The sequence below is a fragment of the Corylus avellana genome, chromosome ca7 (assembly GCF_901000735.1).
Source record: "Corylus avellana chromosome ca7, CavTom2PMs-1.0".
Classification (NCBI taxonomy): domain Eukaryota; kingdom Viridiplantae; phylum Streptophyta; class Magnoliopsida; order Fagales; family Betulaceae; genus Corylus; species Corylus avellana.
This window is the reverse complement of record NC_081547.1, coordinates 6,347,851-6,418,670: the sequence shown is the minus strand read 5'-3', so window position 1 is coordinate 6,418,670 and position 70,820 is coordinate 6,347,851. Positions and strand designations below refer to the sequence as shown.

Below are 70,820 nucleotides of genomic sequence, written 5' to 3'. Positions count from 1 at the left end.
TAATTAAATACAAAATATATACCAGTGTTCACCTACAATTGTTTAGTACAATTAATTGTAATTAAAAGTAACTTGTGACAAATCATGAGATGACATGTGTTACTAGCCTATTGGAGCTAGTTATAATTTTTTTTTCCCCTTTTGATCACTCTTCAAGCTCATGTGTATTAACCATACTTATTTTGAGCCTTTATTATTTATTATAGCCATGTTTTATTTGTGTAACATGGATTTGGCTTAGGTGCTGTAAATTCTTTTTTTACAACACCTGAGTTCGGGGTAAAAAGGTGGTTACAGTTAACGATTAGTGGTTAGCGATTTTTTTTCAAAATCTAAAACCACTAACCGAAACTGCCTAGGGAGTTAGCGGTTAGCGGACTGTTAATAACCGCCTACCTTTTCACCCCTACTATGTTGTAGTTCTTTTAAGGTTGGGTTTCAATTTTGCTTTCTCTCTATTTCTTATATAATATTGAAAATTGAATCTAAACCCTTAAAAGAATTACAACATAGTTGTTGTAAAACAAATTAGAGCACCTAAGCCTGATTCGTGAAACATAGGACAAGGAGTTTAATTCCTAGGTGATCAAGTTGTAGGAGTTATTTGTGCAATTAAAATTAATTTCCGTGCATAAATAAATAAAGGGGCATTGAACTTGAGATAAAACCCAACCTAAATGCATTGGACTAGAAGGAGATGGGATAGGGCTAAGCCATAGCCCTAGGCACATGAGAGGAGCCCAAGCTCCCCCAAGGGCCAAGGCCATATATACCAAGGGGAGTTCTCCCCTTGGCCAAAATCCTAGTGTGAATCAGAGTAACTTTTCCCTAATTCTTAAGGGAATATGTCTTTTACCTCTTATGATCGATTATGAAATGGGTTGAGTATGAGAATGAAATGTTATCAGACTAACATTTTAAGAATAATGTATGAATTTATGTTTGATTTGAGGATGTATTTATGATAGATGATGGATATTAGGACTTCTAGATCTAAGTTTTGGGTGCTTCATAGTAAGTTGATCGTTCGATTCTCAAAACATTGAACATTTGATGGTAGCAATGTGTTAATTAGGCTTCTTTAACGCATTTTTAGGGTTCCATGTGTTAGATTAAAGGGTTTTAATGTGGTTAAGCCATCAAGGTAAGTAAATGCTTACGGAATGGGTAAACTCTTTTAATTATGTAAATGTGATATTTTTTGTTGCAAATCATGAATTATTTCCAGCATGATAGACTATTTAAATGGTTTATGTTATGAGCCTAAAGATTCTACTTAACGATTATGGTTGCAAATTATAATTGTATAAATGGATAATATACGATAGATCATCATGTATGGATGGCCATCTACTTTCCTCTGCTTGCTCAAGCTGTCCACGTGCCACTACACTTTCTTCATGGGCACCCATGCGTCTCGTTGACACCGGCAGGTTCTTATTCTGTTCGTCCTGCGCTGGAGCATGTATCGAACGCATCGGAGAAGGGATCTCGTGAATCTCATGTGCTTTGCGTATGAGTCTCACGTGTCGGTCAATTCTCTTCCATCCGCCATCCTCCATCTCGCTCCCCGCTGTTGTTGCTGGTTTTGTATTTTTTCAGTTGATTTTGTATTTTGTTTTGTTCTTCTTCTAGCCTTTGAGCTGAGGAGGAATAATTGGGTGTGAGGGGTTATTTTTCACGGCTTGGATAGTTTGGTGTAAGGGGTGAGTTATCTCTCATGGTCAATTAAATAAATTTTTTTTAAGAAATTTGGTTATCCATGTCTTAGATCTAGTCTACTCAGAGCATATATGCTCTTTAACTGTTTTTGCATATGGGTTAGCTAAAGGTTGAAGTCATAGATAACACTTGATTGTAAGAATTTTTGTTTGTATCTATGACTTTGTAACCTCATAGCATGCAACTATGATTTTGCAGAGCTTTACGCTCTGAATTTTTAATCAATGAAATCCTTAGTTTTCGTCAAGAAAAAAAAAAAAAAAAAGATAGGTTTTGATAGAATAGTTATAAGTAGTTGTTTTACATTTTAGCCTATAAATTACTGGGAGCTCTCTCTTGGTATTGAATCAATTGATGCTAGTAATTGGTGTACTGAAAGCTATTTCTAGCATTGGCTCAGATAATTTTCTTTCAGCTTTTTGTTATAATTTACTCTGATAGTTAGTGTTGGTATAATAACTCTAGCTAAATACAAGGTAATTAGTGTAGTGGTGTTACAAGTAACACTCCAAATTGATTATTTTAACTAATTCATTTTGGGGTGTTACATTACACGCTAAAACAAGGATTCCTCTTGCAGCGTGTTCGAACTAAACTTAGAACGCGACATTCTGCCAAACTTGAAATTATCTAAATTACTCATAGTTCGAACTACCCTAGGATGTCCCTTATAACGGATAACACTAGAAAACATTTCAATCAACTCAGTTCAAAATTAAATGGAATGAGCATTAGAATGGAGCATTCTACCAAAAGTTCAAAGCCACCTCAGTATGATCAGCTCGAAATATCTTAGAACGACACTTAGGATGGATGATTCTGTATGAGCTTCAAAGACTTCATTTCAAACTAATTTAGGACGAGACTTACAACAAAAGGTTCTGTGAGTCCTTGAAATATTGTCAGCTCGAACTAACTTAGGACGGAGCTTGGAATGAATGAATCTATCTAACTTGAACTTGGCCATATATTAGTTTATGTAAGGCATAATTATCCAAAACATTACACACTGACTGATAGCTAAAGTAGTTAACTTTATTTATAACCAAACCAAAATGAGATGAGATTAGTTAAGGGAAGAAGAAGAAGATTACAATTAGAAAAGGAAGATGATTTATTAAATACTGAGTCTCCTCCATACTTTAATCCTCTGTAATATGTATCTTAATTTAGGCTTTTGCATTCTTTGCTTGTGGAGAAAAGAGAAAAAGAAAAAGAAAAAGAAAAAGAAAAAACTTAGGGGCACTATAAAAAAAAGTTTGGAAAGAAAGGGAAGAGCAAATTGTCGAAGAGGGAAGGAAGATCTGAATAATAGTAATGGGTAGGTGAAGGTCTTGAGAGATCATTCTATACAATTTTATTTTTTAAGGGGCTCGTGATAGCTTAAGAGCTTTGGGTTTAAGCTTGAAAAATCCACAAACAATTTTATATGAAAATGAATTTATACAAATTCTAGCCTTTTAGGGTTTCATTTTTAATTGGAAAAAAAAAAAATTTATATAGGTGTGCCGGTCATTCATAGGTTAAGCGAGTTGACCCTGGATTAAATTTGAATCAACTTGAATTGATCTAAGTCTAATTATATAAGATTCTAAGCCACTAATTTTGTGTGGTTGGCTTTATAAATCATGAAAAAAATTACTAATTCTAATTTGCTTTAGAAAATTTTCAGAAAACTAGCTAGTTCGAATTCCGTACTTTAAAAACCCAATAGGGGGGCTTGGCTGGCGGCCCCGCCAATCTGGGCCAGTGCCTCCACCTGTATATAATAAAGTTGGGGGTGTGTTTGGCATATGATATCCGTGTAAGTTGTCACTCCCACTCTGGTCCACGACATTTTGAACGTCAGCATGTATCTTCCCAGATTCCCAGGTTACCAAATACACTTCCCATGTTGAATGTTAACTTTTGCACGTTTAGTCATGGATTCCTGGCGGCGCAGCTTAATTAAAAACAATTTCCACTACCTTAATTTTGATACGGAGTATCAATTACGATCATATATACTTCCCAGTATATCAGTTAGAAATACTGTAATTTTTATTATAAACTAATGTAATCATTTATAATTAAGTAAAAAAAAATATTAATTAATTAGCAGTTGAATTATTATTCATATACTATTAATTATTTCATCAATTATTTTAAGATATACTAAGCATTTTCCTAACAGTTATTTTTTGAAGCCACTGTTTAAGCTTCCTCTATATATAGCAACCGACCTCAGTTGGTTTTCCCGCAAAATTAAGCAGAAGCCAATCTCCCTTCTTTGTGCTTGTTTTTATGCTCTGAATCTTGAATCCCTGGGCACCATGAGAACAGACACAGAAAGTCTCTGGTTATTTGCTCTCACCTCCAAAATCCCAGCTTTTACTGAAGCAGATTTTGCATGGCCAATATTACTAGTTATGTGTATGGTGGCTTGGCTGGCCATGACCATTATTTACTGGGCTCACCCTGGTGGCCCAGCTTGGGGAAGGTACAGTTGGAGACATGGGAAATCATGGAAAATCATGGGAAATCATGTACCAATAGCAGGTCCAAGAGGGCTGCCTCTGGTTGGCAGCATGAGTCTCATGGCCTCCCTTGCGCACCACCGGATTGCCGCCGCCGCCGAAGCGTGTGGAGCCAAGAGGCTCATGGCCTTCAGCCTCGGCGACACACGTGTTATCGTCACGTGTAACCCTGAAGTGGCGAAAGAAATACTCAACAGCTCTGTTTTTGCTGACCGCCCCGTGAAGGAGTCCGCCTATAGCTTGATGTTCAACAGGGCAATTGGGTTCGCTCCTTACGGGGTCTACTGGCGAACCCTCCGGAGAATCGCCGCCACGCACCTTTTTTCCCCGAAGCAAATCAAGTCCTCTGAGGCTCAGAGGTGCGAAATCGCGTCTCAAATGGCGGCAATGTTTGGCGACCATGGAAAAAGCTTCAGTGTGCGCGAAGTGCTTAAACGTGCTTCGCTGAACAACATGATGTGCTCTGTGTTTGGATATAAATACCGACTGGATTCCTCCAACGACGAAGTGGAGGAGCTACAGAGACTGGTGGGTGAAGGGTACGAGCTTTTGGGTTTGCTGAATTGGTCAGACCACCTCCCTTGGTTGGCTGATTTTGATGCTCAAAAAATCCGGTTCAGATGCTCCGAACTCGTTCCGAAAGTGAACTTGTTTGTCGGCCGAATCATCACCCAACACCGGGCTCAAAACAGTGAAAAAAACCGGGATTTTGTTGACGTTTTGCTCTCTCTACAGGGCCCCGAAAGGTTATCGGATTCCGACATGATCGCCGTTCTTTGGGTAAGCGTGCTTCTTTGTTAATATATATTTTTCGTTCAATTACGCATTGATTTATCTCATCTCTTTTTTATTTTTATTTTTTGGGTTCAAAGTGATTGAAATACAATGTATCATCCTAAAGGGTCCATGAACCAGGCTCCTATATTCATGACAAACATGAACTCAACTTCAATCCTCAACTAAAAACGGAATGGATGTCACATCACTTATAAAAGAGACTTGTTAATTATCTAGATACAAATGGTCTTCTACTTTAATGATGTTTTTCAATTTAATTAATTTAAGAGAAAAAATTGAATATAAAATTTTGGAGTAGAAGAATTTTCTACTAATTGTTGAAAAAAGAACACTGATATTTGTTTGTTTTTGTTTGCTTGGTTTTGATTTGTGTTCAAAAAATTCAAAACAGAAGAATTAAGATATGTTTATTCAGCACACGGATATGATTTACGAAACGATGTTGTCGTATGGTTTACTTTTCGGTGTAGGAAATGATTTTTAGAGGGACAGACACGGTGGCGGTTTTGATCGAGTGGATACTCGGGAGGATGGTACTCCATCCTGATGTGCAGTCAAAGGTCCATGATGAACTCGACAAGGTCGTTGGAAAGTCACGCGCCGTCGCCGAGGCAGACGTTGCGGCGTTGGTGTATCTCGGGGCTGCGGTGAAGGAGGTGTTGAGGCTACACCCGCCAGGCCCACTCCTCTCATGGGCCCGCTTGGCCATCAATGATACAACCATTGATGGGTATCACGTGCCCCAGGGGACCACCGCAATGGTGAACATGTGGGCCATCGCAAGGGACCCAGAAGTGTGGCGGGAGCCACTGGAATTTATGCCCGACAGGTTCGTACCCAAGGAGGGCGAGGCTGACTTTTCCGTTCTCGGGTCGGATCTTAGGCTGGCACCATTTGGATCGGGTAGACGGACCTGCCCAGGCAAGACCCTCGGCCTGACCACCGTCAGCTTCTGGGTAGCCTCGCTTTTACACGAGTATGAATGGCTACCGTCGGATCATAACCCCGTTGACCTATCCGAGGTGCTCAGGCTCTCTTGTGAGATGGCTAATCCTCTCACCGTTAAAGTGCGCCCTAGGCGTAGGTGATTTAATTATAAAGGATGGCCTTTGCCTCTTTGGTCCATCTCTGTTTTATTTGATTTGATTATCTGGTTTTTAATTACTGCTGTAGATAGTGGTGAAAATTACTACTAGTGTTTATCTTCACCTCCGTCGTATTAAAACACCGTGGTATCTGTCTTCAATAAAATTGGCTTTAATTTGTTTGTTTCCTTTGTTAATGTGATTAATTAAATAAACTATGGCTTCTTCGCTTTACCCACCGTGGTTGGGAAATGGGACCCTTTCCATTTTGAGAGAAGCGGGTGGATATGCTTCATTTAGAAACATGTACCAACTGCATCCATTGACTGCGTTCCTGATTCAGCACATGACCTTCCCTAATACACTTCTCCCAACTACTGAACACGTCCCAGAATCTTGTTGGGTTGAACTATTTGGAAAGTGCTCTGCATCTAATAGTCTTGAAATCGAGGGAATCACTTTTAACGTTAATGCCAGGGATTGGGAGCTTGCGGCTCCTGCCAACTTGAGTCGCTGTCCACACGTTGAAACTTGTCACTCTTATATATATATATATATAATATGTCCTTTCGCCTTGATGCACAGCACATCGTAGTAAATAAAACAGAGCAACTTCGTTTTGCATATAATTTAACTACATGGTTGCCAGAATTAACTCAGCATAGTAGCACGTACATATAGGATAAGGCAACATATTAGAATGAATGATGTAGCAGTAAAAATAACAGTATCAACTGTAGAACAGTCATATCACAGATGGTAGTTGACAAATTAGATGATTTATATTGTCAAATGTAAGCTTAATTAGAAGAAAACAAAAATGTCATGAAAATAAAAGGATGACGCATACGGGGAATCAAGATGGTCGAAGATTCAGCACGGCTCTAGATACTCACAGACAAAACCCTTTCTCTACATATTTGGGAAGTAGTTGGTTTCCTGAATTCTTAACCCTTTAAGCTGTTGTGAGACTTCACTAGGCGACATATATAGACATTTAAAACTTGCAACAATTGTTGGATAATATTGGCCGGGAAGCATTGTTTTGTGGACTTTTTCGCTGACTTTTTCGTTGTCTAAACCTTTTTTAACAGGTTTCATCCGCATAATGAAACCACTAAGGTTTTTTTTTTTTGAAAAATTGAGAGAGTTTTTTATTTGAGACGTGTACTCTTAGCTTTCACTATATATTTTAAGGAAATTTTTAGTATCATTATGTAGTGAATGAATAGTATGTTCGTCTCGTACTGGTGAACGAATGGCGTAAAATATTATATAGTATCATCTATTTTGGATTCTTTTATATAACTACATCGATTGTTTCAACTTGTAAAATTGGATGGTGTTTTTTCTTGTTACTTGTTTGCATATATCATGTTTTACGAAAGATATAAATGAAAAAAGGAAAAATAAGATGAAAATTTTATAGTATTCGTTGTCTACATAGTTGTTGGGAGAAAAAACGGTTATGAAATTTTTATCAAAAGTACATTAATATACATAGTTGAACATAACTCTAACCCAAAAGCTTAAGCTAATAGGCTAAGGTCCACTTAGATATATTAAGTACTATTTTCTTTTATATTTTCTCAAAGTGGAACTCAACATTCACAACTGCACTCACAACAATTTCCCCCACTTATGAGTCTTTTTACATTTCCAAAAATATCTTACGTCAAGAGTTACAGATGGAGACACAACTCTAAACCCAACGCATCTAGACACCCTCTCGAAAAAGCATTTATGAAGTTTTTAACAAGAGTACATTAATATACATAGTTGAACACAACTCTATTCCAAAAGCCTAAGCTAATGTGCTAAGGTCCACTTAGGTATATTAAGTACTCTTTTTTTTAATATTTTCTCAATGTGGGACTCAATACTCACAAGTGTATTCACAACAACGGTTTAGTTTTAAAGATCAAAATTATTGAAAATAAAGAATGATAATGCAATTGATCTTATCGCTGACCTCAAACCACTAATACCTACGAAAGGGGTATTTCGGAGACTGCGACCACCCTAGAAGGGCTCTGGGGGTGGCCGCGGCCACCCCTAGAGCAAACTTGTGACCACCCCCTCCCTCTTCTGTGGGTGGCTGATCACCCCAATGGGTGTCAGACACCCACTTTATTTTTCATATATATATTAAGTTTAAAATGAAATAAAAAATAATATGGGTCTTTTTAGAAAATGTATTTCATTCTTTAAGGAACAGTTATTCCTCTCATTTTTTAGAGGAATAGCTATTCCTTTGTGTAAGTGATTAATCATTCCCACTGCAATAACTATTCTTAGGAATAGACCATACCAAACAAAAAAAATGATTATTCCATAAGAATAGCTATTTCATTTTAGTGGTCTATTCCGCAAACCAAACGGAGCTTAAAAGTAGTTTAGTATGGTGTGGTTACCTTCATAGTCATTTGTGGAGTATATTTTTCCCGTACGGCCTAGCCAGATGTCATCCTCTGATTTGGTACAAGACTTGGTTAGGTATGGCGTATGATTTGAGTCTTCTAGTGAGGCATGCCTTTTGCTAGTTGATGACCGTTGGTAGGGCTGGCAAAACAGGTACTTGACACGACCTGATTACGACCCACAGGTACCTGTTACACAATTAACCTATACACGAATACGACCCGTCTAGCTAAACGAGTTAGCAGGTCTGACATGATTATAATTAGGTTTGGGTATCGGTCAAAACGGTCCGGTTTTGGCTCTTATCGGTTACTAACCGATAATTTTCGGTTAAACGGTTTATTAACCGATACCGAACCAATAAGAATTTTAACCGAAATTATCGGTTATAACGATACACGGTTAAACCGGTTAACCGGCTTAACCGAGGGTTTTATATTGATTTATTTTGTTGGGCCAAAAATGAGTTTTTTTGACTTTTGAGAGCCCAAATACTTTTTGTTGAGACCCAAATATTTGTTTTTTGGGCTAAAAATTGAAGCTTTTTTTATATTGATCCACCACAACTTTTTTTTTTTTAAATACATTTTTCCAAAGCAAATGGACTAATTAACATAATAAATGCTAATTAGACTAACAAAACTAGTTAATGAAAAATGTTTTCTGCAAAGGCAAAGAAATCCCATCCAATGTCATCACTAAAAAAAAATCAAACCTACTTAAACCCAAATTAAGATAAGGTTATATAGGTATATATATAATCCCAAAACTACGTCGTTTTGGCATCCCTACTTAACGGTTTATATCGGTTAAACGGTTAACCGATATGAAATTTCTAACCGGACCGAACCGAACCAATAAGCATACCGGTATAAAAATTTAACTGATAAGGATATCAGTATATCGACTACGGTTAATATCGGTTCGGTCGAAACCGGTACACGGCCGATAATCGGTAACCGGTTAATCTGCCCACCCCTAATTATAATACAGTAGATAGCCGGGTAACTCGACACGACCCGTGCTCTTAAAAGGTAACTCGACTCGACCCGACCCGTTAAAAACCATAAACCCTAATTTTTTATTTTTTATTTTTAAAAAAAAGTAATAATAATACATGAATACCAATGCAATTGTTAATAAAAACATTTACAAAATTAGCAACTTTCAACTCTATACATATTAGATAGTCCATTTCCATAATTCCATGTAATGCAATAATAATTTTAGTTTCTCTTTAAGGAGACTCATTTGCTATGACCAGTCTAGATGTTCTCTATTTTTCTGTTCATATTAAATTTCACACATATATTTAATGGTGTATATATGAAATGAATATGGGTCGTGTCAAAATAGCTAACCCTAACCATGGTGTGATATAGTCTTGGTAGAGTAATGACACTTAATTAATCTTTTGCTTGCAGGCAGACTTCTTGTACGCCAATGTGTTCTATTTAAGGACTTAAGATAAACTCTAGGTCCCATTTTGTCCGATTTCTCAGACCAAGTCTTAGAGAGAGCTAGAGAGAGAAAGGGGCTAACTTGGAGGTTTTGATCCTCTATTGTTTGGAGAAGCTTTTATATTGAGGTAAGGGAGCCTAACCAATCTTTATTCTCAGTTATTATGCATGATTATTTTTGTAATTGTTGTACTTAAACATACGTAGTTGTTTTCATCTCACATTTAGGGTCTGTTTAGAATTGTGGTTTCAGTAAATGCAATTTTAAAAATTGCGTTTTTCAAATCGCTACTTTTAAAATCGCAAAGGCGTTTGATAAAATATGTTAAAAAGCATTTTCTTTATCAAATATTTGTTATGCGAAACCGTGTTTTGGATTAAATTCGCTCATTTTCAAATAAGCACCCTTAGACTACTTATAGAAATCGCAGATTTTTTTTCTTCATATTTTAAATTAAAAATATAAGTACTTTTTAAATCATAATGCCAAACATCTTACGTATTGCAATATATTTTAAAAACGCAAATTATTCTTGCAAAATTGCAATCCTAAACGCACCCTAAAGATGAGTTTATAAATGGAAAGTTTGGTTCTTACATATATGATCGATGTAAAACTTAAAGATGAGTTTCCTTTCCGAGTCAAAACAATAGTGAAGCATATATATATATATACCATAAAACACTTTACACTTTCCTTGGTTTATTAGCAACATATATATTTGATAGTGTAAAGCTTGTACCTTATGTTTTTAAAAACATTATATGAGGCCATGCTTGATTAAATTATGTATGTGCAAAATATATGATGTTTATTAATTAGGGATTTTTTTTTTTTAATTAGGGATTTTAAGAGTATTGTCTAAGCTTGTGAGTAGGGTGTAATAGGAGGTTCTTATTAGTTTTTAGTTTCTTACAGTAATCGAACGGTCCATCCCCGATTCTCCAAACTGCACATTCGACGAAGGCAATAACTAGCAGATTAGGGTTTTAAATTGCGTAATTATGGTTTTGATCCTACTATTAGAGTATGGAAAATCGCTCGAGGCAAGTAAAGGCTTATGAAACTGCCTATTTCATTATGTGATATATTAATGAATCAAACATACTATTATTCAATGTTTCGATAAACAAATTATGTCATGAACTTATTATAGAAGAAGGGGAACCCTTTCAATAGAAGAAATTTATCAAATGTTTATTAATACTTCAAATAGACATTTGCTTATTATGAAGTTTATAATAATTTAACATATGGGTGGATCGTCATATAGGGATGACGGGCACATGTTTATATATGAGCTTGACCCTATGATTAAAAAAATTTATTTTTATGTTTGACTTTGGATCAAATCGTTTTATGGGTGATTGGCGCATCATGTAAGATTGTGGTCACAACTACGACATCATTAGTGATATGGATTATCCGGTGAGATGCCAAGTGAAGGCTTGTAGAGGCAGATTCACGTGTATTACTCGTGTACTATTGTATTTTTAAGAGAGTAATGCATTTCAAATGTTAATGGATTTTGGAGGCTCTGGTTAATTTGTATCGATGAAAAGAAAAAGATATATACCAAGAAAAATAGCTTTCGAGCTCAAATTAGTATTACATTTCCATTGCATTTGTTTTCTTAATTTTTAATACATGTGAGACTTAATGTTAGTTACTAGTTAATTAATTTGAAAAATGCTACAAGTGACGCTCTGAATTAATTTTTAATTAATTAATTTCAAAGACATACATTATCAAATTGAACAAGGGCTCCAGTTCTGTAACTCCTGCAGTACCTCAAGAAAATACTATTGGCCAGTAAAAAAATGGATATGATGGTAAAACAGATCAATTTTATCTCTTTACCCTTCTCGACATCTATGCAAGCAAAGAGAAACTCCCTATTCTATTTTCTCCCTAAAAATAGATCTGATCATTTCTTCCCATTTTCCTCTATAAACTCGATAGAGTTGTTCGCTTTATTACCATTCAGTAAAAACTCTTTTACGATTATCGTAAAAAAATAATTACAAACAATAATTCCAAGATATTGAGACTTTAGAGGCAAAGAAAGAACAAATTGAAAAGTCACATTAGTGACACGTTTAAAGCAATAATTAAACTCATAATTTCTCTTGAACTTAAAACTAACATGGTGAATAAAAGATCGTTCATTAAAAGAATGTTTAAAATAAAGTAAATTTTGGTTTGTGCAAATTAAATTCAACATAAAAAGAATTATATGTAGCTTTGCACAAAATATGTCATCCATTGAAACAAGCACGTTTAGTAGATGGAATGGTCATTCCTTTTTAGGAATATGAATGAGTAATTCTTGGTATATAAGAAGTATGAATGGACTGACCATTCTTCTTCTTTTGTTTAGTAATAACTTTTGATGTTTTTACTGGAATTAAATCAAAATTCTTAAAATATTCAAGCCCCAAAAATTATTTTCCAAAAAAACCACTCTTATTATTTTTTTACACCCAAACACTTAAGGAAAAAAAAATCATCACAACAAAGGGTAGCCAAGTCCAACCGCCATAACAAAACATCAAGGGTGATGCGATCACCCCCGGAGCCCCTTGAAGTGGACACAACTATCTCCTGCAACTGGGGTTAGTCACGAACACCCCCGAACCATGAGGTGGTCTTGGCCACCCCCATTGACACCGAGAGTGGTCACACCACTCCAGTATTCTATTAGGATAGCATGCCACTCAAAGAATATTAAGATTTGTTATTTTGTTATTATTATTATTATTATTTTTTTTTAAAAAAAAAAAAACTCTATATTTGACTCAGCAATATTAGCATTTAGGCCTTAAAAAGCTCTCTTACATAACCCAACACGTGAAATATTTAATTTAAATAGAGATGATTTGACGGAGTCAGGGTTCGATCTCATGACCTTTAGTTATAATATCATGTTAAATCGCCAATTATTCCAAAAACTTAATCTTATAAAAAAAGATAAATTTAATCACTTAATCATTACTTTAACACTGAACATTTCTTGCTACCAAGTTTGCAATTGTCTCTCAATAACAATGAACACAATAAAATTCATCTCCAATTTCTCGAAAAAAAAAAAAAAAAAAAAAAAAGATACTATTTAAAATAATGAAAATATCACAAGAAAGACCCCAGAAAAAAGAACCTCAGATCAACCGCTACCAAATTACATAGGAAAGCAACACAACATATGATTATTCAAAAAAAAAAAAAATTCTCATTCCAGTTTGCAATAATTCAATTTTTTATTAAGAATTTACTTAAAAAAAAAAACCTTACAAAAAAATAAGCTAATAAATTAATAATTTAGGTAATCGAGGCTTTTGGAATAAATCAACGCATTGATTAATCAATGTCCTGCACTGTATCAAGTCAGCCTGCATCTCTCTTCCTACCCCTTCTCCGCAGATCGAGCACAACACGTTTTTTATTGTTCTAATGTAATGTCCTATGTTATAAGAGCAGTCAACAAGTTTGAAGTCTAGCTCGATTGGTAGTTATAATGAGGTAGAGATTATTAGTTGAACTTTTTTTTTTTTTTTTTCTTTTGTTTTTCTTTTCTTTTGTGTGGACATGTCAAAAAAAAAAAAGAAAAAAGTCAACAATCTTTTTTTCTTTTTCTTTTTTTCATTATAATTTTCTAAGTTGAGAAAAATAAATGAAAAAAATATATATATAACAACTCAAATAATCCCACTTCTCTTCAAGGTTCCAAATTCTTCTAAACCAAATATTCCAATAAGAACTTTATAGTTTTCCAAAACTTTCCAACCAACGGCAGGATTAGATAGATTTAAATATGATCGATCCGATTAGCACATAGGAATGCATGATACAAAATTCAAAAAATTAGATTAAACCTTTAATCATGTCACGATTGATCGAATTAGTGCACTGAAATAATACAAAATTCAAAGAGTACTTTAAATTATCCTTCAGTCATATCGCGTGAAACACTTTTATATACATTAATTGTATATAAATATAAGTCATGTATACTTACACAATATGTCCGCATGTGGTGCAACACTATTCTATATAGATTTTTTGGTTATAATTTTTTTGATATGTACGTCCACGTGCTCTTTAATTTGTGGCACCAGACCAATTAATCTAGCAGATTTCTCTGCCTAGGCATCGCATTATTCTAAGGGATTTTTTTTTTTTTTTTTTTTTTTTTTTTTTTTTTTTTAAGTATGGGAAATATGTAGAGAATTGTGATACTCAAAATTTGCTCACTAAAGCAATGAATTTTATTGTGACAATTGAATCAATTCCACTAAGAACCAGAGAATTTTCTTAATTCGGAGATGATCCACTATATTTTTTGCCTTTTCTAAATGTCCAAAAAAATTTCATGATCGCTTCCTTAAGTCCGACTGAGCCATAATCTAACCTAGCCCCACCAGAGCATTAATGGGAATCCAAGGTGGCTAATACTAATTAGGCATATGTGGGAATTCTCCATTGCAGAAGTTCAAACCCACGCCCTAACAACTTGGGAACTTTCTTGCGCCATTGAATCACCACCCTTGTTGATCATGTGCTGCTATTTTTGCTCCCTTAATTATGTGCCTCACATACCATGATTGGAGTACCTTTGAGCACCGTCTTCGAATCATCAATCAATTGTTGTATCGACTTTAAGGGTGTGCTTCCATCCATTGGATCATATTCTAATACCCAGGTTTCTGTTAAATTTCATATCCTTCCATGCGGCATATGCTTCAGCAATTGTAGGGTCAACTATATAAGGTTTAAAGGAGCACATGGTTCCCAAAACGTTATCCTCATGGTCTAACAATTACACCCAGACCCATCATCTTTCTAGATCTTTGCATCCCCATTAACTTTTATTACTCCACAAGGTGGAATTATCCATTTCGGTGTTACTGTATTTCGATCTTGCGCCACATTATTTCTTAATTACCTGTTGCACGCTACATAAAATCCTCCACTGACTCCTTTGCACTACTGTATTTCTGCAAAGCCATATTCTTCTAGTTATTGTACCATAAGACATTCTATGTCTTCCTTCTCAAGTTTCTCTAATAGTTCGCACACGATCTGGAGAAAGTCTTCACCCTCGCTGGGGATTTTTTGAATTTTTCTAATATAATTCCCTCATACATCATTTGATGATGAGCTTTGCTACGAAATAATATTAGCCGGTTAACCACTAACGGTTAGTGAATTTTACTAACCATCTAAGCGGTTACGGCTAGTGATTTTAGCTAATAATCACTAGCTATAACTGTTTTTTCACTTCTAAGTACCCACAAATTGAGCACAGTTAAGGAGTCTTCAACAATATTTTTTTAAAAAAAATTAAATTTTCTTTGGTCGGCAACAAATTATTGTATGCCTGTCGTAATAAAAGTTTGGCCACTCTTGGGACATTTGGTTGCCATATCATCTTCAACAGTGCTCTATATAAAGAGGTGGTAGTGCTTTCTCCTGCATCCTACATGCTGGTTCTATTCTTTTCTAGATGGTGTACACTTTTTACCGAAAATTCCCCATTGGACGTATCTATCCAAATCAATTGATCAGTTTGTGGATTAGGTTTAATTGCCAAACTATATATAGATCCTCTCAGATTCACTTTCATTAAAAATCTCCTTAATAAGTGACATTTTCTGCACCTTTTGTCTCTTCATCTCTCTTACATGATTACATCTCTTTCCAAAAGCAAATCCTTACCGATGGATTGCACCGCAAAAATTGACAGATTAAGGAGCCATTTGTTTTCCCAAATTTTTATGCTAGACCCATATATACTTCACTCTCCAAACTGCCCTGATTTTAAAGATTCTTTAACACTCCAAATAATCCTCTAAAAAATATTTCACGCTGGTAGTCAGCTATAGGAATATTCCAAATAACCCTTTATATATAGGACCTCTTAGACAAGACATGAATGATGTTCAAATCCTTAGTTTTAAAAATTAACATTATATATAATATAGATCGATAGTGATATTTGTACAACTTCTATAACAGCTCCCATCTATTTTCTAATATATAATGTCAGATAATTGAGTATGTACTGGATGATTAGTAGAGTATGATTTTTTTTTTTTTTTTTTGCATGGTAGAATGAATCCTAAATTAATCTCCTTCAATCTTCATGATTGCTGAAAAAAGCCACTAGACTACGTATACACGATCATTGGTAGACGACATTGACTGGCTAGTATATATAGGATAGATTTTTATTAATTCTATTTAGATCCGTTTGACCATATTCTTTAGGCAATCAAGGTGTTGTACGTATAAAGACCACAAGCAAAAATTCAATACCCAAAAAATAATTTAAAAAAGAAGAATCACAACGGTAGCTAGCTTACGTTTGTAGTGTTGATAATTAAGTTGTTTTTGCTCATTTGGCTTATACAATTACGTCTGCTGAGAGGAACACATGCATAGTTCCAATGACAATGATGAAAAAAACAAATATTATGTAGCCTTTCATCACCAGCTTAATGAATTTGATAAGGACACCCCACCAATTCAATAAGCTAAGACCCTCTCTCCGAACCGGACTCCTAGCTAGCTAGACAGATTGTGACCGGAAAAGACATCTAAACAAAACAAACAAAACAGGATGACTTCCTGTGTTCGGATAAGGAACAATGATATTGCGCAACAGAGTATGAGGGTTTTCCTGGACATGTATGTTCACGTCCATTTCAATCTGATTACTTGCCCATTTGGATTGATGTTTAATTTGTTCCGAGAGTTACGTTGCATGTCCTTATACATATGCCAATATTGCCATTAGGTCATGTTTCTTAAACGTGTAATAAATTGCCCACTTGCTAACAGTGAAAGAGCCTATAATATTGAACTAAATATACTGCTTTGATTTTAGTATTTATACTTAGTTGGACGTTTGTGTTAGGTTTTGAACAGACTCATGAGCAACCTAATTCATGAAGATGCCTGCTAGCTTCTTCATGTTATATAATTCACTTTGGATGTTTGCTTCTTTTGTTTTGCCTAGTAGTGCTTCTGGTGGGCATGCAGTGAAATACCTAAATTAACATATAATATAAGAAATTAACCTACATTTTTTATACATATATCATTATGTGTGTACCGGCTGGGGATAGGAATTAACTTTTTCAGGATAACATTGAAGAATCAATTCATTTCAACATTCAATATTTGGTGAACAAATTGCACCAAAAAAAACCCTATACCAATATAGGTTTAAAACTCGTATAAATAAGAAGAAGAAGAAGAAAAAAAAAAAAAAAATGTTAGCTTGTATAGTTGACTACCTAATCAATGAGCCTGATGATCATTATTTATTAGGTAAGGATTCTTTACCCTATTACAAACTAACGAATATCGTTTAATTGATAAGAATTATCTACTAAAATAGTTACCTAAATGAATTGACACGAATGATTACGAACTTCCCTATCTGCCTATATATATATATATGTTCCTATAGGTAGTTGTTGAAGTTGCTCATTCACAACATCTAATCTACCCTCTAAATTATGAACACGGCATATCCCAGGAATCTTGCAGACTTGCGGCACAAATCAGACCGTACAATCGACATCTTTATCTTCAGCGTTGGCATTGTCATCTTCAGTAGATGAAAACAGTACCAAGGATTTGGAAGATAGAGCGCTATTGCTTTGTTTCAATCTCCCACCGCAATCTTCAATCTGACAAGAAATAAAAAGCACAACCCTACTAAACAGTGAGATTCTGCTATATATATATGCTTTTCATTAATTTAATATTTATCATTTATGGCTGAATTGTCTTTAGCGACCGTGAATGTTGGTTGAATTATCAGTGTTCACCGTCACTACAATCATCAATCATGTGCCTCTGGGTGTTCCGAAGAATAAATGGTGAACTTGTTTTCTAAGGCTTCTTTCATCTCACTTCAAATGGAGAGAAGCAATTGTTACATTTAGAGTTCTTCGATCTATTTGTATATTTAAGAATGTTGTTATTATTTTTAGGAGTTCTCATTAGTTATTGCCTTAAGATATAATTAAAGGTAAAAGTGTAATATTGTATCAAAGTTATCTAAAAGTCTTAGCTTTATTTTTTTATTTTTTATTTTTACTAATAAATAAATAAAAGGTTCCTCCTTAATTAACCAATTAGTTTTTCAAGACAATTTTTATTGGTTTATATGGCAGGTACTACTTAATTTTCTCTTTAATTTTTTGGCCCCCTTTTGTTTTCTTCGTCCTTTATTGTTGGATTTGATTTATTTTGTTTGTTCTTATGTATGATACAAAAGTCCAACACATACTTCACCTGACTAATTATTAATATTTGGCAGTAAGTATCTATCATTTCATATAACAAAGAGTGTAGCATTCCCTACCCTAGGCCTAAGTTACTCCTTAGGCAAGCCCAATTTGGAGATGGACTTGAAATGTGCATATCCGTTTAATTGGGCCTAATTAAGTTAATTAAACTAGCAGATTAATCAAAAACCTATTAAACATGGGTTAAAAGTTTTTAATTCCTAAACATATTGTGAAGATGACATGTTGCTTAATGGTTTGAGGTGAGGTGGCACATGGGGATCGAAGAGTTTGAATCCTCATGGGGCCACATCACCATGGTTCTTTAAATTGATTTTTTTAGGAAAAATATATATCTACAATATTTCCTAGCATATAAAACCATAAAAATCCTCTCAACATTTTCTCAACCTCTCTTTTTCTCTTCAAAATTTGTGCAACCTACTTCTCATTCACTCTTTCGTTTTAAAATTTAAATCAAGCACACAAAAGGAATGAAATTGAGATTGTTTAGGAAATTAGCTAGCAGCTACTACCAAGGTGATATAATGTCTATATTCATCAGTTATTCCATTCATTAATCAACAACTCGGATTATTATTTTGAGAAATTTTGAATTAACTACGTAAATATATAGCTTAATTATTCAATATATTCTACTCATACACTCACCTTTTTTTTTTTCAAATTTTTTTTTTTTTTGCATGAGATAATTATGAAATAAAAATATAATTTTTAGCTTTACTCATAAAAACCAACAAAAAAAAAAAAAAAAACAGAACAAACGCGAAGTAAAAAAAAAAATGTGAGGGGGGACAGAAGTTAAAAATGAACCACCTAATTAGTGATGATTTGTTCTGAAGCCTTTATCTCAGCCGTAACTAAATTCAATGCATTAACCCTTTTCTGCTGAAGTACTGCTGTGCAAAAGCAAGCTGCCCAAGATCAACAAGGGCACCAAAACTCTCGCAAGATTTTAATTGCAAATCCTGGAGATTGGTTGTTTTGGAGAGTTGGATTGTGCTTATTTTTCACCAGAACAGCTGGTCTGTCAAAATCACCAATATAATATTTTTTTCATCATCTCCTTAGCAGAATCACTGTGGCCAGCAAATTCAAACTCATCTGTATAGCATCCTTCTTCTCTGCAAAAGTTTATATAAAGTTTTAGCCTTTTTCATGGTTGCTGAGACACTAGTATTAATATTATCATCATTAATATTAAATAAAAGACACTAACACGAAGAGATTGCTTATCTGTGGATGATACCAAAGCTTCATCACCTCCTGGATGATCGTCCAGATATATATATGGGGTGACATCGTGAGTAGGCCAAAAGATGGCCAACTATGGGCCTATATGAGAGGCAATGTACAAGCCAACTATGGCCAAAATAAAAAACACTATGGGTTGAAATGAGACCAATTATGGGCCTAAGATGAGTTTGAATCTTTAAACAATATCACAAAAGCCAAATAAATTGGGCCAACTATGAGCCTTAGATGGGTCGTAAGCTTTAGTTGGTCTATGAGCTTAAGAACAGGTGGATGAGTTGCAACGATGGTGGTTATGTGTTGGAGGTATGGGGAGGTTGGTGTTGGCTGTTGGACCAATCTCCAAATGGGAGATTGTTAGACTATGTGGAGCCAAATTTAATTTGTATCTGCCTCAGTTCGTCATTGGAAGCCCTACGGTTTAAATGCAATTTTTTTTTCCTGAAGATTAGTCGATTTTAATTAGGGTTTGTATGGATGTATTATTGAAGTCTCATGTATTCTCTCAAAAATAGTGAAACCTCACTGAAACTATATGGACGTAGCCTTTAGTAGAATCACATAAATCTTTGTGATTGCTTGTTTTATGCATTCTTCTAATTTTCGCATCTCACCAATTATAAGATTAGGACTCGTTTGGTTCGCAAATTGGGTATTCCGTTAGGAAAAAAAATAGCTATTACTAGGAATAGAGGAGGGAGGAATGGAATAATTATTTATATTCCTAAGTTTGGTAACAACATATGTATTCTAATGGGAGTTGAACCAAAATTACCAAAAACTTCACTCTTCTTTTAAAAACAAAAAACAAAAAATTAAAAAACCTAAAATTACAGCCACCACCCCTGCATGACCTCGGGGTGGTCACACCACCCCCGAAGCACCTTGGCGTGGACCCCCGAGGTGCCTCGAGGGTGGTGAGACCACCCCCTATGGATCTAGGGGGTGGCCTTGGCCACCTCCGAGGCTCGTCAGGGGTGGCCTTAGCCACCTACGATGGCATTGGGGGAGGCCAAGTCCACCCCCACGACGTTTAGGGGGTGGCCGCGGCCTCACCCCTTCACCATCGGCGATGGCCAGGCCACCCCCGATGAGTCTCGAGGGTCCACCCCAAGGTGCTACCAGGGTGGTGCGACCACTCCCAATTCATGCAAGGGGGTGGCCGGCCACCCAATGGGGTTGCCGGCAATCCTTCTAAATCTAGGTATTTCTCTTTTCTTAAAAAAAAAAAAATCGGTTTTTTTAGAAATAGTTGTCCAATCCTTCAGAATAGCTATTCCTCTCATTTTTTAGAGGAATGGCTATTCATGTGTATAAGAGATTAGTGATTCCTTTAGGAATAACTATTCCTACGAATAGACCATTATCAAACAAAACAATGACTATTCTATAGGAATAACCATTCTATTCCATGGGTCTATTCTGCAAATCAAACAGACCCTAATATGATAGATTTCCTAACAGTCTGGAATCACCTCATATCCTTATATTTGAACAAGAATAACACTACACGAACTCAATCCTTTCACTCCCACTCTTACACACCTTCCCTTAGCTAGGTGTGTGTTGGGGTGTAGGAGAGAGTTAGTTAATAATAAAAGCCATAAAGCTTAATTACCTTTCCAGAGACAATAATCCAGCAGTCTTTCTTATTATTGTGCTTCGCCACCTCTTCTAAGGCATAAACTTTGGCATTAGAAGCCATCCCTGACATTACTACAGAGTTGGATCCCCCAAGAACTCAAACAATTATACATAAAAACAAGGAAAAATAAATGCAAAGAAAAGAAGACACAGAAATCTCCGACCGAGTTGGATTCGATAGTATAAAGTGTGGAAAAACTCATAAAGATTATATTGCATAAAAACGTTCTTGCATGGTAGAAAGAAACGGGCTTTGAGAGAAGATGGCCGCTTCTGAATGACAGTTATTCCTCAGCTGACCGTTCAAAATCCAACCACATGCTTTTTAGTATTAAACCACTTTCTGTACTTCGGTTTGAAAAAATCAAGTTGACTTTGAGCAAACAATCTCATAGTCGTGAGTCCCAAGACGGGCATTAATTATGAATATAGAAACACGTTATTTATAATTAGATTCGTTGGTTTGATCAATGACCATGTCCAATATCTTGCAACATGATCAGCATGTTAAATGGCTACTTTTAGAATTTAGAGGGTAAAAGTACACCTTATTTTTATGGAATTTCAATCCAACTATTATAGTTATCATTATTCCTAAATTATTTAGCATTTACTACAATGCAAAGATTTTCGACTCTATTTTAGAACACAACGATTGCACTTGTTGCTATGGTTATCCATAGTGGATTATAGAGATTGATAACAGTAAATTAGGTCAAATGTTTTTCTAATATATATATATATATGCATGTTTTCCTCTAACCTTGACCAATTGCACAATTGCATGTGTGCTATTGGTATGCAATTTAAAATATGCAGATAATCTCAGGACTCAGGAGGGTACGTGTAAACCATAAAATGATTCTGGGCTTACCAATCTTTTTTTATTTTTTATTATTATTATTTTTTTTTGTGAAGATAAAATTATAATAGCAAACTAAAGCAAAGTAAAATTACAGATAATAGAAACAAAGGAGGCAAAAAAAATAACACGATCCATTGCAACAATCCATTAATTCCACAAACCCGAAAAGAAACCTCAAGATGGAAGGAGTAAAAGAAAAAGCTGCTAGCAGTATTGTTGGTGGTAGCAGCCCATGGTAAATTTGTGTGTAGGAAGCACTCGAAAAATTCTTAGCTTCAAACCAATATATAGAAAGAATTGTGAAAATTAAGAGATAAATTTACAAATAGATAATGAGGCTTCACACCATGGGTTGTGAAATAATAACAGCAAGGCTAGTGTGTTTTGAGGTTCAAAACTCGATCTGAAATTTTCTTTGTAGCAAAAGAGCTCCACGTGTAGGGAGCAGGAGGGGCAGAGGTAGCTAACCTACGGATTTCTAGGAAAAGAAACCAAAATGGGTATTGGCACATGCAGCCCATATGAGCCATGGCGGCGAGTGACATACACGCGTTGCAACAGGTAGCGTCGGTAGAGAGGGGTGGTCGAAGATTATGGAAGAGGGGTGTGACATGTGTGGCTTGTGCGAGTAGAAGGTTGCAGTAAATCTAAGATCGATACTCCAAACAAAAGTACTATTTAAACTAAAAGGAAAAAGAAAAAGAGGGAAAAGCAGAAACCAAAAGGAGGTTAGGAAAGGTTTATTTGGATAAAAGAGGAGCAGAGGAAGGAAGAACACTGCATGAATGAGATGAGAGATCTGGATGGGTTTTGCAAAGAGTTTTTTTTTTTTTTTTGCCTAGAGCGTTTGTGCTTCCTTGTGATAATTACATACCTACCATAGGGCAGAAGCCCAACGTTTTTAGTCATAAAACTTAATTATTGCATCAAATTTATTCCAAATAAGATAATTTTTTATGAAATTTTAATTGGAATTTGATTTTTTTTCCTAGATGAGATAAATAAATAAGATAATATTCTAATCGAGGGTCCTTGCATTGCCTAGCGTATAAACAAAGAGCCTATCATGTATTCCATAAACATTCGATAACGCATAATAAGCATAGGTTATAAGAAGAAACCACTTTCTCTAAAACATTGAAATCATGTTCGTACATATGATGGAAATAACAAGTTCCACGTACACCCACCATTCATTTTAATGTAATTCAATTAATGAATTGTGACATTACACATTGACAAAAAGGAAAAAAATAAAAAAATAAAAAAATATATAGATCATGACAACATAATTAGTTGACAAGATTGCAAAATTTTCGTATCTGGCCTTGAGAACCAGTGGTAGGTTCAATATCGCCCATCTTTATCATGGCAGCTGCAAAATCAGCAGGGAAAGATGAACTGCTCTTGCTATACTCTGTAACAATGCTGTCGGTGGATCCTCCACTGAAGAGTACTTGATCAGATGCTAGCAGGCCCTTCTTCTGAATGAGATTCTTGAAGTAGTTATAATCAAAAGAATTGGGTGTCACCAAATCAAGAGCTGCTAGATTATCATTGCTATCTTCATCACTTGAACACTTGCGCTTTCTAGTGCTAGCAAAACCAGCATCAATGTCACTTGCATTACTTTGAATCCTATCACGGAAAGTCGCACATTTTGCTTGCCCAATTGTATGTGCTCCTGCATTAATTTAATCAACACATTTATTAGCATTGATCTTTGACGTACTATATATATAATATATATGTAATGTATGAGAGTTAGGCTCAAACTAACCTGAAAGCGCAACCAAGTCTCTTTCATTCAAACCTTTGCTACCAAACAGGGCTTTCAGGATTTCAAGGCTATCTGTAAACTTTGGAAGGTTGCTCTCAGCTAGGCTACGGCTTGCTGTTGTAGAGTCTCTTCTTCCAAGCTTTACCGTCCATGTTGGTCCACCCACCTGATTGTTTACCCAGAAAGTTCGATCAATTACTAATAATTAAATGATTAATATAGTTGAGAAAGGTTTAAAGAGAATTAAGTGTAGTGCTCACAGCAACAGATGCGTCGCGAGCAGCAACTGCAACAATATCAGCACATGACACGGTGGAAGGACAAATGCTTTCCACTTGGGACTTGACATCATCTATGACATTGTATCCTCTGATTGAATTGTCATTGTTTACAGCTTTTTTCTCGCTCGATATTGATGGGGCATCATCAAGCAAGATGGATGCATCACAACCCTGCACTCAAATGACATATATATATAAATTTAATTATTAAATATGTTAAATTTAGTCATACGCGAAAACTTGGGTGGAAACTTTCAGCACATTTTTAGTTACCTGAACAAAACAATCGTGAAAATGGAGCCGAATGAGGGAAGCTGCCATTCTGCGCTCCCGAGAAACGGCTGTCCTGATAGCTGTCCGGATTGTACTAAGTGCGTTTGGACATGTGTTGTCGTAAAACTCAGAGGATAGCTGTGCTTCACATCCCGTGTTTAAGACAAACAAAAAAACAGCAAGAATCAAGCAGATACAAGTATAATTAGTAGAATCCATGTTGTGTTTCTTTTCAGATGAAGACAGCAGCAGCTGAGTATAATGGAGGTAATTGAGTAGAAGTTAGAGATGAAGGAAGGATGGAGAAGGAGAGGCCATATATAGCAAATTCGCCGCCGCCGCCTTCTTGTTACAGTTGTCTTCTAATGCGCGCTAGCAAGAATGACTTGTTCTTCGTAATGGGCATCCATGAAAAGTCAGCGTTTTACTTTCCACTGTGGCATGCATGTTTTATGAGGAAAAGTCAAAATTTTGATTCATGAAATGGTCTTTTGATTTTTTTCGCAGCATCATAAATGAGAGTACCCACTTTGGTTTCATACGCACCGTCGTTCGGAATCGGATTTGCTAATGATATAATCATCATAGTATATAGATTTTATTATTGAAATTTGATTATTCTAAATCTCAATTACAAATAATTATTTTTTTGGGTAAAAATATTAACAAATAATCAAATATTATGTTCATATGAATATCTATCAATACTTTTTTCTTCTCTTCAACAAAACTTTGTAGCCATTTTTTTTTTTTTTCCATGGAAAATATTATATTTATGTGGATATTGTTTCTAATCGGCCTCCATGAAAAGTCCACGTTGTACTTAATTTCCAATGTGTTGTGCGTAGTTAATTATTAGAAAGAATCAAAATTTTGAATCATGAAATGGTCTTATGATTTTTCATTCGCACCCTCATAAATGAGAACACCCGCTTGTTTTTGGGTGATGAAAATTTTGGTGTCAACCTCGGAGGTGGCGTGGTCTCACCCACAAACGTGTTTAATTGCTGTGCACAAAATCAGAGCTCCCCTCCTCTTTCAAAATGTTGATAATTTCCCGGTTTATAAAATAATAAAATTATTCAATTATTCATAGCAACAAGCTCTACAACAAATAATAATAATTCAAAATTATTATTTTAGATGAATAATGATACAACAAATATAATAGATATACCGATATATGATTTGGCTGAGACACAAATATCTTGCTCATCTTTTTAAGAGCATGTTTAAGATTATGTACTTGTGATTTTACAAATATTTAGGTAATGTATATTGAGTTTCGCTCTAGGCGCTGAAGAATAGTTTGTCGAGCCATGATCGAGCTTCACTCGATCGAGAGGATGAGATGTTGCTGGTAGAAATTTCCAACAAGTTGTGTCAATATTTTGGTTGTTTTTCGATTGGTTGAAGTGATAAGGTCTACTCAGTAGACATTCCCAAGACATTCAAACAATAGTTCGAAATGCGATCTTTTGTTTGATCAATCAAACTTGCAATAAGGGCACTTTTTTTAGAGCTGCGTCTTTAATTCTATTTAAGTTCAATAAGGACGGCCTAACCGACCATAAGTTGTATATATTCAGTTTTCTTAACTAGAAAAACTCATAGAGTGATTTTCTTCATTTTTCCTACAACTTGTTGATTTTAATAAAACATATTTTTCCTTTATCTCAATTGATATTCCTTAGGTTCTCCATGTTCAAAGAGGTACTTTACAATTTTTTTCTGCTAAAGTTTGACACGTGAAGGGAAGATTTGTTGCGAGTTTATGCGTGAGTATTGTGCTCTACATTGAGAAAAAAAAAGAAAAAAGAAAATGAGTAGTTAATATATATATGAGTAGACCCAATCTCATTAGATTAAGATTTTGGGCTAAATCAAGTAGGGTCCAAATCATATGTATGCTAATGTACTTGGTAAACTCCCTAAGTGTTTCACTCTTAACAGAAATTTTGCTCATCACTCGCGAGTTTACATTTATTAGTTTTGTAATTTTCCTTTTAGGATCGCATTCTTAACTTCTATTTTAAGCACAATGAGGATGGCTTGGCCGTCGAGTTGCTATAGTTGTTGTCGTTATTTAGTTTAACCTATAAGAATCTTTCCATGTCTTTTTACGATTCTTAAAATTTTTGTAAGCTTTATAGAAGAGTTGTACGTCTTGTACTTGCATATTGAACTTCCCACTATGTCAGACTGCATCAGTATCAATTTCTTTAATATTTAGTCGGAATCCAACAATTTGGACCATAATATTTGTAGTTTTCACGTAATGGACCTAAGCAATCATTTTCTGTTTTGTTGACAATAATTGTTGTAACTAGCTCCAAATAAAAATGCAATCTCATGTTCATTACTATTATAAAATAAGTGTAAACTCCACATGGCCTAAGAAACAGCCGTGAAATCATGTTGCAGCATGTTCTTCAAATGATTTGTAATGTGAATGATAAGTACCTAATTAATTTGTTTGGAAGCAAATATTGTCTTGTTTTTGTTTTCAACACAAATTCAAATGCAAATTTAGGATTTGGTTATGTGAAAACTTCAAAGTATTATCACTTTCTTTTTTTCATTAAATCCCACTCGGTACAAATTTCAAACGTTCAAAACATATGTAACTGCACGTGCTTTTAAAATTTAAAATTTCGATTTGAGTTTTGTCTACTTTCCAAGGATCCGGCTTCCATGCAATAGTGGAAACTACCGCATGGCTGCTGTTGCTCAAAACGGGGTCGTTTTGAGCAATAACAAATAGTTTTTTTAAAACAAATAATATAAAATTTATTAAATATATAAAAAAAAAATCAATAATTAATATATATGTATATATATATATATATATATAAGAAATCAAAGGGTGGTTGAGCCACCCTATTGGCTTTAGGATCTATCTCCATGGTTTTATGGTCCACACTAAAGCCAAAATAAAAAAATAAAAAAAAAATTGAGGGTTTGGTTTTTGGGCCACCCCAAAACCTTTTGGGGATGGTTTGACTTTTTATTATTATTTTTTTTTTTTTGCCTCTTTCGGGTGGCCGGACCACCACAAAGACCATGAAAGTGGCTCATCCAACCCAGACTGACCATGGGAGGTGGCTCCAGCCACCCCCTAAGCCAAAATGGGTGGTCAATCGCACCTTCTTTTTTTTTTTTTTTTAAGTTTTAATTATTAATTTTTTTTTATAACTTTTAATTTTTAATAAATTTTTTATTAACTTTTTTTAAAACCTACTTTTTCATTGTCCAAAACAGCGGCGTGGAAGCGGGATCCTTCGACCAAATCCTAGTGCATAGACAAAAGAACATGTATGAAAAATTGTACCATTATCATGCTCTGCTGTCACATTAAAGTCCTATCACAATTACCTAAAAGGTCACGTCCATTAACGCCAAAATATAAACCATTGTAGCCCATGCATGATCATCATGCAGTTGATGCATGCGTCAAACATCCATCATGATTCACAAAACAAAAATACATGCCCAATAGTTCAAATACAAGAAAAGAAAACCTAATCCACATGGTCCTTGAAAAATTATTTTACATAGCAATAACAAAAAAAAATACATTAATTTCCAGGAAACCAGGCCATTAATTATTTAAATCTCAGACTGTGGCACCTGCAATACAACACAAGAAAAAGAAATATCAACAAAAATCACGACTAAATTAATGCATCATTGGAAACACACAAGGGTATTGTTCCTATAGGAGCCCCTCAAGCATATTGAGACAAGCACCATTGTATTATTATAAGCAAATGATTCGAATTGTGATTAAATTGACACCTTGTTGGTTGGATTTATGTTGAGAGTATTGTGCATAGTGTTATTTCCCATTGTAGAAGGGACCCGTTGCCAGTAGATCGATTATACCATAGGGAAAATGACAGTGAAGATGGCTTCTCTTTTTTTGTGTACCCACCTTGACCTTCTCATGCACTTAGAGTACATACAAGTAGAACAGGTTAATAAAGCTTCAATAGTACAAGAAGAAGGCTTGAGTTTTAGGGTAAAAAAGGCCATGCAAGGTTAATTTGCTAAGCAATTTTTATTTTCTCAGTTTTTGGGCTTTAAAGTGCGTGGGTCACACTATTCATATAATTGACATGTACGCGGTGAAAATGTTCCCACACCCAACAGGACCAAATGAAACGGCCACACATATAAATGTGCACATTTTCCTCATCAATCTAGCTGTCCACAATTAATATGTAAGACTAATGCTACAAGACACTGGATTGAGCATATTATGTCCCTTCAGTATACTTGAAGAATGTTAGGAGAATACAAAATAATATTTCATAATGCCAGAAATCACATTTTTATTTTGTTGACATCAGCTCTTATATGATTAGCCTTTGTTTAAAAAAAAAAAAAATTATGAATATTGTTATATAGTACTATACCCATATTCCATTAGACTGATGTGATAGTACTGTCTATCAACCCTTGTCATTAAAAATGAAACAAAATAAATTTAAAGGTCGATGGGCACAACCACACAAACCCAATGGAATATGAATAAGGAGTGTACGTAGTATGTAATATTTTTTTAACAAGAGCTGATCCAAAAAAGAACTAGACTATGTCAAGTCAGCATATATAGTGAGAAAAAAAAAAATGGGATAAGATGTAGTTCGCGCAGTAGAATAAATGTGTGATATATAGTATTTCTCATGTTTTAAAAAAAAATAATAATTCAATTGATTGACACTTTCACGTCCAAAATGATGATATACCAGTGAGATAACGAGAGTGGGGACCTTTTTTTCCTTTTCCTTTTCTTTTTCTTTTTTCTTTGCTATTTGGGGCTTGGAGATGGAAAGACTTTAGCTTTACTTTTCCCCCGAAAGGTTACTGGATGTGGCCATGATAATAGTATATATTTTGCATCAGCGTCCCAATCACTGGCTTTCAATTAGGTATTGAAAAGATTAATTAGACTCTAGGCATGCATCCATTAGTAATCTGACACTTTAGTTAAGATTTGAAGTAGTACTATTTGCTCTCAGCCATGTCACTTTTTGAACCGAAGGAAGAAATAATAAATGAAATCTAGGGGAAATTAAAAAACAAAAGTATTTGGGCTCTTGATTACCTTGAGTTGGAAGCAGAGTAACCGATTCAGAGGCCCCATGTTCGCCATTGGTGATAAGTCCAATTGCACCACCAGGCTTCTGGACATCTGATTTCTGCATCTTCACATCAAACTCGGGATGGATCTTCCTTTTCAACATCCTTTTCACCAGCTATATATATATATGGCATTACAAAATGGTTAATTAATTAACCAATTCATCAAACTTCAAGTAGTAAACAAAAAAAAAAAAAAAAAAAAAAAGAGACAGGTTAGAAAACATTTACTCACTCGTTGCAGATTTTTGATCGGACGTGAATCCTCCTTAACACGAGGGATAAACTTCTTGGCGAATGAGAGGCCATTCTTGGTTCGAAGAAGTGGTGTTTTACCCGAATCTGGGAAGACTTTTTCAGGATCATCTAGTTTTCCTTTGACATCAGCATCAGCCAAGAAAAGGTCAGCCAGTGTTATTCTTTCTCCTTTCTTTTTCTTTCCCTCGCCAGCTTCCTCGTCCAATTGAAGGCTGGGTTCCACTTCCGCAGACCCCATAAATGGAGTTAGAGATACGCCATCAACGGTCATGATGACATCAGGTGTAGGGACTACATTAATGTGACGGTCAGGATTTGATTCAAAATCCTCAAAATTGTGTCCATATGTTGTGAACATCAATGGGTTCAGTTCTTCCTGTTCGACATTGTCGTTGCTGTCATGATCTCCACCGTCAACCGAGTCTTGTTCTTCTTGATCACCCTCTTCATCCTCTTCCTCGCTCTGCAAAATCAGATATTCCTTTGGTTGGTTGAAGGGTTTTAGAGGATCCAGCCCCAACGTTCCAATTGTTAGAATGCCATCCCTCCAACCATCAAGCACATCAACAAGCGCAACTTGTTTCAGTAGCGCCTGCTTGTCAATGCCATTTGTTGTCGATTCACTTGTTTTCACATTTGCACCCAACCCATCTGTAAGTGCACAAAATGAAAATGCAGAAACATCATACGAACCAGCTTTGTGAAACAATCAAAATAAAAATCTGAGTAGAAGAAATTCACAAAGACCAAAAGTTACAAAAATCATCAAACCCTTAAGGACGGTATGATGAAACCTCTTGTGTACCCAGTTGAAGATCTGTCACAAACAAGGAAAATATGGATTCATAAGAACGTGTGAGTGATATATCGATACAGTCTAGCAAAGAAAATGGTGGCTAATTAATTCTAATTACCTTCATTTTTTTCTTTTCTCTGCAAGTGAGCCTGTGGAAACGTCAAAGTGAGTAAAGGAATGGATTATGGGAGAGAACCAAAAGGAGGAGGCCTACTGGATTGGAGAATCAGGTGAAGACACGTGTCCAGAGAAAGTGGGGCCTAAGATTTAGGCATGTTTGTGTTGCTCATGGCATGTTTGACGAGCCACCATGTTGGGTCTCTCTGGATTGATCGATGCGCCGAAATTCTCGATAATGATATGCTTAGCACCTCTTTGTTGCATGCTCCATCTACTGCTGCCTGGAATTCCAGTTCTCTGCATATATATAAACTAATATAGGCCTATATATCTTTTTTTTTTTTTCTTTTTTTTTTCTTTTTTGTTGACTTTTCATCCTCTTTATAAATATAGGACTAGTCATATACTTATATGTATACTCACACCTTTCTTATTATAATACATTCTAAAGTCGTAATAGTTATTAACCTATTAGAACTTTATAGTTAAAAATGATTACACGAGAGTAGTACCAAAATGAGTAATCTCTTGAAAAGTCTGGTTCAAGATAGCCAAACAATATTGTGTCCTCATGCATATAGGAGCAACCAAAACAGGCAACTCAATTTTGTTTAAAAAGAATAGTTTTTTCAAAAAAGAAAACTAAAGTTTTTAACTTGTGTCCAAAATTTCAGTTCAACCCAAATAACAAACGCTATATGGTGAAAATCTTTCCCATCTGAGGGAACCGATAGCTTGTTAGGGTTGAGGAAAAGGTTCAGGCTAGTGGGACTCATGCAGGTAGCTGCTACTTATTGGAGCTAAACTACTTCATCTTTCGGAATTAACAACCTCGTAAGCTGATCAAGCTAGGATGACACACAACAGAAGTGAAGTTCAGGTAACATGCAACCACCTTCGAGATACCATTTGTTTCAAAATAATTCAGTTCTTATTATTGTTAGAATATTTTTATATTCTCTATTTACGCTTTTTTCTAATTTCTCTTGTAGGTTTTTTTTTTTCCATATTTAGTCTCGGTTTAATTTTTTGTTCATCACTCATATTAATTCTCTCTGTAAATAGAGACCATTTTAATATTGTTCACTATAAACTTCAATATAAGATGCAACCCTAGCCTCTGTCTCTAGCATACACGACCAGGGCTAGGGTTTTATCCCTAGCCCATGCACTCCTTCATATGGACAGTGTTGGGTTTTATCGTAAGCTCAATTTCTCAAAGAACATGTCCCTTGCTAGTGTCTTGCACTAGCCCTTTTTTTTTTAATAAAATAATAATAATAATAATAATAAAAACAGCGCAAATAAATAAATAGAAACTTGTCACTATGGTCAAACTAAATCAATTTGAAGAGGAGCCCAATGGAAGATTAAAAAAAAAAAACCTAACATCAATAGGCTTGTGGCACTGTCACAAGTTACTATTAATTACAATTAAGTTTATATTTTTTATTTAATCAATTATTCCCTTAGATAATTCTTGTTTTATTAACTTTTGATTCGTCCATGAAATATTTCGTAGTCGAATTAAAGTCGTAATTGACTATTACTTTAATTCACGACATCTTTTCCTCGAGTACCAATTTTAATTACATAATTATTCTCATACATGGGAAATCTCATTTCACCAAGTATATAACTATTTTAGTAACTCCTACTAAAATGCTCACGTGAGAATAATTATTCTATTAAATCAATTTCAAGAAAAAATTTCTTATTTTTTTTATTTAATCAAAATATTTGAATTCCTTTTTTATTTTTTTTTTTTTTTTTTTCTTTTGAAATCATTCAATCATTTCATATATCATTGATGAGTACTTTGAACAATACGTTCAGCTAACCATTACAATATCAATAGTTCTTCTATATGAATAACTTCTTCCATAATTGTGAGAGCACTATTTGCAAGTTAATGAGCTGCTTCGTTCGCTTCTTGTCAAATATGAAAGACTCTACTTTATATAAGAGATTGCACCACAATTCGAGCATCATCAATTAATTGGCCCTAGCGACACTAATTTTGCCCCTCTTTTTGTAAAGCCTGCACTATGCAAGAAAGGTTGTACTGAAATAACATATTTATATCCAAACCCCAAACACATAAAATAAGAAAATTACAAATTGACCTATAAATTATTATGAAACATAAAATAAATAAGAAACCTAAATCCTGCCCGACAAAGGTCCCAAATAATTAACAAAACAAAAAAAGCACACATTCGAAAGTCCCTTTGAATGCAACTCTATGGATAATAGATGACCAGCTCTGTCCAAACAATCATTCAGTGCTAGCACGCCACAAGGCCTCTATTAAAATGACTTAAGGAGGGATTTGGCTCTTTTCTCTAATTTTTTTTTGTGAAAAGATATTATGTGCATCCCATTCCAAACCACTTTTTCCAAGTAATAAAGACATATTTTCTTTTCAAAGACTACAATTATAGGGGAGAAATAGAGCAAAAGAGAAATATGAGAACCAGAATTAAGGACCAGTCATTCTTTCTTTCTTTCCAATAATGCTCTCTCATAAAGCTTATTGCCCAACAATTGGATTGACTTTTTTTATTTGGTCAAAAAAAGATTGTGACCCATTACTCCTATTATTTGGGCATTATATATGGCACAACCCTGTCCTCTCTTTTTCCTAATACTTTTGCTTTATCATTACTGGCCAGTTCCTGGCTATGAGAGTTGCAAAAAGATCACAACCAGAAACCCATCAACTAATTGATGTATCATATCTGCTCTCGAATGCACATGCAAAGTTTTGCACAAAACACACAGACCCACTTAAAAGTTTGATAGCTTTTAGGCCAAATACGACGGACCAGGCCAGGGGACTGGGGGAGTATTTCCACTTGGCTTCTTTTTTGCTTTGAGAATTTAGTGGGGATCCTGCAGGCATCTACCGAAAAAAGTAGGATTTATATAGCTGGAAATGTGTTATGGACATTGCTTTCGTCCAGGTCCCCTCCACCACCAACAATTATTAATATTGTTGTTGTCAGGTTTTTTATTATTATTGTTGTTGTTATTATCATTAAAGGGAGAGCTGTGTTTTTTTTTTTTTTTTTCCTGGTAAATTGTTTCCAACATTTTCAATCGAACAACACTGGATGCATGGGCCTTCTTAGGTGGACCATTAAAAAGGAAATTTTGCACAGGGCTAGGGAATAAGCACAGACCAGACATCTATGAACTAAATCATATCAGATTCAAAATCTAGCCTGCTAGACTTGGTAGTCCTATTTCATATTTTACTCGAAAGAGGAAAGATTTGGAACAACTCCGATGAAACATTATAGTTTTGGTGCTCGAATTAGAATTAAGGTTGAAATCCAAATAATGGGTTTACATTAATAATCTCGAGTTATTCCGGTGAAATATTTCAAAAAAATTCTGGTCCAATATAACTATATATGGTGCCAAAGAAGGTGAGATCTGTAATTAATTAACCAGTAGAGACCTAGCTAGCTAGAAACATGGAAATGGGGAAAATTCGGCTCCGTTTGGTAAAATTTTGAGAAATGGTTTGGATTCTGAATTTTGAAATGAGTTTGGTGAAAAAAAAAAAAAAAAAAAAAAAAAAGGTAAAGGTTGATAATTTATTTGGTGGGGCACATTTGAGAAAAAAGTTGAAAATTAATTTGGTAAAATATTAGAAGTATTTTGTAAAAAATTAGAAATTTTGAAAAATATTTTTATAAAATAAAAAAAATTCAAAAATTGTAGCACCGCATACAGTGGCGGTGCTCCCTAGCACTGGCTGCAAGCACTGGCTGCCAACCATGGCAGGGCCGCCAAATCTAGCTGGTGACCACCGTGGGGCCACCACATAGTGGCTGCCAGACGGTGGCCAACTGGCCATGCACCATGCAGAACTAATTTTTATTTTTTGAAAATTTGATTTACGTTTTATTGTTTTAAAAGTGTTTTGAGATTAATATTTTTGTAGTGTTTTTTTTTTTTTTTTTGAAAAGTGTGTTAGTAATGAGAATTACATCTGAGAATAGTTTGGTTAACTAATTTAATAAAAAATTAAAAATTAAAAAAAAAAAATTGAAAAAAAAAGTTTCAGTATTTGAGAAATAAACATAATTTTACAACATTTAACCAAACACGTACACTCCAGCAGAAATCTGCTAGAAGTACTTGAGATGCCAACAAGGCATCTTGCAACAAACAATAACAAAGTCCCAATACAGATAGAATCCAAAATGGCATCCTGCTGAAACCATCTACATTCTCTTCCAACTCCCTTTGAATCTATCCTTCCCAATAATTATGAACCTAACTTCCTAAGCAATCTTTTTGTAAAACTTTCTCCTCTGATTTAATCTGTTTCTTTATATTTAATATAATTTCTCAGCCTCCAAGCCCGCTTACATGTTGTAGCTTTTATTCCTTCACTCATAAATAATTTCCTCCCAATCAGTAGAGATCGATATCAGCTGTTGATAGACATTTCTGCATCACTGCCTTTCATTTTCTTTTGCTAAAGCTGCATTCAAAGAATATGTGATCCGTACACTCAATGATATTAATATAAAACAAACACTTGACTTTACCTTTGTAGGCCCATTTCAGCAATCTATTCCCTGTATTGAGAGACAATTTCTGACTGCTAGACATAGTAGGAAAGCATAGGAAAACGACACCAGCTTCCACCATTCAACCCTTGCTTGTTTCTCTCGGATTGTCTCCCAGCTTGTGTACTTGCTAGACTTTAATTTGAGACACGCCAATTAGGTTTATATCACTAGCACCTATTTTAACCAACGGTAGCTTACTTTGAATGATCTCCACCACATTTTCGAATCTTGCAGGTTTCCAATTTTCTCCATGCATCATAAAGTATTCCATTAGGTTGTTACCTATTGAAAAATAGTTTCACATTGCCTGTGGACAAGATCTTAGATATGTTTATAATAATGGACAAACATCTCTTATTGAACCGATTTTATAAGATAAGTTAAACCCACAAATTTTTTCACATCTCCCATTACAAATTTTATTTACTTCTTTACAGTACTATTCCTAAGTTTATGGATTTTTCTCCCAACTCCACGTAGCATCTTCTTCATTATACTTATAAGTTTACCCTCGGGGACTTGGATTTTAACCTAAAACATGTTTGACTAGTTTGATTAAGACGCGATGAATATTTGGCTTTGTTTCTACTTTTTCTTTTTCTTTTTCTTTCTTTTTTCGAAAAAAAAAAAAAAAAAAAAAAATCACTAACTCCCTTGAACTTTCATCACATTGCACATCCCTCTAAACTTCAATAACTTTCAATTTAGTGTATCAATCTTTCAATTTTTTTCAGTTTCACTCTTCTGTTAAGATTTTCTATTAAATCCTAACGAAGGAGTGTCAAAGTTCCCAAAATACTCCTCATTTTTTTTAGAAAAAAAAAAAAAATTGCAAGGATTTAATAGAATTTGCAAAAATACTCACACCTAAATATTTGAGGGAAAAAAAAAAGCATTTCGGGAAATTTGATAGAATTTAACGGAAAATCCTAACGGATAGGTGAAATTGAAAAAAAAAAATGAAAAATGAATACACTAAATTGAGGGTTTGTAAAGTTTATAAAGGTAATTGCAAAAGTTGTGACAATTCAGAAAGTTAAGTAAAGTTTCCTCTTTTTATTTTATCATTAATCAAGTATACGAATTATACTTGTCTATACATTATGCCTAGGTTATCAATCAAGTCCACAGGTGACTGATCCGATCAATTATATTCCTTGAGCTTTATTCTTTATACACACTTCATTTTAGCAACACTAGTCATTGATATGAGCAAATTACTTGCTAAATTCCCTTGACTAGCTTGTTAAAAATTTAGGAGAATGTTAGGTGCTCTTCGGGTGTTCTCCTAGTCGTAGGTGGATATTATTTTTTTTAAAAGCAAAAGAAAAAATTTGCCCGTATTTCTCTCGCCTTATTTTTAGAAAATAATATCCACCTATGACTAAGAAAACACCTAGCATTTTTCAAAATTTAGATACTTTTTTTGGCGCCATTATCCAAATGAAATGAAAAAAGATCGAAAAGGAAAAGTGGAAGGGGCTACTACATGAAAAATGAAAAAATTAATTTTTTTAGGTGTGTGTTTTGTAGTGGGCCGGGGAATACTAAAGTTAATATTAGTTCTTGTACTAGTCATATATGCCTCCACATATATTAATTAATAAAGTAATGTTACATATACTACACCCTTATTTCACACATAATTTATTGGGTCAAGTCTTGTTAAAAAAAAAATCAAATATTGATAGTATTGTACATCAACTCCGAGGGATGAGAGTGTTATATTTAACATTTCTCATATATATTAATAACAATAAAATTTTATTTATTACTAAAATTACCTTTAGGCGGAAAGCAATATAACCCGTCCACTCATATAAACCGTAAATCTAGCATGAATTTCAGTTTTAAGATTAATTATTTTGAGAGAAGAGAACATATTATTCATCGACTCCTTAGCAATTACTCATGTAGAATGAAAATGAACATATCATTCATAGACTCCTTAGCAATTACTCAGTAGAATGAAAATTCTTTCTTATGGAGTACTCACACTGGGCTAGCTAGCTGTAGCAACAAATACTAAAAAAAAAAGCTCCACATAATTTATATCATGACTAGTCACTTTAATTGGTTAAAGATTTGAGCATGCTACTACAATGCTCAACAAATTGCTGAGCACTATATATAGCTCAACAATGTATAAGTTAAATTTAAAAATAATAATAATAATAATAATAAAGTTAAAAAAAAATTAAAAAAAAAAAAAAAATCAATTTGATTCTCTCTTCTCTTTAATTTAGAAATAGTGAAAATAGAAAATAAATAATATATTTAAATAGAATAGTAAAGGTGAATAATTAAAATATTGATATTAATGTATGAATTTTGTAAAATTAAAGTAGGTAGATAACATAGAAAAAAAGTATTATATTTTAAGCGTCCTTTAATTTGTCAGATGCAAGCCTATCTTAATTTCTAAAGTATAAAGCAGTAATGGAACTTGGTATATATCCTTTTGGTTTTAACTCTCCTATTTAGTTGAGCCCACAGAAAAATATTTTAATTTTTCGTACGCTATGGTCTTCGTATCCTTCTTGTTTTCTCAAGAAATACTCGCACTTGGTATTTCTCTTCAGAAATCAAGGGGTGGCCGATCGAATAGGGTGCTTAAGAGATATTAGACACTTAAGAATGTTGGGTGGGTACGTATAGCATTTTTCCTTAATTTATGACTTAAAATGAGACTTGGACAAAAATGCCTCCTAGAGGCGGCTAGGGTATTTTTGTAAAATGAAAATTATTTAAAAATCTTGTCACATGCAAATTAACTTGTTAAAGTAGGGTTGAATTGAAATAGGGTCGGATGCAATTTCATACATGCAACATTCGGCTAGGGTTTTAATATTTCTAGGATTTCTATGAAACTTTCTCTAATAAAATATTTATAAGAATAATAAAGAACACATTTGTGGGTTTGATCCATGCAGACTAGGTTAACCTATTTAGCGGTGCCTGTCATTTCTGATATTCAGCTCTAATTGCTTTCCATTCCAGATTAGAAAGCTGTGAAGATTTTCAGATGTGCGAATATAGGTGCACACCTTCTAATTAGATGGGCCGTTTCCCACTTAGTGTTCGGAATCATTCCTATTATTTCTCATTTTCTTTCTTCTATCAGATTAATGAGTGGCAAAGACCTTCCTTTGTAATTCCCTTCTCTCTTCTCCTTTATTTGAATGAAAAAAAAAATAATAAATAAATACCTATTTAGATTTGGATATGATGTTACACCAAGCTTTTGAGGCTAACATGGTGAATATCTAATGTGTTTCCCGATTAGAGAAGATGACTTTATGGGATAAACTATGCATTTTTTTATTACCTACCTCTCATTTTGTTTAAGGATTCCTCCTAAATGTAGGTCATTAGTTTATGGATGCAGAAAGGATTCCTGATTTCGAACATGTGACTCCTCTTAATTAATTACCAAGACAATAGGTCTAATGCTTGAAGTGTGGAGTCAATTTGATTTCATATATATATATTGGCATTGGGTTGGGTGGATTAGGTCATATTAAAAAATACCATTTCTTTTCATTTTCAACTCATTTATCATTAATTATAACTAACCCTTTTTTTCCCCTGTTTTGGCCTAGGCAGATAAATCTAAATCACAATTACATCAACATTTTTTTTTTAACTAATTTAGAAATATTCAATATTCGTTAACTACGTACATACTTGAGCAAAATACATTTTTTCTTCTTGCATGCTAAAAAAAAAAAAAAACAATGTAGAAGCCCGACAAATAACACAAACATATGTATAGTAGCTAGTTCGCCAATATATATGAATATTATTCAAGAGTTGAATAAACGTACAAAGCAAACCGCACCCTTTTATTACCAAACATATATAAGGCAATGGACGATCGATCTTCAGCTACACTCCACTCGAAGTGGAACACAGCCATGAAGAATCAGAATCCATATAATATTGCCCCCCTTCCAACCGCACCTTTATTGTCTTACATTACATACTACCATATAGCCTAACTTGAAAAACCAAAGTAGAAATTAATTAAGGAAAAACCTTGCAACGACTCCTAATTGTGACCGCCGCCATTATTAACGCGATCCTTCACCTGGAACTCGCCGGAGGGCTTCCTGGAGAGTGCGAGATGCACTCCTGGGTCATGGTGAGTGCACGAAGCGTTGTAGAGGATGGAGTTGTTGACGCCCTGTACATTGCTGTTCATGAAGGCATTCATGGGCAATGAAGAAGAAGTTTTTGCTTTCCCTTTTTGACTCTTTTGATTCCCCTCCTTGTCGCTACTGGTGTTGTAGCTTTCAGAGTCACTTCCATGGCTTTGAGTTTTACCACCGTTGCCCTTCTTGTTGTGATGTTTCTGTGGGGAATGGATTAGTTCCATGAAAGCACCTTTGTTTTCGCCGGCGATTGTTATAACCCGCATACGCATCTCCTCAGAATTATCCGAAACCTTTTTGCGGTGATGATTGCCTTTCTCTTTCTCCTTGCTTTCAACATCTTGCTCTACTCCATTACGGATAATGCTTGGCTTGTTATAATTAGTCTGGTCGCCGCCATTATGGCCACCGAGCCACGGCTTGGGCTTTTCAATTGTCTTTTGAACCAGCACGGTCTTCTGCTCAGGCTCCGTCTCGGTCGACTTCATTTGGGAAGGCGGGAGGATTAGAGGAGAGGGTGGCGGAGCAGTAGGCCTCGACTTAGATGACTGAGGTGGGGTTTCAGCAGCCGGCGGCACAAAGGTTTTCGGTGGCGGTATAGGGCTGGGAACACGAGCTGCGGCAGCGGCGGCAGCAGCTCTGGTAGCAATTGGAAAAGTTTGAACTGGAGCGGAGGGTGGCGCCGCCACCGAAGACGGGAGGAATATTGTGGCTTTCTGGACTGGACTTGTCTGCACCGACGCAGAAGGAGCGGAAGCTCTCGGAGTTGGAGATGATGGCACCGACGCAGAAGGAGCGGAAGCTCTCGGAGTTGGAGATGATGGCACCGATGCAGAAGGAGCGGAAGCTCTCGGAGTTGGAGATGATGGGACAGAGGCGGAGGTGGCAACAAGAGGCGGCGCTGCTGTGGGAGGCGGAGCAGTAGCAGCAGGTGGTGATGTGGGCTCTTGAGCTTGAATTGGCAGAGAAGGCGCCAATGGCCTAAAGGTAGGCCGAGCTACAGCTGGGCGTGGCTCTGTGGCTGGTGCTGGGGCTGTAGCCTGAGCCTGAGCCTGAGATGGGACTGAGGCGGGTGGGCGGGCTAAGGAGGCTAAACGGAACCAAGGGCGGGTGGGTTGGTTTGCCATCACAAAGATGATTGATACCAAAAGTGACTCAAAGAGAAGTAGATTTCTTCTCTCCTGGAAGTACTAGACAAGAAACCTTGGAATGAGCACGAAATTAGATGGCTGATGTGTGTCGTTATTTATAGTTTTACAACCACGAGAATTCCAGCTCATTCGATTTAATTTAAAAAAAAAAAAAGAGAGGATTCCAGAGGAAGAAATAAAATGAAGCATGCACAAAACACGCCCGGGAGAGAAAGAGAGACGGGAAGGAAGACAACAGATCGAGGAAGGCATCGGATTCTGCACTACAGTTGAGAAAAGTTCACAAAGGAAGGCTGGTATCCGTTGGAGTCATTTACAAGACCTTGCCTTTTCACCCCCAGATATCACTTTGCTTCCCATTCCCGATTCATTGAATTTATGCATGGAAAGAGTTTTGTTTAAGCCCAAACCAACTGTGCCATGCATTTTTAGTAAAATTAAGCTCCACTGTCTCCCTAATTGCCTGTATTTCTATAGGGTTCTTTGTTCATATATAGAGAGATATGAGTGTTAATTAACCATTTCCTATCATTTATTAAGAGAAAGTTTGAGTTTACCGTATAAAAGATGCATGAATTACAAAAACAAGCTTAAGACTGGCCTCTACTCTGAATATTAAATGATAAATATACAATGACCCCCTCAATTAACATCTATTATTTATTTTGCCCCATAAACTGACAGGTGTGACAATACATCAAACAATCATTTTGTTGCTATTAAACCACTTTTTTGTATTTTAGTATGTATGTGTATATATATATATATATATATAAAGTCATCTAATTTTTTTTTTAAAGAAAATCAAAAAAAATTTGGAAGAAAGACCAAAAAAAAAAAAAAAAAAAAAAAAAAAGGTGATTTAATTGCAACAAAATTGTAGTTTGATATATATATCTAAGTGCCACACATATCAGTTTATGATATTTTTTGACAATTACTAATCATTTAATTAATATTCTATCGTTCAAGTATTTGTTAACCCAAATCGAAATTCATGACATGAGATGTATGTGTAAAAGGCGTGTGAAGAAACAAAATTCTTTTAAATCTTTCTATTGAAACGAATGTTGACTTAATGAAACCATTACTGATCGTCATGTATTATTTATGTAATTTTTGCGGTCCACATTTGATGTAAGTCGCCTCCCCTCCAGCAAGATGAATGCTAGTGCAAATTGCGGCTGTGTCTCTCCCTCACGGCTGCCGCTTTCCAGCTCAGCGTGAGCGGGCGGCATATTCAACTCTGTGCATGTAGCGGCTCTCTCTCTCTCTCTCTCAGTGCATGCATTAATTAAGATTGTTGCGAGCCGTCACTGCTCGCATTGCCTGTCTTCTTTCTGACTTTGCTTGCTGACAGAGAGAGTCAGATTCTGATGCTGTCTCTACTACTTTCTCTGTTACCTTCTCTTCAATATTGCCTCAAGAGATGCTTCAAGCCTTCAACTGCCCTCCCTTTATTGTACGGGTGGTCTTTTTTTCTTTCTTTCTTTTTTATGGGGCATGCAGTCGAGTATTGGTGGAGTTTCCAATTTCCCAATTGTGACTGGATGAAACCCAAAATGTGTACTCTCCTTGTTCCAACGGAGAAGAAAAGAACCTAAGAGGTGGACCATGTTGGTCCACAGAATATCTTTCTTTTTCAATTTTCTATCACTTTACAAAAGGGTTGTGGTTTTTATTTTGATTATAAAAATGCAGGAGGAACTCCCTCTATTACACTTCATATGCTTACTTTTTAATGTCACACTTGTTACTTTTTATTACAATATTTTACCTTTTTATGTTATTGCTACGCTAAGAAATAAGCAGATATATATATATATAAAAGAGAGAGTTTACGTACGTAGCATTTCTTTTAAAACACAACATGCCTTTGAAATCCTATGATGGTCCTCGTGTCTACTTTTTACTACAATATTTTACCTTTTTATGTTATTGCTACGCTAAGGAATAAGCAGTTATATATATATATATATGAGAGAGTTTATGTAGCATTTCTTTTAAAACACAACATGCCTTTGAAATCCTACAATGGTCCTCAGCATTAAATCGATCACTATTTTTACATCAAACGGCCGCAACTGTCTTGAAATCTTCTTCACTCAAATCTGGCATCTGAAGGTAGGCCAACTATAAGAAAGATATAAAGTGCAAGTCCATGACTTTAGCGAGTAGTAATATATTAGAGTATAATTGAATTACTCTAAAGTTAAGGATTTGATGAGGATTGTATTATCCTTGATGAAGATTATATTAGCTTAACTTTAGGTATCGATGATTTGATGAGATTGAATCACCCTAAATTAATGAGTAATTCCTGAAGTCTCTTTTGTATTCCTCCAAAAATTATATGGCTTTTAAAATCGTTATTTGATCAAAATTCAATAATGATATATCACAATCCTAATGACGATTTTAAAATTCATATCATTTTTTAAGGGACACAAAAAAGACTTTTAGCATTACTCTAAATTAAGGAATTTGATTAAGATTATATTTTTATATGTGTAATTAAGCTCTATAAATAAAGCATTTTGTATTGTAAACTCTATCAAGAAATAAGAGTAAAATATAGTCATTTGTGCTTTATTAGGTTATAGACCAACCACCTATAATTACTTGTCTCTATTTTATTTTATTTCTGCTATTTATTTCTTTTTCCATTTAATTATTATTTTCTTCACGGCACCGGGCACAGCGACAATGATTCAGTTGGTCGGAAATTCAGACCAACCTCTACAAGTTAGTAGATTCCGATCTCTGATACATCTGCCTCCTTTGCTTCTTTCTGGACGAGTAGAAGTAAAGCTCAGATGCGCATGATTTCATCGGTCTCTTTCCTTTCTTTCCTTTGTGTTTGTTACTTAATTTGGCAACGTTCGTTGTTGGATATTTTGGGTCTTTGTTGCCCCATTACTTGGTCTATTGTTAGTCATATTGTTGACCATGACCCATCTTTTAGCTTTTGTACTATTGTTTAAAGACCATGACCCATCTTTTAGCTTTTGTACTATTGTTTAAAGACCAAAACCTAAGCGTTGTTTGGCGACCAACGTTGCCAAACCCAACGCAACACCAAAACTGTTTGCCATCAGAGGGAAAGCATGGGTTGACAAGATGCATTAGATATAGAGCCTTGACATAAAAGAGAGCCCAGTTTGAAAAAAATGGGTCAAGTGAAATTCATATACTGTCCTCCTTACGTTTGGCCAACTAAAATCAGCACCCAACTAATGGATGACATTTTGGTAATTTTGGACAGTGGACCTTTTTGTCATTCTACTAGGAGATGGCTTGTCGCCGCCTTTATTTCCTGGCCGCCTTGTGCCTCAAGGCCCTCAACCCTGCAGACGAGTTCTGCTTTCCCTCTGACGGCAAACAGTTTGGTGTTGGGTTGGGTTTGGCAATGTTGGTTGCCAAACAACACCTCATCGTGGTATTGTTTAAAGACCTAGGCTCGTTTAAGACTTGTAATTGGATTCCTTCAGGCTTTTTTTTTTTTTTTTTTTTGTACTATACTATCATCACAAAATATAAAAGTACCATAGCACTACAAACATCACGAACAATGTTTAATAGTTTATGAAACCACAAACTCACCATAAATAATTTATGGTTTTTTTCTTTTTCTTTTTTTTTTTTTTTGTGTGTACTATTCCCAGCCCCAAGCTTCGGTTTGTGATGTTAGGTTTTCATGGTCTATGTTTAGAGTTTCCATGGAAGCCTAGAAGAGTTGGAGGGAGTAACGGGATGGAGAATAAGGGGGAAAGAGGTTGACTTGGGTAGGGCGAGAAGAGGGAGCATAGTTTAGAAAAGGGGGATTTAAATGAAACGAGAACATAGAAAGTTAGATTAATGCTTTAATTTCTAAAACCTATCTATTCTAAAGCAATTCAAAAAAGAAAGTATGCACTCTATTTTGGGAAACAAATTCTGTTGTATATATGAGACAGAACAAGATGTGCTGCCTGCAACATGTCAGGCCTTCCCAGTCATGCAGATGACGAAAACACACAACAGATCAATTGGGGGAAGTGATGATTTAAAGTGAATGTTAGGAGGAATACTTTGATTAAAATAGCAGCCAACCATTCTATGGTCAAACACTAATGTCTTTTATGGCTTAATGGAATGAACATATATAATCACATCCTTCAAAGTAATTCAAAAGCTTTGAAGTTGTAGATGACACAAGTAAAAAAAAACAGACAAAATACAAAGAGAGCTCAGACTTGGATGGTCTGTGACTGTGAGTTCAAGGCCAGTTAGTGAACTCAAAAACTTTGAAAACTATATCGAGTCCAGTGGGGATCTGGGTGACAAAGAGTAGAACATTTACCGCATTCAATGCAATGTGAAGATTTCTAGCCGTCTCACTCCCTTTCTGCATTGGAGGTACAAGAGCCGCAGCGGCTGCCCATAGCACTGTAATGGCTGTTCACATATATCATACGACCAAAATCAATCAGGATATCCACAAATGCAGAACAGAAACCTCTGTTCTCAATTCTAAACTTTGAAGCCAATGATTTACCTGCTCCTGCAAACAAATGGGGCCCCGGAAACAGCTTTCCTGTCCTGAACCAGGTGTTCACTCCTCCAAAAATGGACTCAAACACTCCGAATCCTAACAGTATAGCCCCTGCATTGAAGTGTCTATCCCTGTAAGACCCTTTCAGCAACTCCTTCCTCTCCTGAAATTGACAAACCCCAAATGGCTTAGACCTCCTTACAGCTCACATTATACTTCTCTTTTCAAATATATAAACTATGTAACATAAGCACTAATTTCTGTGTCACAACAATAAGCAGGAAAACTTATACTCCTGCAACAAATAATCACTTTTGTTATTGTAAAGCAAAATGGCAACCAATTAACACTGGGGATTTAGACTTGAAACCCAAAGATAAAATCAAATAATTTGTCCTAATCTTGCCTCTGTAATTTGGGAAAAATGGCAAATTAACATTGTCACAAGCGCACCTACCTCAGTGAGTTGCTGAATTTTGAGGTTAACCGGAGACGGCGCCGTTTCCACTGGTGTCCCATCTGGAGTAACCGGGGTAGGCTTCACCTGCTTCTTGAGCTCGTTGATTTCATTTTGCGTCGTCCGGACTCGCCGCCATTGCCAACCCAAATACCCAGCCCACAAGGTGTAGAAAAACAAACCACCCATCACGAGGGGGTGTATGAGCGCAAATGTCCTTCCCTCCAATATTCCAAACTCCCCGCCGACAGCAAGCGCTTCCTGTTTAACCACATTGAACCCAAAAAAGTTAGAAATTCAAAGTCCAAAAGCAAATAAGCTAGAACTAGAGAAGCTTAACTTGCATTTGGGTCTAGCAAGAATGGAATTGCGAGTGCTGTGAGTGGAAGAGAAGCTGATTTAAGAGCATGGATGGAATGAGGGAGGAGTATTTGTGGGTCGGTTGTTGAGTCAACGGATACATTCAATTTTGTTGGGTTGCAGGGAGTTTTTAGTTTTGAGTAGCACTGGAGCGGTTTTCCAGACAGAATAGGGGGCTTGAGAAGGCTGAGTGTGGCAGCCATGCCGATTCTTCCGAGTTGTGCGCGCACTGAGCAGAAGGATCGAGAGGGCCAATCGTGCCGAAGACAAGATAAGCAGAGACGGGTTCACATTCGATTTCGTTTGCTGTCTACTGTAACGGGCCCCACTCCCTTTTTTCTCATGAAACCCGAGAGTACAAGACTCCAGTCCACATCCACAAGGCGGCCTATACAGAGGTTTAAGTTCTTTTGGAAGAATCAGAAAAAAATTAATAAACTTTTTGAAATGTAAAATAATTAATCAAATTTTTATTTTCCAGTTCTGTTAATATATCATTTTTAATAGATAATATGACTAATTCGTTTTATTTTTTCTGGTAAGATGGTCGATTGTAACTAAAATTTAATTAGTTTTGTACTAAAATCAACCGCATAGAGATTATAAGCTATCGGAACACATAATAAGACCGACTAAAATCAATGGCGTCTTAATACTAAATATAAAATATCAAAAAATTAGAAGTGATGAATGAAAACGAAAATGAGTCATGCTTTAGTTTAGAATCTCTTAAAGATTTTAAACATACTACGTCACTTAACCTTTTTGAATTTTTATCACTTTTGAAATATTTTTTTTAAATTTAAAAACTCTTAATTTAATATATTAAACGTCTAATTTTTTATAATATCACATATTATTGTTAGGTTTTTCCTGTTAAATTTAGGCGTGAGCATTTCACGGGTCTTCTACAAGCTAGTAGACCTTGGGCGGAGGCCTAATTTACTCTTCCTTTTGAGACGGCAGGACGTGGGCTTTAACACTAACAGTGGCAAGCAACTTGTAATGTGGGTGTGCAAGCCCAGATTTGCCAATTTTATAGTTGAATAAAGTCTACTTAATCCTTCAAACTACGGAATAGGATCCTCTCTATTTCAAAATCTCTCAATTTCCTCCATGTAGTGCATTTTGAAGGGTATTGTTTTTAATGCACTACCATTATTAAAACTTTTGGACAACACTACCCTTCAAAATGCACTAAATGGAGGAAATTGATGGATTTTGAAATGGAGATGATCTTTTTCCTCAAACTACTACTCCAATGATAATCTACCTTTCAAACTATTAATTGCGACAATTTATCCCCCTCCCCAAAAAAATCCAAACTACCAAAACAATGACAATGTATCCCCCCAATACTTGTAAAATGACGAAATTACCCTTATAAAAATTCAATAAGGCAAAAATACCCTTAAAATTTGAAAAAAAAAATTAATTAATTAATTTTAGTATTTTTGTTTTTATTTTAGTTAGGGTAATTTCATCATTTTGTTAAAATTTTGGGTATATTGTCATTGTTTTGGTAGTTTATGGAGTAAATTGTCATAATTGATAGTTTGGAGAGTAGATTATCATTGAGGTGATAGTTTGAAAGGGTTAAGTAAACCTTTTATAGTTCATAGGCAAATTATAGTTGCATATTTCATTCACAAGGAATTAGGATCTTCTCCAATTTAAATGAACTGAAAAATATCTAGTTAGTTATATCGAATGAGTATTTTTATCATCTTAAAAAGTAAAAAGACAAAAATACTCCCCCAACCGTTCAAATGAATTTGTGAGGATCCTCACAAGTCAACAATTTTGGTTCAAATCGGTAGCAGCATAATTTTAGTATATTAGTTGATGGAGTTAATGTGAATTAGTGTTAAGCATGATACTTACAAAGCCCTAACCAAATATAAAGTTGATGGAGACGTGTGCAAATTCTTGGCTACTGACTTCGGTTGAGATTAATGGCTATTCCAAGAGCCAAGAGCTACCAAAAGTCGCAGGTGCATTATTAAATTCAACAATTTCCTCTCTTTAATTAGTATATTACTTTTTAAATATTCTATTTTCAGAATAGTTAAAAATGGCAATTGCTTAAATATTATAGTTTCGATTTTTCATGCATTTTCAGCTAAATCAGCTCGGACATGTTTTCTAACATAATTAATCAAGCTATGTATACTTAAATGCGGAAAATGCTAAGTGTTTTTTTGTTGTTTTCTTGCTATCCTCTCAACTATAATGTAGTTTTTAAAATCACCAATAGATTAAAAGTCAGTAATAATGATCTCAAATTCAACGATAATTTTAAAAGCCACATCATAGTTGGGAGAACACAAAAACACTAAAAGAACACCTAACATTTTCCTTTAAATGCTGTCTATATTTCTCAACGTTTAACCAATCCTTTCCTTTTTTTCTTTTTTTCTTTTTACAAAAAAAAATATATATATAGTTTTTTATTTTTATTTTTTAGTTTTATATATTTATATTTTTTATTATGAAAAACACGTGTTATTATTTTATTGATGCCGACATATCACCTAATGGAATCATTTTAAGCTAACCACATGGATTAATTTCAGAATTATTCCTAAAAGTATGGCCAAAGAGAAAGTATTTTTAATTTTTTTTTTTTTTTACCTTGGTTTCGTTTTGTATCACGGATGGTACCTCAATAATGGTTAAAAAGGAGATGGTACCTCCATCTAAATTACGTCCAAAAATTGACAGAAATTCATGTCAGCATCCCTAAAAAATTGACATATATCCATATACCTAATTAAAAGAAAAAAAAAAAAAGATTTAAATACTAAAAACCACCCAAGGGTTTGGACACTTTATTTTTTTTCCCCTAAGTTTTGATTTGTATCACAGGAGGTACCTGTAATTTTAATAAAGACCAAATTGATATTTCCATCCATTGACCATTAGTTGACTTAATAAAAGTCCACATCACTAACACGTGGACCAATTAAAATTTGACACCTGGCATAAGTGGTCACGTCATCGGTGATAACGTGGCCACCTAGTTAAAATTTTTATTTAAAAATAAAATAAAATAAAAAATAAAAAATTGGGGGGTGGCCACCCCTTGGCCATTTGGAGGTGGCCTGTGCACCCCCATCCAGCCAGGCCATCCCCAAATTTTTTTTTTTTCTTTTTTTTTTTAAAAAAATAAAAAATAAAATATTTAATTACTGATGATGTGACCACTTTTGCATGGTATCGAATTTTAATTAGTCCATTTGTTAGAGACGTGAACTTTCATTAAGTCAACTAACGGTCAATGGATTGAATGATCAATTTGGTCTTTCTCAAAACCTAACGGAGAAAAAATAAAGTGTCCAAACCCTATGGAGTTTTTTAGTATTTAACCATAAAATAAATAATAATAATCTTTTAAAACTAAAATAAAATGCTTAAAAACATTAAAAAATTATTATTATTATTGAAAAGAAAATGGGATAAAAATGAAAACCGATGGATTTTAACCCTTAATTTAGAATGTTTAAAAGCTTTACCATACATGCAAAGAGAAACGTTTTCTTTCTTTTCTTTTTCTTATTCTGTTTTTTTAGGAGAGAGACAAAATCAATGTTAGGCTACGAAGTCGGAAGCTAAGCAGAGTATGAAAGAATCCCACAATCTATCGCTTAACCTCCCCAAGATCATCACCAAAACCATCATATTCTTACCATTATATATATTTATATGGAGGTATTTAAAAGCTTTGATGAAGTCATTGCACTCTCTGGACTTGTACTTTTATATAATATAAGCCTGCTCCGGTCTACCAAAGTCTGAGTATTCCTTAACAGCCTTAACCTCCTCCCAGATAAGGCCGACATCATAGGTAGGGGTCGGTTTTGCTTTAAAAGGAAGTGAGAGATAACTCAGATAAGTTAGAAAAACATTGTTTAATTTTTCAGCTTCAAGAGCTCATGCATCTTGGACATTTTCAACTGGCACCAAAGTAAATCTGGGTAAAAGAGTTTTGAATCATGGCCTTTTAATCCAATTTTGTTTTCAGACGAGAATGGTAAGACACCCCCCAACTCAAAATTTAAAACAACTTGGCAATTGCTAATATCAAAGTAGATACACAAATTTTGAATCACTATTACATGTCAAGCATTTTTGTTGGACATGATGGTTGATTAGTTTTTTGGGAAAAATGTTAAATCAGTCCGTAGTATTAGGCCATTTGACAAATAGTTCATTAAGATTTTAACAATGGTAAATTAGTTGCTATGGTGTTCTATGCGTCTGTGTGTCACATTATCATCAATAAAATGATAGACACGTGTCTTATATCAATTGAACATGCAATGCTAAATTGAACATGACATTTATCATCTTATTTTTTTTATTTTTGGCATGGTCAAATTAAGCATGGCAATTTGCCGCTGACTCAAACTCATCATACAAGACACGTATTAAATTTTTATTGCTAATAATATGGCACATTAATGATTTTCGTCATAATTTCAAACGAAAGTTCAATGTAAAAAGTTACTTGTCATATAGATACAAGATACGTATTAATTTCTTATCGGTGATAATGTGGCACATTAATAATTTTCACAGAATTTCAAACGGAAGTTCGGTATAAAGAGTTATTTGTCACGCCAGAGAGCATAGGGATTGATTTCTTACTTTTTTAAAGCCAAAATAACTATTTATTGAAGGGTCAAATCTCATGGATTGATTTAATAATCATCCCTAATCGGATATGTGAAATACATTAGTACATTACTACTAAAAGAGCCTTATATATGCAAGCATAAATATTGTATATATATATATATTTTTTTTTTCTAGTTGACTATATGTGTTCTTAATTTCTTGTATATATTAATTGCATATACAATGAAATAAAAAGCATGTTTTTTAATAACAACTTGAAAGTTATCATTAATTAATAATTCAACTTTACTTTTCCCGTTAAATTCGACCCTTTGGATAAAACCTGGCTTCTTCCTGTATACAAGATTGTCTTCATAAAAATGTCCTTATTAAATAACATCCTGTAGGCTTTATACAAGATTGTCTTCATAAAAATGTCCTTATTAAATAACATCCTGTAGGCTTTCTGCATATATATATATATATATATAAAACATTTTACCTGACTCATAAAAATAGCGACAGACATGATAAAGAGATAAAGGCAACTCATGATCGTGTCGCTCAATTGTCTCTTAAGGCCAAGTTCTAATAATTAATTTTGGCTCATTACCATTTTGAAGTAAATCTCTTCCAAAGTAAATAATGCTATAAATTTTTTTTAGAATCATCTCAAATGTGATGTGATTTTTAAAATTACCGTTAAATTTGTGATGTGATTTATTGACTTTTAATTTATTGGTAATTTTAAAAATCACATCACATTTGAGATGAATTTAAGAAGATTTATAGCATTACTCATTTTATTGTTAATGCTTTTTAAAAAGTCCAACACTTAAAAAACTAAATTATTTTTGCTTTTATATCACGTCACAGTTAAAAAAAAAAAACAAATATTCTTTAAAAAGTATTAACAAACTAATTCTAAAGTTTCATATAAAATGGAATAAAATTAGAAACTGTAGTTTTATCTCATACTGGCTAATCAACCATCAAAAAGATTCTTGTTAAAATAGATAAAAATAATAATTAATTAGTTGAAAATATCAGATAAACAACATAAAATATTATAAGATAAAGTTATAATATATTTCGTTACTCTCATAAAAAATAAAAAATAAAAAATAAAAAAATGCAAAGAAGAAAGATATAGGTGGTAGATGGCGTCCGTCCAGGTGTGGGAAGAATGCCACTATCTTGTTCGACTTTGAAACTTGATTCGTGACTCCACTAATCACTAGTAAACATTTGACTAATGCCATTGGCAATTTGGCAGGTGGTGTACGCGCTTAAAATATCGAAAAAATATTGACCGTTAAGTGATCCGTCCCACGCGGAGATATTTTCCCAGAAGAAAGAAAGAAAAAGACAGGGATAGATATTCGGATAAATATGGATAATGCAGAAACCCGGATCCATTTCAAATTTCATCTCCAGACTCTTCTTATTAATTATTATCATCTTATCTTGAACTTGGCCGGTTAGCACAAACCTTTTTTCTTTTTTTCTAATTATTATATTTCAACACTAATGTCCTCTCTCTATGTGTGTTGAAGGCTGTTATCTTTTTACCCATCCATTCTTTATCTTTGGTTTGTGGGTTTTAAAAATAAAAGTATAAACAAACAAAACACTATATAAACCGCTACTAAAAATATAAAAAGAATTTAGCTTAAAATAGTTACATCTTGCTTTTATTCTTTGATAATGTTTACAATACAGTTGATTTCTATTTATAGAAAAATTATGGTAGGTGAAGATAATATCAAAAAAAAAAAAAAAAAAAAAAAACTAGAGTCTCTGGAGCTGGCAACTAGAGTTGGTGGCAGTCATGATTATAATCAACTTAAACGACTTGTCATTTTCAACAAAACTTGATTAAGGCATCTAAACGACTTATCGTACATAACAAAGAAAAATGAAGTCTCTAAATGACTTGTCATTTGGAAACAGAGAAGGTTGAAGTAGTCAACATCGCGGTAGGGCGTGGAGTCGTGCGTTTGGCACACATGACAAGGTCGGTAGAAACTTTTGGTGATGCGTGTGGGCGTGTGAGACCTCCGGCTAATTTTTATTGTGTTGTGTAGATCGATCAATGAGCTTTCGATTCATGTGACCAAAAGAATTTGCAGAACTATTAGAAATCGAAGACTGACAAAGATTTCTCACGTTAAATTCGACCACTTTAGATAAAACCTGGCTTATTCCTTAAAAGTGTCCTTTATTAAATAACATCATCCTGTAGACTTTCTACGTATATAAAAGTATAAAACATTTTACCTGAGACAAAAATGATAAACAGATAAAAGGAAACAAATGAGAGACGAGTACTGCGTCGTTCAATTGCCTCGTAAGGCCAAGCTCTACCATTTTTGAAGTGAATCGAACAAAATCTAATGTCTGATTAAAAAAAGCAGCAAAGGAACAACAAAGGTATAGGAGGTTGATGTCGTCGGTCCAAATTGTCGTTTCACAAAAACATCGGAAGTATACCACTTTCGTCGATTTTCAACTTTGAAACTTTTGACTCATCCAAGTCGTACACGCACTGTACGCGTAAAGGGGGCTTAGAATAAGTAAATTTGGCCCATTAAATCTGAGCCACAAGAAACTACTACTTTTAGTTAACTAGATTGGCTTGGTTGTCGCCTGTCACTCGTCAACAGGTCTTTATAGATATGGAAAAATATATAAAGGGATATTCAGATATTACACCCTAACCCCCTAATCTATCTCAAATTGCTTCTCTACTTCTTGTTATAGCTCATTCAATCAAACAAGTAATTGGGTTTTGCTTGTTAAAATTTTTGGTTTAAGTCAAAAAAAAACAAAAATATAATGATTAATTAAAATTTTAGATAAAATAGTTATAAAATAAAAATATAATTTTTAGCATTACTCTTTTTACTTTTATATGACATCAACACACCTTTTTCAAATTAAAAACAAAAAAAAAAATTGTTCAAAAATACGTAAACAAAGAAACGGATCTTAATTTTTTATATTAGTGATGAGTGACTGGATGGTCACGTAGAAGGAGTCGTATTCAATGTTCACATTGCCTTTATATTATTATTATTATTATTATTATATATTAATTATAATTATATAGTCGTGCTCGTGTAGGCATCTAAAGTTTAAAAAGCGTGCTAAGGAACTCCTACTACTTTCATTAGTTGATTAGATCTCTTATTTTTTTTATTTTTTTTAACTATCATATCACCACCCTTTTTTTTAATCTCACAACATTCATAATTAAAAAAAAAAAAAAAAAAAAAATTCAGTGTTATTACACAAAATTAGTAAAATATTAATTTACAAAATTGGGATTAAGGTTTTTTAAACTAGTTAATTTACAAATAATTATTAGAGATTTTAAATAAGGTGGTGAACTGTATCCTGGGGTCTGCCCACCCCAGATCGAACAATATCTGTGGAAAAAAAAAAAAAAAAAAAAAAGGACCCGGACTATACAAGTTGATTGATCATTGATGGAATGCTAATTGAGCATCTTCTGAAGAAAATCATCTTATAATTAGTCAAAATTATTCTCTTAATATGATCAAATGCATGATTAAAGACATCATAAAGGAAAAGGAATAATAATGGTTTTGGATGCGTATCGAAATCTATTGTTTGGTGACCCGCAAATGATCCGTGGCCGACTCAAAATTCCAACCCCTCTGGCCTGGCACTCACCCAAAAAAAAAAGAAAAAAGAAAAAAGAAAAAGGAAAATAGTGCTGAGGTGGCAATGAAAATATGCAGACTGGCATGTGATGGCATATATGGAAGAATCCTTAAAGAAGAGCCAAACGCCTTAAAGAACGTAACCTAATTTAAATAGGTAAAAAAGAAAAAAGGAAAAAAGGAAAAAAGCCATCTCCGTCATGGCTGGAAAGTTTCTGGAAATGACGGAGAAATAAAAGAGATTTCATCACTCCCAACCTCTAAAAAATGGAAGCCGAAGGTCTCTTAGCCTCGTCTTCCTCTCTCCGTCTTTCTCTCTTCTCTGACGTATCCAGGTTGCCGGAAAGTAGCCAGTCTACCTATTTAATTTTGGAATAGGGATGTAGCTTTCAGATACAAATCATTCATTCCCTGTGTTCTTCCCTATGCATAATTCTTCACGCACACGTTTTCTTTCTTTAAACCTTCCCCTTTTCTTCCCCTTTTACCTTTTCTCCATCAAATCTTTTTCTCTCCTGTCGCCCACCCACAGATATGATTTCCTCTCCCAAGAACATAAAAACACCCATTAAAATTCCCTTTCCGTCCATACCTCTTTTATAGGAAAAACAAAAACAAAAAAAAAACCCCATTTCACAAGACACCATGGTTCTGCGAAACCTGATTCTTCTCGGATTCGTAATTGTTTGGCTTCTCGTGATGATTCGGGTGCTTCTTTTCAAGACGGGGTTGATTTATATCGTGAAGAAATGGTGGAGATGGATCGAGGATTGTTTTCATGTGAACCAGTTCCTCAAAGTCCCCGAATACAACGAGAGCATGCAGGAGAATCAGCTTTATAAGAAAGTGTCGCTTTATCTTAATTCCTTGTCTACCCTCGAAGATTCCGACTTCACCAACCTAGTCACCGGGAAGAAGCCGCACGACATCGTTCTCTGCCTCGACCCCAACCAGACCGTCGAGGACAACTTTCTCGGTGCCGTCCTAACCTGGACCAACGGCGACAACGTCGAACAAAACGGTTGCAGAAGCTTCGTGTTGAAGGTCAGAAAGGCCGACAAGCGCAGAATCCTCAAGCCGTATCTCCAGCACATCCACACGGTGGCCGACGAAATCGAGCAGAGAAAGCAGCGGGACTTGAAGCTCTACCTGAATATCAAACACCCAGACGAAGACGAAGATCTTCATCATCAGCATCTTCATCGCCGCGGTGCAGGTCACGTACGGTGGAGATCCGTTCCCTTCACGCACCCTTCGACGTTCGACACTATCGCCATGGAAGACGATCTCAAAAACAAGGTGAAGTCCGACCTCGAATCCTTCCTCAAAGCCAAACAGTATTATCACCGGCTAGGCCGCGTTTGGAAGCGGAGCTTCCTCTTATACGGCCCCTCCGGGACTGGGAAGTCGAGCTTTGTGGCGGCGATGGCTAATTTCCTATCCTACGATGTCTACGATATTGATCTTTCGAAGGTTCTGAACGATTCCGATCTGAATTTTCTTTTGTTACAAACGACGAGCAAGTCTATCATTGTTATGGAAGACCTCGATCGGTTTCTGATTGAGAAATCAACGGCCGTGAGCTTGTCGGGCGTGTTGAACTTCATGGATGGGATATTAAATTCGTGCTGCGCAGAAGAGAGGGTTATGGTTTTCACGATGAATTGCAAGGATCACATTGACCCGGCTCTACTTAGACCGGGTCGTATCGATGTTCATATCCATTTTCCTCTCTGTGATTTTTTGGCGTTCAAAACTTTGGCCAATAGCTACCTGGGGGTCAAGGACCACAAGCTTTTCTCTCAGGTGGAGGAGATTTTCCAGAGCGGGTCGAGTTTGAGCCCGGCCGAGATCGGCGAGCTGATGATTGCGAACCGGAACTCGCCGAGCCGGGCTATAAAATCGGTCATCACTGCGTTGCAAACGGACGGCGATGGGAGGGGGGTCGGGAAAATCGGACCGCGGTTGGGGAATAGCGGGCCGAGGAAGTCCGTGGAGGAAGCGGGCGAAACGGGTGGGGCTTTTTGCAACGAAACGGGTCATACGGTGAAGGAGTTTCGTAAACTATACGGTTTCTTGAGATTGAAGACCAACAAGGTCTCTCATTCTCACTCGTTCGATTCGGGTTCGACGCCGAAGGACGGGTGAATGATTCTCTACACTTCGAAACGTTTCGGGACAAAAAAAAAAAAAAACCACCGTTTCGGACGTGTCAATATTTCAATGGGGGTACCAGAATGAAATTCAGATAGGCCGGCATATCTTTTAGACGTCATCAATTGGTGCTATGATTACTTGTTCACATGCAAACACAGGCATAGTTTACTGGTGTCAGAATTTGATTGGTTGGAGCCTTTGCAGATGCCCCAATTAGAATATGATTCTATGATGTTTATTCTTCCTGAACAAAAAGTGTTTTGCCTTCATCAAATGTTTTTTGTTTTTTTTTTTTACTTTGTTAGGTAGCCCCGTGGGAATGTATATCACAATATTTGTTTGATGGTTAATAGGATACAATTAAATAGATGGTACATGCTCCCGTGTACAGTTGGTTCATTTGATTATGTTTACTTTATTGTTATATTTTTCCTTTGTGAAGAAACAAATCAAGTGGGGAATGTTTTTCAATTTTATATTTAATGCCATTTTAAGCAACAACAAAAGAGTGCCAAATGGGATTGGGGAATAGATATGATGAAACTGTTAAAGAGAAATTTATGTTGGAGTTTTTTTTTTTTTTTTTTACATGTCCGCACAAGAGGGAGAGGGGAATTTAAACGAGTGACTTTTGCTTTATTAGGCGTAATTCCAGCCGATTGAGCTACATCTTGGAAAATGTTGGAGTTGTTGTAAGTGCATTCTTACATGTTCTTATTCAAATTCATTTAATAATATCTTCTCTAATCTTTCTGTATATTATCTAATTTTTTTTTTTTTTTTACCAAATGGAGGATAAAACATAATAACTCAACAAAGATATAGGCGGGATTTAATAATAAAATGCAATTTTTTTTTTCCTTTAGGAAAGAAAGAGGCATTAGGGCTCACTTGAAATTGTGATTTTATAGACAAAAAGTGTAATTTTAAACTAAATCGCAGAAAAATAAATTATTTGAGATTGTGTTTTTAATAAAGTGAAATTTGAAAACGTACAATTGTAAAGGTTAAACAGCCGTAATTTTATCAAACACTTTAAAAAATTATATTTTTACATCGTACATTTTCAAATTGCGGTCTAAAACAGACGTAATAAAGCTGGTCACGGACAGACCACTAAAACTTTGTGATGTGTAACGTAGGAAGGTCATTTTCCGAATTTTTGGAAGGGTGCTATTTCTCTTTCTATTTGAAAAAGAAGTTCATTTTGTTGCTCTCATCATTGGTGATGATTTACTTAGGGGCCTTACTGATAAAGTCGTTTTGTCTTTAGGGACAGATTCAGCCAAACTGCTTCATTTTCTTTCTCCATGTATCACAAACACGCGATTTACTCGACTTGTGCGTTTCAGTGGTTTTCCCCACTATTACCCATAGGCTGTGTTTGGTCGCAACTAGGGACACGTTTTTGTGGTCAATTCTCAAACTCAAAAATTATTAAAAATAATAAATAAAATATTTTACAAGTGGGCTTTTTTTTTTTTTTTGTGGTGGGTGGTTCTCAGCCATTCAAGGCTTTTTATTGCGTATGATATGGTAGAAATTAATCATTATCCCTTCTTAAATAGAGCAATTAACTACTTTCTAGTTTCTACTAACTAATAAAATTATAAAAATAGTTTCTTTTCAATTTTTTTAGGGTTTAAACTGGATATATTCAAATTCTGATACATATCCTAAAATAAGCAAGGAAAGACAAGTAATGCTACAAGTTTCACATGTGTCACTCTTATGTTTTTTCAATAATGATGTGGCTCTTAAAATTACCATTGAACTTGTAATTGATCATTATTAGATTTTGATCAAATGGTAATTTTAAGAGCCATATCATTCTTAGAATGACATAAGAGGGACTTCTAGAATTATTCAAAAAAAACACATGTCGTTGCCGTGTCAAATTCACAAAAGAATTGAATTTTCGAAAAAAAAAAAAAAAAAAAAAAAAAAACCAATCTCTCTTTGTATATATATATTAGGCCGACCATCTTACCTATAATGCTGACCTTTTATGTGCAATTATTGAATCCATTTGTTGAATTCATTGAATTCATTGTTGTTAGTATTATTATATGTCAAATTGAACAAACTAATTCTGTGAACCTTTGTATTTTCTATTAACTATATTGTTTTTTTTTTTTTTTTTAGATGCTACATTTATTTGAATTTAGCTAATTTCTTGCATCCAACAGTTTATAAAATGCTATCTATTGAAAAGATGGCATGTTATCAATGCAATCAAAAAAATTCTCTCAAAATAATTCTTAATTTTTAAGAGACGCTTATTCTTCAAAAAATTAAAGATAATATTTAGCTCAAAAAAAATTTATAACATAAAATACAAGATTCTAATAAAAATAAATTAAATTCTCATTTTTAATTTATCACTTAATATATGACATTTTTAAACTGTTAGGAATATATATATATATACAATTTTTTTTTTTTTAATTGTAAAGGGAAAAATATAAAAAAGTCTTTCAAACTACTAGCTATTTGCAATATAACCCTCAAATATTCAAAAGGTACTAAAATAGCCCCATAAACTACCAAAATATTTAAAAAATGCCACTTATTTTTTTTTATTCCTATAATACCCTTATTCTTTTAATAAATGAAATAATAAAATAATTGTAAAAAAAAAAAAAACAAATGGCGAATAAATACAAAAAAGAAAAAAGATATTTTTTTTACTAAATAAATAATTTAGGTCAACTACAGTGACTATTCATGCCGTATTAAAATAAAATCAAATGTACGTTTTTTGAGATATTCTAGAAAAAAACAATTTAGTTCTTAGAGTCAAATTCTGTTAAAAAATTGTTTTTATTCGCCCATTAATTTTACTTTAAAACGATATGAAACAATTTATAATTTAGGCAAAGTATAGTGACTAATTATTTATTTATTTCAAAAAACTTTTTTTTTTTTTTGGTATTTATTCACCCATTGATTTTTTTTATATTTTTCAGTAATTTTTTGGTTTTTTTTTAATAATTATTTTATTTATTAAAAAAATAGAGATATTAAAGGAATATAAAATAAAAAACAAAATAATCTTTTTTATACATTTCGATAATTTAAGAGGCTATTTTAGTATTTTTGGACATTAAAAAGCTAATATTGCCAACAGCTAGTAGTACATTTTTCCCAATTGTAAAAGAATCATTGTCCTCCTCTCCGTTAATTTTCCTTCACCAAGAATTAAAGTAGGACATTTAATTTTATGAGAAGTCGAATCATAGGGGGGCCCATACTGTGTGAGTCAGGCCAGCTGGTTTTGTTATCGTTAATTTAAAAGTTTAATGCCTCAGTCGGATATGGCTGACAACCGTATATTCTGCCACAGCGCCGCAGATCAGATGGACGGCTTATTCTTATTCCAAAATTATTTCCATTTATTTTTGTTATATTATATAAAATTTAAAAAGTGATAGTTAGTACAATCTCATGCACACCCATGAGAGAGGAGAAACGAAAGTATGGGGTCATGATGATATGATATGATATGATATGATGCCCGGCTGTCTGTGAGATTGGTGAAAGTAACATGTCACTCGTCATCATTATTATTTTTCTCAAAAGATGGAACCCTTTTACTGCAAAGAATGAGTGGCTAAATAGTAAAATATTTTTGTGGTGGTTGTCGAAACAACCTCAGAAGTAACAACTAATCCTTCCCGCATTTAGGTTCTTGTTATTGTTTAGTGATTAAGTGTTGTAGATTCGGGTTCTCTTTAAAGTTGTCACCAATCATACCTAATTCATAATTGTGTTTGGTTTGATTTTTAAGCATCTAATTTTGGTACTAATCCAACAACCCTCTACTATTTTACTAGACAAACTAAAGGATATACATATATATTAAGAGGACCTTATCATAAATGAGGATGATAAGATTACTGTTTGTTAGATCTATAAATAGAGTCTTGTACGTATGTTAAGTAAAATGAGAGCGAAAAATAGCCTTTTTGACTAGAAGTGACGTATGTATTTAACACTACGCCACTCCAAAATTTCATTGTCTCTATTTTCTATTTTTTCACCCTTTTGTTATAATTTTCTATTTTATGATAAGTTTCTTAATTGTATCTTGTTTGTGAGTTTGAATCTTAATTTCATAGTTTATCTCTTATTTTAATTAAATAGTTCATACGTGAAAAAAAGTTTTAAAGTATTATTTAAATGATTAAATATAATTAAATATTTCATGTGTAAGTTTGAGCAGACATCAAAGAGAGTGTTAAAATTTTGATTAAATAATTTAATTAACTCTTTCATATTAGTTCAAATTTTAAAAACAAATGGTGATTTAATAGTTTTCACTATTTTTTTTTTTTTTATAAAAAAAAAAAAGGAACAAACCCAATCTTGTATCTCCGAGATTAAAGAAACACTTGATGTTGATACTTAAAGATGATCTATTCTACCTAGACTACCTTATTTGTATGGAATATAATATTATTTGCCGACAAATTAGGTTATTTGAGGGTTCTACTCTGTTTCCTTAACATGCTTCAAAAAAGCATGGAGGCATGTTTTTGCACTATAGCCTAAAGTCGCACTAAGAATGTTGTATTATTTTAGGGGGGGGAAACTGAAAAGCCTGTCTAGAAATATTCTGTCTGGAAATTATATTATTTCTGAGGTTCCATCTGTGTCAAAAATATCCTACAGATAAATTTTAAGAACATCTGTATTTATATAAGAGTTAGTTTTTCACTTTAAAATAAATTAAAAAAACAACTACTAAAATTGACCGAGCAACTACTACAAACTTTGTGCATATATTATAAAGATGACAAAAAAGAAGAATTAGTGAATTACCATTGACAGGGATTGGCCTCTTTTTTGGGGGGAGGGTGGCCATGTAACATGTCTATGGCTAAAGGTCAATTTTTGACATGATTCATGAAGTTGATTAAGGTTGATTTATATAATTTTATATCTATGCCTTATAATGACCAACATTTAAGACTAACAATTTTTTATATGACCCACGAGCTTGACAGGAACCCAACCCAAAATTAAATAAATCGGATTAAAATTGACCAATCTTATACCCATGTTTTAATACGGCTGAAATAGGAGAACTTTGTTCTCTCTTCCCCCCCGCACCTTTTCTTTTTGCTTATTTCTCTTTTGTTAGAAGCTCTAGCTCCACCGCTCCGAGTGTGCAGTCCTCCATTTATGCTGTGTCCTTTTCCGGTGTTGATGGGGCTCTTGGATCGAACTGTTTAAAACTCGATCTACGTCCCTCTGTCAAACCCACCTCGACATGAGCCCATCATCCGCGCACACGGGTCCCACCTGCTTTCCAACGGCACCTGCCGCTTCTAATTCCGGCCCCCCACGATAGACCATGACTCGCACGCACCTGCGCGTGATTTTTTCATGCTCTAGCCAGAATCTTTAGGCGGCCTCCAGTGGTGTTTGTGAGCTCTTGTGATTTTTCTTTATTTTTCCTGTATATTATGGTCATGGCCTTTTGGGGTGAGAATGTAAATAATTTCTTGCCTTGCGAGTTGAGGAGGATGAGTTATGGGGTTTTTGCTCCATGGGCCGAGAAATATGAGCTATCTATGCATTGAGTTGAGTCTGTCTAAAACAGATCTATTGTTACAACTGAAGATTAATCATGAGTTAACAGAAAATTAGTCATAAATAAGTCTTAAATGTTTTTCCCTTAAAAAAAAAAAAAAAATTACGGTTGAAACCCAACATGTGAATCCGAATTACTACCGTCAAAACATTAGCTCAGGCTGGCCGAAACGACTGCTTTAAACTCTAGGATGAGCTTTTGATATCCGGCCCATCTAGCAGCCAGCATTTTTACTAAGGAATCTCTAAAAAAAATGAAAAAAAGAAATAGAAATTTAACTATATAAATCCAATTCCAAGAATATACCAAATTCAATCATATTCAAATTTGTATATTCTATTAAAACCTAGAAGGATGCTTCTAAGTTCTTTCAACAAGAACATAAAGATATAAATAAATAGCTCAAATTCATGATTTTCTTTCTTTCTAACAAGAGCATGCAGACAATTTCTTCATCTCACTAATTTCCAATTCAGCCCCCGAAATAATATCAATCTTGGATCCTTTGAGCACCGCGGCATCACCACCGTTGGATTTTGCAATGCCACGTTCCAAAGTCTTTTTAGAAACCACACCGTAAATTTCCTCGAGTAGCCTGAAAAACGCAGTGTCCACGTTGTCGCCGCTGAGGGCCGATGTCTCAGAGAAGAAGAGGCCCTGATTCTCTGCAAACTCAATAGCATCTTCCGTGGGCACGGCCCTCAGGTCCACAAGATCTGCTTTGTTCCCAATCAGTGTGATCACGATGGAATTATCGGCGTGGGCCCGGAGCTCCTCCACCCACCTTGCCACATGATCAAAGCTGGGCCTCTTGGTAATGTCGTACACCAGCATGGCCCCTAGTGCTCCCCTATAGTACGCACTTGTCACGGCCCGGTACCTATGAATTATTGGTACAAAAAGATTACAAATTCATGTTCCATGGAAAAACACATTAATTAAAACCTGTTTAAATTGTCAAACTCATGCCAAACCCCAAGTATGGCCTACAACTTTTACCACGATTTATCACACAAATTCAACACGAAATTTAAAGAGTTTAAGTTGAAGAGTCTGATTCGTTTAATTAAATGAGTCGAGTTACAATTAACTTATATAATCTTATACTTATGTCTCGATAAGACTCACGAACGCAATATAAAATTAGAGGGTTAAAAACCTTAGGGTTGAAGAGTTTAACCCATTTAATTAAATGAGGTTAGGTTAAGACAACCCGAACCCGACACTTGAACACAAATTACCATCCTACCCCAAGTAGTCAAATATTGCATTATTTATTTCAAAATCTGTTAATATTCTGTAAAAATCTGAGAGAAAAAAAAAATTCAAAATCAATTTTATTGCATTTCTCTATCATTTCTTGGCCTAAAACGTGAAGCATGCACCAAACTTTAAAATGTAGAGTTGGTTTCAGCATCCGCCACCCGGCCCATCCGGGTTGAATTCATGTAAAGTACATATTTTAAAGAGAAATGTTATTACAAGCATTTAATACTCATCTACACTTTTCTTTCCAATTACACGCTGACACTTGTCAAAAGTAGTAAAAAAATAAATGTCTACTATTTTTCTACTGACATTATTGAAAAATCCTCACACACATACCACTTACTGATCGAGTGTAAGTGTAACTATGGCTACCCTTCTAGATAATAATTATGGTATCCAAATTTAGCACAATAATACTAAATTTCCCAATATTTGATGGAGAATTAATGCAAAAAAATCACCTTTTATTTCATAATTATCTCAAATGATGTAACAATTTCAACTAACCTTTGACTAAATCTTGTCATATATATATATATATATATATATATATATATATATGATCAGTGCCTCCATTATCATTCAAATTCAAACTCTCAGAAGCAGAGAAAAGACAGAAAAAGAAGAAAAAGAAATGGTAGAATTTGTGGGCGGGAGAGAGAATTGAACCTTTCTTGGCCAGCAGTATCCCAGATCTGGGCCTTGATGACTTTGCCCTTAATGGTGACAGTCCTGGTTTGGAACTCAACCCCAATAGTTGACTTGGAGTCAATGCAGAACTCGTTCTTAGCAAACCTGGAGAGGAGCTGACTCTTCCCCACCGCCGAGTCTCCGATCACCACCACCTTGAACACATAATCTATCTTCTCCGCCACACTCTCTTGGTAGCTCTCCGTCTCATCAACCCCACTCATTTCTTGATTCATTTCAATGCAGCAACCACTACTGTGCTTCAAACTTGGTCTTCGTCTTTTTGAAGCAAAAGGGTAAGAGGAAAAAGATTGAAAAGATGAGGCAGAGGCAGATAGGGCTTGGGTTCTTCTCAAGGGGCAGTGATGAAAAAGAGAGCTAGGTATGAAATTTGGTCTTGTCTTTGTCTTCCCTTTAATGCTTTATCACAGTGGATGTACCATGCATTATTTATTTATTTTATTTTATTTTATATATAGTAAGATTTGAGGCTGATTTTGGGCTCACACTGTCTGCCCGAAGCTGTAGTAGGTTTGGATTAGGAATGGGGATTTCTTGTTTTTCTAAGCAAATACAGGTAGAGGGAGAAGGGAACAACTAAAGTCAAAAGAAAAAACAAGAAATATGGGTGGAGTAGACTCATAAAGATAAATGCTATACACATTGTGGTTATCATAATTTTAAGTGAATACTTTTTAAAGTGATCACGATAATTACAATTGAATCGTATTCCATTCAAAATTTAATGGTGCTTTTCTACTACTACGTAAGAAAGTATACATCTGAGAGTATGTGTGGCATTTCTAGCCTCAAAAGACCCTAAAACAATCAATATAGTGCAATAAAAGCTTAAAATCTATTAAAAATGAGTAAAATAAATGGTCCGATCCATTAGAATTTTAGCCCACCGACTAAGAAAATGGTGAATCTGCCTTCAACAATGCCTACAAAAGCAACAAACATATTTGAGAACCATAGCAAGTAGAGAGGCCAAAGACAAGGCACCGACAATGGTGGGGCTCGGCACCATTTGACAAACCCCTCTCCCTTTATTTTCACTTCTCCCAAAAGAAATCATCTTTTCAAAACTATTATTTTTAACATCTTATTTTTCATTTAAATCACATCAACAACTTATTATACTACTCAAATAAAAAACTCACAACAAAAAAAAGTTTATCAAACACACCCTAGATGCCCCTCTTGTGACTTGTGATGATTGTTAGTGTGTGTTATAATTAATGTTAACTTGTTTTTGAAGGCTTGTGTTGGGAGTGATCAAACTATGAAGTGTGCAACTTCAACCATGCAATTATCTTCGATTAATGATATGTTCCCATAAGAGGTATCTCTTAAATAAGAAATAGAAACAATACTTCCAAGGGCTGCTTCTCTTGATTATTGGGATGGAGGGCCATTGCATCTAACAATTTTAATCACATGAAGATCTTCTCATTACTTCTCCACGTGATAAACACTCAACTATATTTATCACCCTTTGCATTTTTTATTTTTATTTTTATTTTTTGTTCAAAAGCAAGATAGGTAGGTCGGTAGGTCCCTTCAACATGGAACAGCTCATTGAATCATTTTTGAAAAGGAAAGAAAAAAAAAAAAAAAAACTTTTGAAAAATGAGAGAGATTGGTTAGGTATGTAATCTTTTGTTTTGTTTTGTTTTTTTTTTTTAGTTGGCTTTAATCCTATGCATAAAGCTGCTTACCAGTTACCACAATCCAATGACTGAGATCAAATCTCTCATTTGATGATTAAGATGATGGATGGATTTTGAATTGACTGAGAATCCGGCCCCACGAGAGCAATCAATGCTTAACAACTATAATCTCTTCACCGACAAAAAAATTTGGTGGAATGACATTCCTGGGAATCATGATACTGGCCCGCATCTTAAGAGGAATATATAAAATCACCAACCAAAGCTTATTATGGCTTACCATTATTTCTTCTCCCTTTTTTTCTGTTCATTTTACCCGAATTATTGGGCAGCACTGTATTTGGTAGGCCTAAGGGCCTAAGGCTAAGGGGACAACAATTATATATATATAAAAAATTATATAAGAAGTTGGAAGACCAATTTATTGGTCTAGATGACTTCAAATAGTAGGGAGCAACCCCGTTCAAATGCCTCCAATTTGCTTTGATTTTAGACTAGACTTAAAACACATTCAAAAATCACAAGACTTATTAGGAGTAGCTTTTAAAACTCAGCTTAAGATTAGGCGCAATACTTTCGCCTTAGAGCTGGTTCGGCCACCTTAATTGCTAGTTTTAAGATGGCTGAACTATTGACTTTGACCGCAAAAGGTGATTTAGCAATTCTAATAATTACTAAATTATCATTCTTTTTTTTTTTTTTTTATTTATTGCCACAATTTGGTTGTTCATATGAAATGAAAGATCCAAGTAAAAAGTATTGCATCAGATGCAATAGCATTGTACCTCAGTCCTTCTAGGGTGTGTTTGTCAAAAAGTTTTAAAATGAAAAATGAGAATAAATTTATTGATGTGATATAAACTAAAAATGAGTTTTGAATTTTTTTATGAGAAAAAAATAAAATGCGAAAAAATGAGAATTTTTTTAAGGAAAAATAAGAAGAAATCTTCGATGATATTTTAATGAAGAGAGCCACTCCCATCAATTTATATCAACAAAACACACTCCTCTCTATTTCTCTTGATATATTTGTATATATAATAATGCTATATAGTATATTTCCATCCCACTTACTAATATGATATTGTTAAATGTTAATTAATCAACCTTCACATTAATATTAATTAAATAAAAAATAAAAAATAATCTAATGGTGCATACCATGTATTGGTCGGACCGAACGGCATGTCGCTTTCCAATTTGATTTTGCGCTTGTCTTCTCTGGACGCTGAAATACAAGTTCAACCAACCTACAGTTCTTCGCCCAAAGTAAAAGATAGCCTCTCGACCATGTTACGTCGGGGCCAGTCTTACCACCGATACCTCATGATCGCCACCGCCCGTTTCCGGCCGTTCTCAACCGTCGGTCCCAACCAGACACTCCCCCAATCTTACACCGTCACGCCTCCGATCAAGCCCTGGCCCCAGCGGCTCTACCCCAAGCGCCTCGCCTCCATGGTCACTCGCCAGCAAAATCTCGACCTTGCCCTCCAAATATTCCAATACGCTGGCCAATTCCACCCCGGTTTTTCCCACAATTACGACACTTACCACGCCATCATCCAGCGCCTCTGCCGCGCCCGTGAGTTCGAATCCGTCGAGTCCTTGATCTCAGAGCTTAGTCGTTCTGAGATCAAATGCGGCGAAAACCTTTTCATCGACGTAATTCGAAGTTATGGCCTCTCGGGTCGACCTGATTCGGCGTTAAAAACCTTCCTACGCATCGAAGACTTCGGTGTTCAACGCTCGGTGAGGTCGTTGAACACTTTGTTAAACGCTTTGGTTCAGACCAGGCGGTATACTTTGGTGCATGTATTGTTCAAGAACAGTAAATCAAGATTTGGGGTAGTGCCCAATGTGTTCACTTGTAATATTTTGATCAAAGCCATGTGCAAGAAGAATGACGTGGAAGGTGCAGTCGAGGTGCTCGATGAAATGCCTGCAATGGGAATGATACCTAATTTGGTTACTTACACTACGATTTTAGGTGGGTATGTTGCGCGGGGAGATATGGTTAGTGCGAGGAAGGTTTTTGGTGAGGTTTTGGATAAAGGATGGATGCCCGATGCAACTGCGTATACAGTTTTGATGGATGGCTTTTGTAAGCTAGGGAGGTTGGTTGATGCAATCAAGGTGATGGATGATATGGAGGAGAATGGGGTTGAGCCGAATGAGGTTGCTTATGGTGTCATGATTGACGCTTATTGTAAAGAGAAGAAGTCAGGGGAAGCACGTAACCTGCTTGATGATATGCTTGACAAGAAGTATATACCGAACTCGACACTTTGTTGTAAGGTGATCGATGTGCTGTGCGAAGAAGGGAAGGTTGAGGATGCGTGTTTGTTGTGGAAGAAACTATTGAAGAAGAATGTTATGCCGGATAATGTAATATTGAGTTCCCTTATATATTGGCTTTGTAAGAAGGGGGACATATGGGAAGCCAGGAAGCTATTCGATGAGTTTGAGAAGGGTTCCATTCCAAGTGTTTTGACGTATAATACACTTATAGCGGGAATGTGCGAGAGGGGGGAGTTGTATGAGGCGGGGAGGTTGTGGGATGACATGCTGGAAAAGGGATGTGCTCCTAATGCTTTTACTTATAACATGTTGATTAAGGGGTTTCGTAAGGTTGGCAATGCGAAGGAGGGGATTAGAATCCTGGAGGAGATGTTGGAAAAAGGATGTTTGCCGAACAATTCGACTTACTCTATATTGATTGATGGTCTTTATGACTCAGGACAGGAAGAAGAAGTTGTAAAGGTTCTTTCATTGGCCATGTCAAGTGGAGGAGTTGATAGTGATTCTTGGGGCCTTTTCTTTACCGATATGATTGGTAATCTTGATAGTGGGACATGTGATCTCAACAGAATATTAATGGAGAGTGCTTCTTAAAACTATACTGAATATATATGGTCACATTCACAGAGATGGGGTTAGGGGTGGATCAATTTGAGATAATGCAGGAGTTAACAAAATCTCACATCCATGATCCAACCCTATTCCCTTCTCTCCCCAGACACTCTGAAGCATCTCTGGTGTCTTTGCTTCTTTACAGAGACGTCCCTGAACAAGTTTGCCGTGTTATGTGTTCCGCTTAATGCAGAATGAGCTGTGCTTGGTGACCAGTGTGTTTGAGTTGCCCTTGTTCGATTCACTATCTTGGTGTGCATATCTATTATCAGAGAGGTGAATAGCAAGCAAGGGTTCTCATCCATTCACATATTGGATTTAGATCACGTTGGGGCATGTATATAAGACTATATAAGTCAACTCTAACCCGATCAATTTAATTAAACAGGTCAAGCCCCTCAACTTTAACTTGCTAATTTTTTGTTGAGTTTATGGGTCGTGCAAAAAATTGACAGTCCTAAATGTTGGGTGTCGGGTTCGGATAGTGTCAAGGCATGAATATAAGATTATATAAGTCAACTCTAACTTGACCCATCTAATTAAAGAGGTCAGAACTCTCAATCTTAATCCACTAAATTTGTGTTTAGTTTTTGTTAAGTTTACGAATCGTGTTAAAAATTGCTAGCTCGTTTCGTGACTTTGTAGGAACATGGTTTGATGGGAGCTGAGCTGTTGGGCCAAACGCATCTGAGCAGGTCTAGGAAGAAGCTGGTCTTATTATGAACTTTCAGAATGTTTCAGTTCTGGTGATGGCCAGGATATCAGTCTCTTGGTGTGCATGCTAGAGTCCCCAGGAATTGAAGAAGTAGAACTCAGCTCTCAATACCTTAGCCTCCCTGAGAAGATTGTTAACTTGCCACTGCAGCATTGGTGCCTACCCAATTCATAATAATTCTCCAGAACTAAGTAAATCAACAGCTCTCTGCACTCTACAGTGCAACATGGTTTTACAGGCATCAGATATATAGGGACACATCATAAGTTAGGGAGGTTTATTTTCCAATCAGCTAATTTACTTTGGGATAGCAAAGTCACCATTTGTACATTGTATGTTAACTAACAATTCTGAATCATATTCATTTTGTTTAATTTGGTTAGTTCTCGTCCAAGTGAAACTATATAGGAAAACGATAATTTTTTTTTTTTTTCTTCCAATGAAATTGTGAACAAGATAAAAAAAACTATGACAATGGAAGTAATTCCGCAAAATTAGTAGGGTTAGAATTGAGAGGTCTGATGGGTCGGCCCGGTCGGGTTAGGGGTTGACATGTAGAGTCTCAAACTCATGTATCGACACAATTCAAACTTGACATATGATAAGTTGGACTTGTAATTTTTTACATAAACCCACAAACTCAATACAAAAGGGGATGTTTGTTAATCACTTTCCCTTCCCCTCCCTTTAATACTATTCACTTATTTTTTTTTCAAAATAAATTAACATCAAAACATTATTACTTTTTTCACTTTTTATATCACATCATTTACTTTTTATTACTATTCAAATAAAAAAATTACTACAATATAAAACTTTTTTACTTTTCAATACTATTTTTTTTCACTTTTTATGCCAAACATTATTCTCATTTTTTTTCCCACATAAATCATTAACAATTACAGGGAAGTGAAGGGGGTTAACAAACACGGCCAAAAATCTCAACACAAAATTAATAGGTTAAAGTTGAAAATGTAATTAATATATAATATTATATTTATGTCTCGACACATGAATACAAACAGTCACCTTAGCCCTTTGATAGGAACTAGGGGTAGGTATCGGTCAAAACGGTCCGATTTTGGCTCTTATCAGTTATTAACCGATAATTTTCAGTTAAACAGTTTCTTAACCGATACCGAACCGATAAGAATTTTAACCGAAATTATCGGTTATAACGGTACACGGTTAAACGGTTCGGTTAAATCGGTTAACCGATTATAAATCGCACATTCTTCAGTGTTCTCTACTTCTCTAACCCCCAAGCACCAAAAGGTAAGAACTCTTACCTGAATTGAATCTTTGATGCTAAAAGAGACATATGTGAGAGCAGATGGGGGCGGATGTTGCTAGAACTAGTAAAAGAAAAAATAAATAAATAAAAAGGGAAGAAACCCATTCTCTTGCAATGGTGAGAAGGAAAAGAAAGAAAAACAATGAGGAAGAAGAGTTTGCTGCATGGGAGGAGGAGAAAAAAAGAAAAGAAAAGAAATATGTGGCGTGGGAATTG

The 70,820-nt window shown here is 35.0% G+C and overlaps 8 protein-coding genes across 12 annotated transcripts; 3 read left to right on the top strand and 5 right to left on the bottom strand.

Moving 5' to 3' along the window:
- Window positions 1-3,982: 3,982 nt before the first annotated feature.
- LOC132187544 (cytochrome P450 78A3-like) lies at window positions 3,983-6,280 on the top strand. The gene is made up of 2 exons (XM_059601890.1): window positions 3,983-5,018; window positions 5,507-6,280. The coding sequence occupies exons 1-2, from the start codon at window positions 4,035-4,037 to the stop codon at window positions 6,122-6,124; spliced, it is 1,602 nt and encodes a 533-aa protein (XP_059457873.1). The 5' UTR covers window positions 3,983-4,034; the 3' UTR covers window positions 6,125-6,280.
- A 17,099-nt stretch (window positions 6,281-23,379) lies between these two features.
- LOC132188604 (lignin-forming anionic peroxidase-like) lies at window positions 23,380-24,640 on the bottom strand. Its single transcript, XM_059603111.1, has 4 exons — window positions 24,422-24,640; window positions 24,128-24,319; window positions 23,868-24,033; window positions 23,380-23,771 (listed from the first exon to the last, which is right to left on the bottom strand). The coding sequence occupies exons 1-4, from the start codon at window positions 24,638-24,640 to the stop codon at window positions 23,380-23,382; spliced, it is 969 nt and encodes a 322-aa protein (XP_059459094.1).
- A 3,173-nt stretch (window positions 24,641-27,813) lies between these two features.
- Window positions 27,814-30,996, bottom strand: LOC132188353 (protein TILLER ANGLE CONTROL 1). 2 transcript variants are annotated; one of them, XM_059602778.1, is made up of 6 exons: window positions 30,835-30,996; window positions 30,739-30,757; window positions 30,596-30,641; window positions 29,802-30,475; window positions 29,532-29,682; window positions 27,814-28,051 (listed from the first exon to the last, which is right to left on the bottom strand). In XM_059602778.1, exons 2-6 carry the CDS (start codon window positions 30,742-30,744, stop codon window positions 28,038-28,040), a joined length of 891 nt encoding a protein of 296 aa, XP_059458761.1. In that variant the 5' UTR covers window positions 30,745-30,757; window positions 30,835-30,996; the 3' UTR covers window positions 27,814-28,037. The 2 variants fall into 2 exon arrangements, with proteins under 2 accessions (XP_059458761.1, XP_059458760.1); XM_059602777.1 differs by having other exon boundaries at window positions 30,739-30,996.
- An 8,108-nt stretch (window positions 30,997-39,104) lies between these two features.
- LOC132187703 (vegetative cell wall protein gp1) lies at window positions 39,105-40,684 on the bottom strand. Its single transcript, XM_059602107.1, has one exon. The coding sequence runs from the start codon at window positions 40,611-40,613 to the stop codon at window positions 39,384-39,386; it is 1,230 nt and encodes a 409-aa protein (XP_059458090.1). The 5' UTR covers window positions 40,614-40,684; the 3' UTR covers window positions 39,105-39,383.
- Window positions 40,685-44,681: 3,997 nt separating this feature from the next.
- Window positions 44,682-46,306, bottom strand: LOC132187354 (uncharacterized). The gene is made up of 4 exons (XM_059601645.1): window positions 45,973-46,306; window positions 45,629-45,889; window positions 45,175-45,334; window positions 44,682-45,074 (listed from the first exon to the last, which is right to left on the bottom strand). Exons 1-4 carry the CDS (start codon window positions 46,189-46,191, stop codon window positions 44,896-44,898), a joined length of 819 nt encoding a protein of 272 aa, XP_059457628.1. The 5' UTR covers window positions 46,192-46,306; the 3' UTR covers window positions 44,682-44,895.
- An 8,082-nt stretch (window positions 46,307-54,388) lies between these two features.
- Window positions 54,389-56,853, top strand: LOC132188530 (AAA-ATPase At2g46620). The gene has a single exon (XM_059603014.1). The coding sequence runs from the start codon at window positions 54,943-54,945 to the stop codon at window positions 56,443-56,445; it is 1,503 nt and encodes a 500-aa protein (XP_059458997.1). The 5' UTR covers window positions 54,389-54,942; the 3' UTR covers window positions 56,446-56,853.
- Window positions 56,854-62,354: 5,501 nt separating this feature from the next.
- On the bottom strand, window positions 62,355-64,544 carry LOC132186653 (ras-related protein RABA3). The gene is made up of 2 exons (XM_059600638.1): window positions 63,992-64,544; window positions 62,355-62,933 (listed from the first exon to the last, which is right to left on the bottom strand). Exons 1-2 carry the CDS (start codon window positions 64,246-64,248, stop codon window positions 62,480-62,482), a joined length of 711 nt encoding a protein of 236 aa, XP_059456621.1. The 5' UTR covers window positions 64,249-64,544; the 3' UTR covers window positions 62,355-62,479.
- Window positions 64,545-66,907: 2,363 nt separating this feature from the next.
- LOC132186652 (pentatricopeptide repeat-containing protein At5g16420, mitochondrial) lies at window positions 66,908-69,645 on the top strand. Of its 4 annotated transcripts, none has more exons than XR_009440764.1 (2): window positions 66,908-68,871; window positions 69,241-69,645. XR_009440764.1 is itself a non-coding variant. In XM_059600637.1 (2 exons), the coding sequence occupies exons 1-2, from the start codon at window positions 66,976-66,978 to the stop codon at window positions 69,261-69,263; spliced, it is 1,566 nt and encodes a 521-aa protein (XP_059456620.1). In that variant the 5' UTR covers window positions 66,908-66,975; the 3' UTR covers window positions 69,264-69,645. The 4 variants fall into 4 exon arrangements, 1 of the variants encoding a protein (XP_059456620.1); XR_009440763.1 differs by having other exon boundaries at window positions 66,908-68,983; XR_009440762.1 differs by having other exon boundaries at window positions 66,908-69,142.
- Window positions 69,646-70,820: the final 1,175 nt, after the last annotated feature.

What these genes read in the sequence shown, in the direction of transcription:
- LOC132187703 (XM_059602107.1), bottom strand. Translation starts at nt 40,613, where the DNA reads ATGGCAAACCAACCCACCCGCCCTTGGTTCCGTTTAGCCTCCTTAGCC.
- LOC132188604 (XM_059603111.1), bottom strand. Translation starts at nt 24,640, where the DNA reads ATGGATTCTACTAATTATACTTGTATCTGCTTGATTCTTGCTGTTTTT. An exon ending in TTCACGATTGTTTTGTTCAG is followed by an intron (nt 24,320 to 24,421) that starts GTAACTAAAAAT and finishes ATTTGAGTGCAG; the next exon opens with GGTTGTGATGCATCCATCTT. An exon ending in CTCGCGACGCATCTGTTGCT is followed by an intron (nt 24,034 to 24,127) that starts GTGAGCACTACA and finishes GTAAACAATCAG; the next exon opens with GTGGGTGGACCAACATGGAC.
- LOC132188353 (XM_059602777.1), bottom strand. An exon ending in TCATCATACCGTCCTTAAGG is followed by an intron (nt 30,476 to 30,595) that starts GTTTGATGATTT and finishes GTGCACTTACAG; the next exon opens with ATGGGTTGGGTGCAAATGTG. An exon ending in CGATCAAAAATCTGCAACGA is followed by an intron (nt 29,683 to 29,801) that starts GTGAGTAAATGT and finishes ATATATATATAG; the next exon opens with CTGGTGAAAAGGATGTTGAA.
- LOC132186652 (XM_059600637.1), top strand. Translation starts at nt 66,976, where the DNA reads ATGTTACGTCGGGGCCAGTCTTACCACCGATACCTCATGATCGCCACC. An exon ending in TTTCTTTACCGATATGATTG is followed by an intron (nt 68,519 to 69,240) that starts GTAATCTTGATA and finishes GTGACTTTGTAG; the next exon opens with GAACATGGTTTGATGGGAGC.
- LOC132187544 (XM_059601890.1), top strand. Translation starts at nt 4,035, where the DNA reads ATGAGAACAGACACAGAAAGTCTCTGGTTATTTGCTCTCACCTCCAAA. An exon ending in ACATGATCGCCGTTCTTTGG is followed by an intron (nt 5,019 to 5,506) that starts GTAAGCGTGCTT and finishes TTTTCGGTGTAG; the next exon opens with GAAATGATTTTTAGAGGGAC.
- LOC132188530 (XM_059603014.1), top strand. Translation starts at nt 54,943, where the DNA reads ATGGTTCTGCGAAACCTGATTCTTCTCGGATTCGTAATTGTTTGGCTT.
- LOC132187354 (XM_059601645.1), bottom strand. Translation starts at nt 46,191, where the DNA reads ATGGCTGCCACACTCAGCCTTCTCAAGCCCCCTATTCTGTCTGGAAAA. An exon ending in AAATTCAGCAACTCACTGAG is followed by an intron (nt 45,335 to 45,628) that starts GTAGGTGCGCTT and finishes TGTCAATTTCAG; the next exon opens with GAGAGGAAGGAGTTGCTGAA. An exon ending in CCATTTGTTTGCAGGAGCAG is followed by an intron (nt 45,075 to 45,174) that starts GTAAATCATTGG and finishes ATATGTGAACAG; the next exon opens with CCATTACAGTGCTATGGGCA.
- LOC132186653 (XM_059600638.1), bottom strand. Translation starts at nt 64,248, where the DNA reads ATGAATCAAGAAATGAGTGGGGTTGATGAGACGGAGAGCTACCAAGAG. An exon ending in GATACTGCTGGCCAAGAAAG is followed by an intron (nt 62,934 to 63,991) that starts GTTCAATTCTCT and finishes AATAATTCATAG; the next exon opens with GTACCGGGCCGTGACAAGTG.